The sequence below is a fragment of the Taurulus bubalis genome (assembly GCF_910589615.1).
Source record: "Taurulus bubalis genome assembly, chromosome: 10".
NCBI lineage: Eukaryota > Metazoa > Chordata > Actinopteri > Perciformes > Cottidae > Taurulus > Taurulus bubalis.
In genome coordinates, this window is record NC_136598.1 from 13,942,048 (window position 1) to 14,014,136 (window position 72,089).

General features: G+C 43.4%; 1 protein-coding gene across 1 annotated transcript; it reads left to right on the forward strand.

Moving 5' to 3' along the window:
- Nucleotides 1-19,444: 19,444 nt before the first annotated feature.
- Nucleotides 19,445-38,222, forward strand: arhgap35a (Rho GTPase activating protein 35a; the record flags this gene model as incomplete). Its single annotated transcript, XM_079225198.1, has 6 exons — nucleotides 19,445-23,158; nucleotides 27,945-28,086; nucleotides 33,529-33,606; nucleotides 34,943-35,074; nucleotides 36,545-36,650; nucleotides 37,143-38,222. 6 exons carry the CDS (start codon nucleotides 19,445-19,447, stop codon nucleotides 37,630-37,632), a joined length of 4,662 nt encoding a protein of 1,553 aa, XP_079081324.1. The 3' UTR covers nucleotides 37,633-38,222.
- Nucleotides 38,223-72,089: the final 33,867 nt, after the last annotated feature.

Here is a 72,089-nt window from a genome sequence, read left to right on the forward strand (position 1 = left end):
AGACGTGACAAATCCCTGCACTGCACCACCTTAATACATGCATGCATTAATAGCTTTTCTTGTAAAATATGGAAGAACCTTTATTTAGTAGTTTCTCTGTCTGCACATACATGCAGCATCAGAATTGCTCACTGGTTTCGGCCTTTCTGTAAATCTCTGGGACCAGGAGCACTGTTCTTTTAGAAGTCAAATTATATTCTCTGAAAGTCACAATGCACGTCCACTCGGGAGCGGGCGTGGTTGCGGAAGAAGCAGATTAACAAACAGTTGTGACTATGTTGCAGGCTTAAAATGTATTGCAATATTTCTTACCAATTCTTTATTGCGATTATTTCCTATGAATGAAATATTAGAACCATATTTGTGAACATCCTATTCGACTGCACAGTAGCTGCTTTAGCTCGCGTTAGCTTCATAGACAAGCGGCATCCTTTTTAAGGTGAATGGTTAAAAATCATTATAATTATCAATATCAGATGTGTGATGTTCCTAAAAGGTTAAATATGCAAATCTCGACCACTCACTTTACCAAGTTGTCTGTCAAATAACCTCTACCTACTGTATCTAAATTGACAGGACATTTTTACTCTTAATTTTTGTCAAGAAATACTTGCTACTCTGTTGGTCTTCTGTGTATAGCAAAATAAAGAGTGCCGGCCATTTAAAAAACAAAACAAAAAAAAGCTTCAACATTCACCTGCTTGTTATCAGACGTTGTTAATCAAGTAAGTGCTCATTAAAATGGTGACTGTTGCGACGTGAAACTCCTGCTTTTTCAGTTTGTGATTTCAAAATCAATGAATCATTTGGCCCGACCATATCGTCTCTCTAGGTCGCTGAAAGGTGACAGGCTTCAGTCCAGCTCATACAAATGTTTTATCCATGCACCCAGACTACTCTTCAGCACCCAGTCCTGCTTTAAAGACAAATCCTCACCTAGCTCATCCCATCCTCTGTCTGCTGCCCGTCTGATGACCAGACTCCATTTCTTTTGCCCGGGTGGAGGCAGATGGAGGATGATGAGAGCTTGGATATTTGGGTTCTTTTATAATTTTAGTTTACAAACAATACTCTATATTTTTTGTGCTGTTCAGGCCTTTCTTCCAGAGAGGTTTTCATGAGTGTGTAATTCTGTATGCCTGTGCCAGCATGCGTGTGTGTGTGTGTGTGTGTGTGCTATGTTTTCTGGAAGCAGACTGCATTGTAGATGGAATAAAGTGAAGCCCACTGAGTGTTGACAGCTTTGGCTTGTTGGCGCTGATGGGGTGGATGAATGCTGAGTACTGTGGGCTAGAATGGGAAGGCAAATTTGCGGGGTTTTCTTGTACCGGATGTGTCTGAATTCTGCAAATCTCTCTTGATAAATTCAAGGTTGTGCACTAAAATGAAAATATGACAATGATAAGCCCACTTGAGCTCCTTCTTTGCCATCTCCGAGCATCACTTCCTCCTTCATTGCCTTTCATTTTCTATTCCTGTTCCTATAAGTGATTCCTCATTGTCTGGCTCCTCTTATTTTTCCTTGTCCTTGAAACTCTCTTGCTTCCTCTATTGGTATCTCTCTATATGTTTCCACTCCTCCCTTTTAACAAATGGTCTGTTCTAAGAGACGTTTGGAAGAACAAACCCAAGCACACATTCATTCACATACAAGACTGAAATAAAGAAGCCCCTTATCTCTCCTACCAGTGACACTTGGTTCATGTGCTCCCATGCAGATGAATAATATATGTGGATACAAGCGCGTACACACTCGCACACAACACAAGTAATTGGTGGTGGTGGTGGTGGGGATGCTGAAATGGGCCGTTGTATGCTGTGCTTTTTGTAACACAACTTGTGTGTGCGTGCGTGCGAGCTAGCGCTCTGCTGACTGCTGTCACTGTGGAGGGATGTAGAGTCTCCAAGGGCATGGTGATGAATGGGAGTGTTGTCACCAGTCAGGTCCAGCTGCCTTTATGCTGCATGTTCTCCTATTATACCAAAAGCGGTGCGTGTGTGTGTGGCAAATCTGCACGCAGAGTGAGTCTGGGTGGGTTTTGTGTTAATGCAGCTTGAATTAAACAATTATTGTGTGTGAGACCGAGGTGTTAACGCGTAGGACCTTGAGTGATGTTTATAAGCCGCGTGTCCTCATCTTTGTATGCAACAAGACATGCACTTGTGTGGCCGTCACACCAGACACACATCTCCTGCATCCAATAAACTAGCTTAATTTGCAAGGATAAGTTAGTGCGCGTGTCTTTGGCTTGCCGTCGTTAAGAGAGGGAGAGTCCTGTGCCAGCGTGTAGATATGTCGCTGTGAGCAGTGGGCGCCGAGAAAATGCTGTCAAAGCAGAAGCTGAATAATTTGCCTCGAGACACTTTCATGATACAGTAATGTGCGCGCATACATTTGCCTTCCAGTAGACTTAGCTGTATGGTTTACAGATAGTGTGTAATATCAAAAAACCATACCTGAGTGTGGAGGTCTTTTTTCCTGCTGTTCTGTACATGAATATTTGGTCCCGCTGGGATCTCTTTTAGAAGTCAAGGAGAGTATGCGTACTACACACTGCATGACACACATTTGTATGTGGAGAGTTGTAGAGAATTTAAGCCTGCCTCTTTGCTTTATGAAGATGAATCGGGTTGTGATTTATGTTCAGTGGGTGTGAAAGCAGCGAGTTCTGGGATGCAAAAAAAAAATAATGTAGAGCCTGAGGAGTAATGTGGCCCTATTTTGGCCAAACTTGTATGGTGGCAGGTGTGACTGTTTGATAACTCTAAGCATATACAGTATTGTACCCAATTTTACACATTCACTCTAGCTGTCAAGTCACTTTGACTTATGGTATTGTCTCAAAGAAGCTAGGAATGCTCTGTACTCTAATGCAAATATGTCTAGGTTAGATTCGATGTATGAGCTTAAAATAAAATTGTCAAAATGTGTTTTATTGTGGAATAACTACCTGAATTGTTGGACGGACAAATAATTAATTGGTTGTTAAAGTTTGAATGATCAAGCAATCTTTGCACTATTGGCCACAGTTTGGCCAGCCAAATCCAGAATGGCACTATAGATACAGTTTTCTGGAAAACCACCGACATTTTATCGGGAAGCGTACCCATATGCGGACAACTCTAAAGGGAACTGTGTCCTGGCAATGTGCTCTGTTTCGAGCCAATGAGAGTATAGCATGACAGTGCATTAATGGTTGGGTTTATGGTCTGGGAAGCATTACTCTGGTGGTAATGCTGGCTATGTTTTAAATGATGCTGTTTAGAGTTTAAACTCTTTATGTATGTAGATTAATTTCCTATGAAGGTATTCTTCCAGAGTTTGCCAGCCATTTTCTGCATATCATTCACTTTGTCACTTTAGGGGGGGGGGTGTAGAGTTTGAAAATGTCGGAGTTCTTTAAAAACAACAATGCAGAGCCGCCTAACTGAGGCAGAGTTAACTTTTCTTTGAGGACTTTTCTGCTCTTCTCTGGCGCATGATGTATAAAAAAGCTGTGCCTCCGCCTCCAGTACAAACTGCCTCTGGAAATCAGGTGGGCCTTAATTGTGTGTCATATATATATACGTTTGTTGACGTTGCAGAGCAAAGATACTGAAGCGCAACTAAAGTAGCAACAGAGTGGACTTGCAGCCACTGCATACCTACAACACAAGCTTCCAAGAGTGTGTGTGTGTGCTGCTCACTGCTCCTGAATCTTCAGCCCGCTGTTAATGTCCTTGGATTTGAATATAGTGTCCTTGTAGCAGGCGGAGGAAAGCTCGAAACATAATTAGCATGTTTTACATGGTAGCCTGCATCAATGCCCCACACCGACCTAACAGATTACTTGTTAATTTCCAAGGATGATACTCTGGTGGGAGAAAGAAGTCACACTAAATTAACTAATTTGGCAACACAGGTGAAATAACGGCAAGGCTGTATGTTGTTGTTCCACACAGACAAACACACGCTCTCACCTTCCTGTGCTGCTTCACGGATCTAAATGGGAATCTGACTGGAGGTAAACATGTCATTGTGTTGAGCCGCCCAGCAAACCGACAGCCTGACAGGCCAGTTAATGGGGAGATGAAGGGATACAGTTTAATAGGCAGTGGAGAAGGAATCGTAGATTTATTTAAACAGGGCAATATTTACCAGTCTGGACCATGTCATATTGTGTTTAAATTGGCTTCCGAGTTCCTCGGTGTGTCATTTATCTTTAAATTGTTCTTATTTAATCCGGCTCACTCATTACCATACTCCTTGATTGTGCCAAGAGTTTGATTTAGCTTCTATCACAGGTTGTTTCTACTGAGGCAAGAGCCTCACTTGAAAACCTAAACATCAGAGTGGACTGTAGGATGGGAGCCAGGAGCAGTCTGTTGCTTCTGCCACTGAAGGATTTTAAAGATAATTGGATGCTGGGAGCTAATATGTAGGTACATTGTTTTTAAATCAATTATTAGTTTATAAATGGAAAGGTTTCTGGCTCAATAAAGTTGTGAATAGCCATAGTAGGTTTCAGTGTGTGACTCAACTCGACAATTTCTCTTTCTTTTTCTTCCAAGGGTTTTCTAAAGCTCTCTCTTCCACTTTTACCTTTTTACCGCCATGACAGCAAGTCTCCAGAGCGCAATAGGAACAAAGCTTTATTTGGCTTAATTCGTTTATTCCCCCCTCTCTCTCCCAGTAGATTTTATCCTGTTTGGTGGTGCCCCCCTGCTACGTAGGTTGGCTTTATGAATGAGCACACTCAAGGTCGTATGGTCAGTGTGCCTTTTTTAAGGCTTTACACAAGAAGCTCACACTTTCTCTTGATGATAATTTAAAAAAAAGACAAGCGAGAAAGGAAAGAGTGAGCTGGAGAGTTTATAAAAGGGAGGTAGACGGAAAAAAGAGAGAACCTTAAGTCCCCTGATGTGTTTTGAGTGGACGCTGGCAAAATAATCCCTCTTTACCTACACACGACAATCACAGTAATGCCCTTAGCCTGCGCTCAACAATAGACAGACTTGCATCTTCACGGGGACAGGTGAGAGCCCCCTCCTTTGTCTGAGATCAAGGATTAGAGCGGCTTAAAGATGGTACGCCTAGCTGGGTGTGTGCATTTTTGTGTCTTTGTGAGGTTGGCATTATCTGAGATGACGTCAGCACTTCAAGAGACTGGTGTTGCATTTGGAACATTCTCAAGTGCAGATGCTGCAGTAACATTGGCCCTGTGCTTTGAATGGGAATTTTCAGAGACGAAAACATAACATAATTTGGTTTCTGCAAGTCACAGTAGTCTCATGGGTTCATCATCAAAGCCCTTAAAACAGGCGTTTTGTCCATAAATAAGCAACACTTTACTTTAACAGCCCTATTTTGCATTTGTGAGCGATATATAATCACTTTATTATTAGTTCATAGCAAAATATAATGTGGTTCTTCAGCAGATATCAATTTTTTTCTGTCTTGCGAAGCACCTGTTATTGGTGTATCACCAATTAATGATTGACAGTCTAACATAACTGCCATAAGATTTTATTATTTATTATGCTCTTGAACCAATCCTTACACTGCATTAAGTCTTTTTTTATCGTTCACACACTTGTACACATCATTTACAGCTGTTTTAAAATGGTTTGCGTTCAAAAGTCATAAAGCCATGTTGATCTTGAAGATCGTCATTTGAAAAGGTTCAGTTGGCCTAGTTCATGGATTTCCTCCTGTGCTCTGTTACAATTCTGTGATATCATGTTGTCCTTAATTGTCTGTTTATAAGTTATATGTTGTCAAATCTGCTTTCAACTATATTGCAGTGTGTCACAAACCATGTAAAATAGCCAATAGACAAGTTTAGTTCCACACATGTATCTATGTATTTCAGAAAAGAAACTGGGTAGTAGAACAAAAAGCGGCATGAAGAGGTACACAACAGGATCCTTGTTTTGCCTTCTTCTGGCCAGTGAAGGAAGGGAATGTAGTAAATGAGATTCGGCATCCTGGCTAAGTAGAGGAATGAATATAATAGTATGCGTGTTCGAGGCATGCAGGGTTAACACATGGATCAGGGCCAGGAGAACTGCTTTAACATCCACCGTGGTTCCTTTCCTGTTTCTGCAGAGAGAATGGTGTAATTTTCACTCACTGCCTTCTCCTGACACATTTTCTTCCTCCAGGTCTTGAGAGAGAACATAGCCAGCACGGCATAGAAACTAGTTTTGTGAAGAATACATACTATATAGTACATGTGTAACTTTCAGAAAAGAGGAGGAGGAGGTCAACAGGTCGAGATTGATTTATTGTTTTCTCTGTGGCAGCATCTGTGTTCGTGGTTCTGCCATTATACTTTTCACATTGTAAGCTTCAGACTTCTGTTTTAGTCTGCAGCTTCTCTAACCACAGCCTCGTAACAGATCCACAGTTCGAGTCCAGACTGTTTGTGGCCGCTGCTGGCCTCCTGCTGCCACTATCAACACAGGCAAATGTTTCCGTGGGGTGACGGACCCCTCTCTAGCCCAGGAAGTAACTGACTGTTCATAAAGTATGTACATGTAACTGTCAGCTAGTTTGATCTCAGGCCTATGTAGAATTACTGTGGCACAAAAATATTCTTCAGAATCATAGTTATTCATTAATTATCTGTTGCAAGAATGTCAAATCCTTAAGTATTTTTTTGAGGCATGCCAACTCTGCTAGCTATGCTTCCAGTCTAATGTTAAAACGGTTATTTGGCTAACCATAACACAAAACTATGAAAAATGCTGAATAACCACATAATACTTTCAGAAAACATGTGCTTTATTAAAGTGGTGAAAGGACAAGTTTTATCTGATTCCTTCCTTTCCTCCATATTGCTATCTTCCACGCCGCGCTGCGAATGCAACCTCTCATTGCCATGTCACTACTTACTGCATTAAAACCCACTGCGATAACATAAATCCATTGACGGTGTGATAAGCAGCATGTTTTATTGAACATCAATTGTCTTACCCCCTTATTTTTTCCATAACACGAGTACAAACATAATTTTTTATAGTACATGTGTGTACACAGCAAGACGGAGATTAAAGAAGCAGTTGTGTGGTCGTACATGCACAAGGACACAGTTACAAAATATCCTGCACCCTGTAAAGTATTTATCTTGCTGTGGTAAAGGTTTGACTCTTACCCTGCAAGGCGACATTCCTCTCACTGTGATGGAGACGGGACCAACAGGGCAGTGGACACCACTATGTGAGCCTCGGCCTGCAGTGCTCGGCCTTGGGCCTGAACACTGCTGCAGCTGCAGGCAGAACTGTGCAGAGGAGCAAAGTTTTGAGCTGTAATGGTGCTCCAGTGTCTGTCTGGAGATTTAATTTAAAATGGATGACCAAGCACAAGCTCTGTAACCTCTGGACAAGCTTGCTCCGTTCAGTCTGCAGAAGGAGCTCAGGGGAGTGGACACTCCCACATGCGCGCACATACACACTGCTTTAAGAGGGTCAAAAGGTGATGTGTTTACATGTACAAACTCTGGAAGCGCTTACCAGCTACATTAGACTGTGGGAGATATACTGTATCTATGTCTACTTTGCCGTCTTATTCAATCCTCGGTCTTCCTGAATCTGGTCCCGGCTCTGCCTCAGATTGGCTACTTGCTGCTTAATGCTAAAGTTAGCCTAGCTATGATGCTAGCCTGTGCTTTGCGCTCACCTGGCCATGGAGGAGCTACTTGGCTGCAGCAGCTCACATTTTTGTTATTAAAAACAAGTCAGATGGGAAGTTAGTGAGTTTATTTTAGATTTGCCTACAAAACACTTTTTTTTAAATAATGAATATTCTTGTTTCATTACATCTTCACATATGCCTTACATACACATTTACTATTTCCACTAAACTGCCGCTACTCAGAACACAGTTGATATATCCTGCCTCAAAGATTATCTGAATTTAATGATGAAAAAGTATGCACAAATTGTAAATGAAAAAGTGTACTGTTGTTGGGACCGGGTAGCCTACCTTGGGACTCTAGGGGGAAAAAAAAAATGTGGGCTGATTTGCTCCTTCCAGGCCAGTCTAGCTTGAAGCACCGGTTAGCAGCATAGCTAACATTAGCGTGTAGCAGCCTATAGCCAATCGGAGGCAGATTAGGGGCAAGGCATTCTGGGTCGGTGGATCGGGCAGCTGGGACAAATCAAGTACTAACGGAGACAAAGCAACACATATTATAACACATTTAGTTGGGGTTTATTTCAGCATGGAAATGGCTTTTTTGTTTGCTTTCTGTATTCCCTGTATGACTTGCACTTTGGTGGAGCTCACAGTCTGACAGAGTGAAAAAAAAGTAAGCTTCATAGGAAGCAGGGGGAGGAGGAACGTTGGGGGAAAATCCTTTGCAGCCATCTGCCTTTGTGCCAACAGTTGGTTACTGTGGCAACCAGTAAAAAGTAATTATCTTTAATTTACACTGGCAGGTTCAGGTGTTTTCAATTGTCTCTCTGCAGTGACTCACCCATATTTGGCAGCGGTCCTCCACTTCATTCTGGGGCTCTTCATTCCTTTTTTCCTGTGTCATCCTTTCTCTTAGTGTGCGATGTACTTTTCTTCTCTGTCAGGTTAACCGGTTCCTCGGGCATGCGGCATGATGCAACGGGCCTCAAGATGGCGAGGAGTATTAATGGATGACACGGTGTTGGGGCAAAAAGTAATGAGAGAACAATTTAAAGAGAAGAATAACAGGGGCATAAAAATGTAATGGCAGCGCAGACAACTGTGGGAAAGGTGGAGGGCAAAGATGGAGAGAAAGTGGTTGTCTATCTTTCTTAACAGCAGTTTATCCTTTCATGTCGAGGCTTGTCAGGGCGGCAGCAGCGAGAAGTGCAGATGAGCGATCGTAAAGTAAGCCTGTCTGTGTGCCATTAGCCAACCGCAAGTGCTAAGCACTTACCAGAAGCTGCTTGTGTTAACCTCCTCCCCCAGATGCTAACTCTCTCTTTCTCCCCTTCTTACCTCAAAACTCTTCTCTCATAATACTTTTCAGGAGCTCATTTCAGACGCTCCCTCGCAATTCATCTGCATCCAACAAACTTTAGTTCTTTTCTTTGGGTTATTTATTTATCTCTTTCATAGGTTGAGGCTTTCCTTTGTGCCACTCGAAATGAAAAACCCAATTTGCTCCAGTGTCTACAAACAAATATAGGCCTTCAAAAAACATTTGTGGTTTTCAAATCCACTTTATTATAACGAGCCGTTTCTTGTCGACATCGCTAGATGGGTCGATCAGTTTGTGGGTGGAAAAATTGTCCAATTCAATGAAAGAATAATTACACAAACAACGACAGTGTCGGTGTGGCTTGTTTACCGCTTTTGTTTGAATTTAGGTTGTGGCTTTAACTGGGTGCCTGTCAAAAGCAGCTGGCAGTGCTGTGTCCAGGCATACCTTTTTATTACTGTTGAAATGCTTTATTAGCCTTCCATGGGGCAAGGAATGATTGAGGGGATTGACTGGAGATGCAAGTGGATGTGGCACCTATTGACTACTTTGTCTACTTGGTCAACTGGCATGGTGTGATGATGCTGCTGCTCAGACCAGCCCATTAGCTCCTCCTCCACACAGGAGAACAGGCTATGCACTGATGTACAGTATCTGCTAGAATACAGTGTTTTTACAGCCAATGCCATTTCTGAGCTTGCACTTCTTCAGCATTTGGTAGAAATTGGTTTATATACATTTTGTATTTCCCACTTGGGCCAATTTTGTCTTTAAAAAAAAAAAAAAAGAATTCTGTCACTTTCTGATTTTAATTGGTCTCAAGATTCCGCAGCGCCTGAACATCTCTCCCGGCATGGAAGAGCCCAAAACACAACTTTTGCTATTTAATCAGAGAGCAAGCGAGTTAGGAGTGTATGTGTGAGATGGGAATGTGCTGTTAGCGGTGTGTGTGTGTGTGTGTGTGTGTGTGTGTGTGTGTGTGATGACCATCTGTCACCTAGTAACAGTTTGTGTGATCTCTGGACTGGTATGTCTCCCTGTTGGGATCATAACGCCTGATTATATTCAAGGCCTTGGGGTTAAAAGCCCAGATGGAAAGACTTAAGCAACATTATCCTTCAGTGTTATAAATATTAAAATGTAGAAGTCTTTCTGAATCCTGTGTATTTTTTGTAATTCATCTTGGCTGATGAGTTTCAGCAGATGGTGCAGGTTATTAATGGCTCTCTATTTGATATATAACAATGTTAATGGGGCAAGATCCGAGATTGGGAGCATTTCGATTGCCTCTACAATGGTGATGTGGGGGCTGACGGAGCTAACGGTGTTTACCTGAGGGGGAAGCAGAAGGTGGGTGTTACGCTTCTGCGGCGGCGCTGTCATTCGGGACGGCGTGAACAGCTGCAACCGCCATATGAGAGCAGTGCGAAGCAGCAGCCGTACCATCTTGCCAACTTAATCGATTAGGTCATTCGACAGAAAGAATCGCACAAAAGCCATACTTTAAATCTTGTTTACCAGAGATGTTCTCACAAGTTTCTTGGAAATAAGTAATTCTGCATGAAATAGAGCAGAAAATATAACTAATCAATTAAAGAAGCCTCACTCGACGAAGACCAAAACAAACGATTAGTCGACTAATGGAGCAAGAGGGGGGCGAATGCAGCCCATAAGCTACACGATGGAAACTTCTGTCATAATAAGACAAAACAATGGAAGCTGCGCGGCTGCAATCAAGTAATTGTTGCAATCAAGACTGTGCCGTGGGTTTAGTCTGGCCGCCACGACCCTCGCTCGCAGCACAGATCACAGATCACACATCTATTAGATCCACTCAGGCAAATAATGAGCACTCTACTAACAACGGGTTGATAATGACAATTACATTGAAGGTAATGCCCGCAGTTGATCTGTCGCTCACTAATCTTAGTATTGTATGTGGTTTGTCTGCCTGAGAGTGGAATTGAGGTTTTGAGTATGCAAGTCACTTAGTGGAGTTATTGAAACCTATGGAATTATGTTTTATCAAGACACTCCCTGACTACATGAAGCCTTTCCACCCAGAGGTCAGAGTGCAGATTTATCTACAGTAGTTAAGTTTCTGTTCAGCAACTTTTCTGCTGTAATATCCCTTCAGCAGTATGACAACACAACTCCTTTTCTGGTTTATGGGCTCTTTTTTTATAGAGGAAATCTATTATGCACAGTCTAATTTTTTTATTTGTAAATGGAGAGGAATTTTTTTGAATTTACACTAATGCACCAAGACATGAGCACGTATATTAAAACAGACAAATGTAGTAGAAGATTTGTTTTGTTTGATGAATATTTTCAAATCTGTGCCGTTGTTTCAAACGATATCCAGTCCTTGGTATTAAAACAAAATAAAGGGAGTTCCCAATTCTGTAAAGACACAAACAAACAAACAAACAAACACACACACCATTGCTGGCAAACCAATTCCACTAGCATTTACAATTGGAGGCTCACTCAGGTGGAAAATGAGCGGCTGGGTTCGAAGACCCGCCGCCGAATCCCCCGTCCTCTAGGAAGAGAGCACAATGCTGTCATATTTAACCACACAACTGTTGAGCTTATTCGACATATCTGTGTACGGTCTATATCTGTCTGTGTTGTAGCTGTTTGTTTGTGCTGTTGCATCGAGTTTGGCTGGGAGGACAGGACAGGACAGCTGTATTGGATGTCTGAATGTGTGTACACAGTTGCGGTGATGCTGACAGGCATTCTAGCAGGGGAGCAGGGATCAGATGTATGCTAATATCTCCAGCAGCAGACAGTCTGCCAGGCCACGAGGTTGGGTACTACTGCTGAGAGACGGAGCACAGCAGAGACGTGGTGAGACGGAGGAAGACAGGAAATACAGGCAGAATTAGACAAGGGCCAGGGGGCATTGAAAGAAATGAGTAAGGCAGTTCATGCCTGGCAGAGGGAATTAAGTGGGAGGGAGAGCAGAGGCCCACAGATGAGCTTTTGTGCCGAAGGAAAACACAGGCTTGTCTCTCTTTCTGTCCATGCATATAAAGCAACACTTGTTGTTGTTTATGTTGTCTAGCCTGTTGAACAGGGAATTTCGGGAGCAAATGTTTCCATCTAGCAGTGTTTGGTCCCCAAAATCCCAGGCAGTTATGCTATCAAATGTTTAAAAAATAACTAAATCATCCAAGAGTTTCCCAAACCCAAGATACCCTCTTCAAATTGCTTGTTTTGTCAGACAAACCCAAAGTTATTAAATTTACAATTATATAAAGCCTCACATTTTAGAAGCAGAGATGTTCAGCTCATCTGTCTTATAAATTAATTAAACGACGAACCAGTTAATTTTCTATTTAGCAAAACAATTAATTGACCAATGAGTCGAGCTCTTTCGGCATCAAAGAGAAAACTGATTAAAGCGTAGTGACTGAAATCAAACAAAGCCGCATGTGAAGGTCGGAGAACTCGCGTTGCAATTAGCTAAAATAATGACCGTATCATTGAAGAAGTTATAATGCAGCGTGAGTACTTGTTCATGTGTGCGTTTGTAAAAACGGATATATTTGTGCTAGTACCACATTTGTAACTTGTCATTGTCTACGTTTCCAGCACATTATTTTTAGCGGCGCTATCAGTGAGGCCTTCTGGTACAGACGCGGTTTACCCACAGTGACTCTCTGCCCTCTCCTTCCACCCTCTGAATAGGCTGTCCATTCTTTCAAGATCCGTTCTTTATCCGACTTAAACCTTGCTCCTTGAACTCTTCAGGCTTGAATTTCATCTTCTCTGCCCTCTTCCTTTTGTCTTATTCCTGATATGCTGCATTCTCAGTTGTTGACTGAATGTTTGTTTACAGTCTTTGTCCCTCATCCTTTTTTTTCCTGCTCTTATCCTGCATCCTTCCTTCCTCCCTCTGTCTGTCTCCTCTGTAACTGGCCCTCTATCTCTGTGGTGCCAGGCGGACGTTGGAGGTGGAAGTCAACTGAACGCTTATAGTTTGGCTACATGGCGGCTTCACTTTAGGTTACTAAACACTATAATACACTGAAGACGCAGCAGGCAGGTGTGGAATTAATAACAAACTGAATGTAAAATGTATTTTATTAGATATGGATTAGCTATTGGTTCAACTCTTCACACGTGTTTCTGTGTCAGTGGGTCTGTGTGCACACTTTGTCAGGAGTGAGATGGGATCTCCATGCCATCGGATCATGCTAAAGCACAGACAGCGCCACTTGTGATCCTGCAAATGAAAGATGAAAATAGCTGCAGGTAATCCCTGGTCCCCGTAATCCCAGTCACAACTGACCAGCTCTCCTAGATCAGGACCTGAATATGTAATGGCTGTTTGGCTACTGCATTAATAGCTCTGTTTGTGGGCAGATGTGTATTTTGTATGACGCAATACACACTAAATGATTGGAAGGAAGATGCAGGCTGTGCTGAGCTTTCGTGGTACGTCCAAGTGTTTTCTTCTCTTTGGGATAATTTCCTCCTGTTGGATGTGCTCTTGTGGTTTGGTTGGTCGGTCATGGTAAATACTGCTCCTGCTCAAAGTTAGCAGGAGCGGACTGCAACGAGGGTTTGTTTTATGTCAATAAAAACATGGTGGAAGGTCAATGACGGCGCTCTGATGATTTTCAACCTTCGAAGAGGACTAAGTCTAAAGTGCGGTTGTGTCCATATGTTTACATAAGGCATTAGTTAGTCTGTAGTGCTGCTAATTTGATTGGTTTTCAATATAAAACTTGCTGAAATGATTTAAGTGTGTATATCAGTTATATTTGAACAATACGGCTAACTATTTTCTTTTGGTCATTATGGTGGTGATATGAAATGTCCATACCTATTCATCTCTAATAGAAACGGGGAGGCTATTTGTATTTCCTGTTTGGTGAGTGCTAGATTGATTTTGTGGAAGAGACAAATGGCTTCTGTTTTTAACAAAAACACGGAGTACGCTGCATCTCTTCACGTAAAGCGTGTTAAATGTGGTGTGGAGCCAGAACTTTATATATATATAAATATATATATATTTATTTTTTCTTTGATTAATTGTATGTGGATGTGTGTGCATCAGCGGTTATGTGCTCTATATCTGCATTAAGTTGTTTTGGACTTGCCTTTATCAGCATTCACATATTAATCGTCCACGTTTTTATTCTGTACATTAACTTGTGTGTTTGTACCCTTGTGAAGTGAAGAAGCAGTCTTACTCCCACACCCCAACCCAGCCACAGCCCAATCCCCTGCCCACGACCCTAGTTTGCTACTAATGGACAGCAAATCTCCAGAGGAGGAAAATAAATGGGGGAGGAAGAGTGGGATAGAGTGTTGGCGACAGAAGAGTTGGAATGAAAAAAATCTTGACAGATGGAGATGGGAAATCTATATGATGAGGATAATGTTTGGGTGAGCGCAGAAGAGACAGAAAAATAATAAGGCAGAGGGGAAGTACGACTGGTTGCAGACTTGCATCATGCAGAAGGAGGAAAAGGGGGTGCATGTTTTGGACTGCAGCAAAGGGACGGCTGTCCAGTCCAGAGTCTTGGAGAATAAGGGAGAGAGAGAGTTTTTCCTCGTTGCTACTCTGTCATCATCATCATCACCACCGTCACACTGCTTCATGACTATTTCATGACCTTTGTTTCCGTCAACTCCCAGCCTTCCTGAGTGTATAATACAGTACAACCAGAGGGCTTGCTGGGAAGCCATGCAAGCAATCTTCCGCGTTTAACCTTGTTTAGCAGTTTTCAGTATGAACTGTGTTGCATGGAGATAGAAATATCTAATAGTTTTTCCATTGTGTCCGAGATATCAAGTACTCAAGTTATTCCCGAAGCACCCGCACATATATCTGATTTGTATCAGCCCCTCATTAAGAATTAAACTAGGAAAGTTAATCCTTACAATGTTCCACTTCCACACAATATTTATAAGTTCCCTCACAATTACTTTTCTTGACTGGGATTTTCTTCTTACTCTGTGTGAGATCCAGTTTGCCCTCATGGTTATCGCCTTCAGTCCATGTGCACTCTACATGTAGGCTAATACGTCAAAGCGATAAGGATTTATTTTCGTATGTTCAAACAAGCCTGACTGACAAATACTCCCTGGCTGACTCTTCCTTCTTGCTCTGTTATGAAAGGAATGCAGCCACCCCGTGAAGGCTACATGGTCTCTCCTTATGGGCAGTGAGCACAGCCTCGTCCCTGTTGCCCTTTGTAGCACGTGTTATGATGAACTTCACGCCCTGCCGCCCTAGCATTAGCTTCAGGCTGCACTCCAATATCCTACAGATGCTACTATCTTCCTTGGCTTCTCTTGTCCATGAGACAGTGACCTAGAAATGGCTTGTTCAGTTAGGGCACGATTTGCTGTCTTAACTTTGTTTTGACTGAACCAATAGATTTGTAAATGCTTGTCAGAGAAAGGAAGGGGAACGTGGTATTTAGGTATGTCCTCCCTGTAGTTCTGTTTGTGAATAGGCAGGGAGAGCGAGAGATGTGAAGGGTCAGACCCTGACCCTTAACTCATGCAGGCCTCACTACGCCCTCCCCCCTCTTCCCTGAGGGGATTCCAATGTGCGGCTCACATGACCCAGGCCACTGACCCTTCTCCCCTTCCCCTCATACCATTCTTCTCTATACCCTCATCCTCTCAATGTGCACTAACGGCCCACCCTCAGTCTCCTTCCCCTAACTCCTTCCACTATTTCCACTCCTTCCTGCATCTCTTCTACCTCCTCAAACTCTCTCCTATTCTGCTTGTCCTAATGTTTCAGGGTCAGAGGCAGATGTATCGCAGGCTCTAACCTATCTGCCTAAGCCCTAAACCGCCCTGGGCCTCGAGACGGTGGTATGTTGCTGGACATGCGCACCAGACTCCAGGCCTCGGGGTGAACTGGGAGACTGGCTGCCTGAGTGCTCTACAACTGGACTGCTTCACTATGACTAGTTTAGCTCAGGCAGTGGTGTTTTTATAGGTCTGCGGAAAGAGGAAATGTATTCCCCAAATGACGAGATCTATTGTGTACGAAATGCTGCATTTCGACTGCCAGTAGACAGGCTTTTGAAACAAGCTGAGTTGTGCAGTTGTAATGTCACATATATTCTATGTTTCTGTCAGTTTTGGTTTGGGCACAGCAGTCAGTCTCATGAGACTTTTTATTTTCTTCCATTATTTGCTGCCGTTATGTTTTAAGCCACTGCATCCTCACAACACTTGAAACTGAATTCTGAGCTGTATGTTTGCTGCTCACACTGACATGTCCCTCGGACAGACCAGGGAAAAATCAGCACTGCATTATTTCTCTTTTGTTGGCAATTCCTTTTGTGGAAATTGCAAAAAAAACAGCTCTTTGTCTCTCTCTCTCTCTCTCTCTCTCTCTCTCTCTCTCTCTCTCTCTCTCTCTCTCTCTCACGTGCGCGCCTGCGCACATGCACATACGCCTAACCTGCACTCTACCGCAATGAGTATGTTCGTAAACTGTCACAAAATATGTATGAACATTCCTAGAAAATGATAGGTGGGGTCAGAGAAGCAGATGTTAGCAACGCATCTGTGAGAATGTTGAGCCTGGCTGGCCTCCAGGTCCATGGAGACTGTAGGAGTGCTTGACTTTATTTAATCCAGACACGCTCACAACTGGTCACAAACATGACCTATTTCACACACTCTGTGTGTGTGTGTGTGTGTGTGTGTGTGTGTGTGTGTGTGTGTGTGTGTGTGTGTGTGTGTGTGTGTGCACTTTTATATGTAAACTCATAGGCCGTTTGTGCTAATGTGGGTCTACACCAGAGCCCCCATACTACTCTGTATGTAACACCCTCTGTCAGCTGAGTGGGCAGCGACTTTGAGCATGTCACAACAGTTCAGTCTGTGTAGAGATTCAGATCACAGCAACCTTTGCAAAAAAGCAGAGCACTTTCGGTTGACTATATACAGTTTAGAACAAGGTTAATGATGACACAAGATTATAGAAATGAATGAGGAACTGTTAATAAATTCTTCTCTATGTCAGACGTATATTTTATGTATTTCCCATAACATTTCAATGCCTGTGAACTCGGTCAGTGTGTAGCACAGGTATGATGTAGATACAGTTCATCAAAATGATGGTTAACAAGCTGGGTACATGTTCTCTTTAGCTGTGGACCATATCAAAGGGCAACAGGTCATGTTTTTTTGTGGCTGTTTGTAGTTTAGGCTGTCTGCTCTGTAATGTAAACATGACGAGGTCAGGACACGGGTGTGCTTTTAACCTGCTAACTTCAACTCTATAGATACCACACCTGCAGTTCTTCTCGCCTAGTCAAGGCTGTATATTGCACTATTTTCCAACTAGATGTGTTTAGTGATCAGATGCTAGTGGGCGCACACAATATAAATCATAAGCTGGTGCACACATACAGACAAGGAAATACACACATGTGCAGTAAACCTATTTACAAGAGTCTGGAAAGAGACGATTCTGAACTGACCATAATTCCCTGGTCATATACCTATTTGAAAAATATAGTCTGGCTGAGCACAACACACAACGCCATGCCTTATTAATACAGAAACCGAATCCATCTATGGGGGCCTTGATCCATTTTTCATGCATTTTTCCCCTGCAAATATCAAAACAGACTTTCTTTTTGATATTGATTCCTTTTTTCTAATGGCACTTGGTTATAAACCTGGTGCAGCACTTGGGATGTCTTGCCTCTTCGATGTTAATTCAGAGTCTGATCGGCCATAACTGTCAGCTTTGAACTTCAATTAGTGGCTCAGCTTTCAAGTGAAACTCTGAAATGTACAGTATATGAAGTAGTTGGTACACCGCAGGTGTGAGGTTGCTTTTTATCTACAGTGTGTTCGTTCCACTGTAGTGAATTTCTTACTCCACCTACATTTCCTTTTCATTGTCTCGCCCTCTGGTGTAGCAGCGTTGGGCTTTGAAGTTCATCTTTGCGCATCCACAGTTCTCTGTTGTCTGACAAACTCGATTCAGCAGAAGCGAAGGCTTTGTCTGCTTTTGTGCTCTCTGTCAAAAGAGCTATTCATGATTAATAGTGGTTTTAATGTCTGTTTTACTATATTAACGCCTCAGTTATGACATGGAGGGTGGTCTTGTACTGCAAGTCTGTTTGCTGGCTGTCTTGAAAGAGTTTTATTCCTTTACAAATTGTGCTGTCAAAGAGGGCAATTCCATAAAGAGCATTCCCTATCCATCGTCCTCTCTCGTTATTTTTTAGACTAGATCTACTGAAGGAATAAATGATACTGAGATTAGCCAGTCTCTAAGCCACTATGTATGTTTCTATGTACTATTTTTCATTTAGTTTTTTTTTTTTTATCATATTTTTCTAACATTCTGTCAAAACATGAAGATTACAATACATTTTTAGGACATTTTCATATTCTTAACACTCCTCCAGCCACCCACCCCACCCTATGTCTCAATGACTAACTAATGATACAAACAATATTGATACTGAGCAGCAGTACATTACATGACTAAAGGGAAGATTCATCAACATACCTTTTGGAAAAACAACAATGGGCCTTATCAGTTGACAATGGCTGTGTGGGATGTAAGATCAGTTCTGGATATTGTCTGTTGTTGGTGCAGTAATTGGCTTCAAATGTTCTTTTGTCTACTGAAGGTAAATATGTTGAGACATTATTGATGGTGCATCAGCCAACTTTGATCGGTTTGTGGACTGCTGTATGGTGGGAAACGTAGGAAAACATGTTTTTGATGGAAACGAGTCAGGCAACAGGCCCTTTTAAAATGCAGATGGCTTTCCCTAGTTGGCCAATTAGTAACTTTAGCTCTGGAACACTTATCTGCTTTCATCTTCTTGTGTGTGTCTTTCATTTTGGGTGCAGTGAGCTTAGTGAGCCTGTTTTCGTGTGTGTGTGTTAGTGCGTGTGCATGTGTTTGTGCACAGTCTGTTTCCTGCGATACCAAAAACTCCACACAACTGTATTGTACTGCTGCTGGCAGTGAGACGACTAACCATAGTGTAAGATGTTGGGTAATACACCAAAACACATAGAATCTCAACGAACACAGGAATGAAATGTGGAAGGCACCACTATTAGCAGTGCAGTCCTGGCAGCATACAAATTAAATGGGGAAAAATTGCCTTTTACTGAGCTACAGCTGGGTTAAGTAATTCCAGCAGCTTTGCCACTGACCTCAATCTTTTCAGGAAACATTCAGTAGAGAAATAGGATCACAGATTAAACATTATTAACAGCACATAGTCGCACAGAAGGAATTTAGATGAGTGACACAATAGCTCTCTAATAATAAAGCCTGTCATTGGAATGTGTTTTTATTCTGTATTTCTGTGGATTAATTATATCTCTATTTTTCTCTCTCTCTTGCTCTATTATGCAGGGCCAGACTCCAGCCCAGTGAGACCCTCTTGCATGGAAACCCTCTTTCCCTGGCAGTCCTTTCCTCTCCCTAGAGCTACTGGCCAGAATGGCAGGATGAGCCTCTGCCAGCGATAATGATGGCCAAAAAGCAAGATGTGCGGGCACCCACCTACAACCTGGTCGTTATTGGGCTGTCCGGCACGGAGAAGGAGAAAGGCCAATGTGGTGTGGGCAAGTCTTGTCTGTGTAACCGCTTTGTCCGGCCAAGTGCAGATGACTTCCACCTAGACCACACCTCCGTTCTCAGCACCAGTGACTTTGGAGGCCGTGTGGTGAACAATGACCACTTCCTGTTTTGGGGAGAGGCTGGCCGGATGTTGGAGGAGGGGCCCGAATGCCGTATGAATGTGGTGGAGCAGACAGAGTTCATTGATGATCAGACGTTCCAGCCGCACCGAAGCACGGCGCTCCAGCCTTACATCAAGAGGGCAGCTTCCACCAAGCTGGCTTCGGCTGAGAAGCTGATGTACTTTTGCACAGATCAGCTGGGGCTGGAGCAGGACTTTGAGCAGAAACAGATGCCTGAAGGCAAGATTATGGTGGATGGCTTTTTACTCTGTGTGGATGTTAGCAGGGGTATGAACCGTAGCTTTGAGGACCAGATGAAGTTTGTTACCAACCTGTACAACCAGCTCGCAAAAACGAAGAAACCTGTGGTACTGGTTCTCACCAAATGTGATGAAGGAGTTGAGCGATACATTAAAGACTCGCACACCTTTGCTCTAGCCAAGAAGAACTTACAGGTGGTAGAAACATCAGCACGATCTAATGTCAATGTTGAACTTGCCTTTATTACACTGGTTCAGCTCATAGACAAGAGTAGGGGAAAACCCAAAATCATCCCTTACTTTGAGGCACTGAAACAGCAGAGTCAACAGATTGCCTCAGCTAAAGACCGCTATGAGTGGCTGGTCAACCGAATCGTGAAGAACCACAATGAGGCATGGCTCACAGTCAGTCGGCGCATGCAGTCTGCACCTGAGTACAAGGACTATGTTTTTCTTGAGGGGACAGCAAAAGCCAAGAAGCTCTTCCAGCAGCATGTGCATAGACTTAAACAAGACCATATAGAGAAACGTAGGAGGGCCTATCTTAGTACTCTACCACAGGCCCTGGCTGTACTGTTGCCAGAGTTGGATGAGATAGACCACCTGAGCTGGTCTGGAGTTCAGAAAGTCCTGGAGACAAAGAGAGATTTCACCCAATGGTTTATAGTGCTAGATGACACCCCTTGGGAGACCACAACACACATTGATAAGATGGAGGATGATCGAATCCCCCAGGACCTCCTGGAGACTCCCGCAGCTGAAGCTATCTATGAGACCCATCTGGAGCAGCTAAGGAATGAGCGCAAGCGGGCTGAGATGAGATGGGAGTTCAAAGAGAAGCTAAGCGTCTCTCCTTTCATCACACCAGGGAAACCCTGGGAGGAGGCACGAAGCTTCATCATGAATGAAGACTTCTACCTGTGGCTAGATGAGGCTCAATATCTGGATATCTACAACAAACACCAGAAGGAAATTATTGACCGAGCCAAAGAGGACTTTCAGGAACTGCTTCTTGAATACTCTGAGCTCTTTTATGAGCTGGAAGTGGATGCAAAGCCAAGTAAAGAGAAAATGGGAGCCATTCAGGAGGTGTTGGGCGAGGAGCAAAGGTTTAAAGCCCTACAGAAGCTGCAGGCAGAAAGGGATGCTCTGGTATTGAAACATATCCACTTTGTCTACCACCCTACAAAGGACACATGTCCCAACAATCCCCACTGTGTGGACAGTAAGATAGAGCAGATACTGGCCTACAGATTCCCTACTCGCTACCCATTAACAGATAGTTCAAGACTGGATTTGGGGAGGGCTGAACGGATAAATCTTGTCATCCTCGGTAAAGATGGGCTAGCCAGAGAGATGGCAAATGAGATAAGAGCCATGTGCACCAGTGACGACCGGTACGTGTTAGATGGCAAGATGTATGAGTTAGCCCTTCGTCCCATAGAGGGCAACGTACGTCTGCCAGTCAATTCATTCCACACACCAACCTTTACACCTCATGGTTGCCTGTGTTTGTACAACTCAAAGGAATCCCTCTCTTATGTTGTCGAGAGTTTAGAGAAGTCCAGGGAGTCAACCATAAGCAGAAGGGAAAGGGAAAACAGCTTAGCTCAACTCCCGCTGTCCCTACTTCTGGTTACCAAGCGGGGAGTGGGGTCCATCGGGGATATTGGGGGGGAGACAGCTCAGACTCTTATCCAACAAGGGCAGCAGGTGGCTGGAAAGTTGCAGTGTGCCTACCTAGACCCCGCCTCTCCAGGCATGAGCTATGGTCGCAATGTCAATGAGAGGCAGATCAACCAGATGCTGAAGGGCCTCTTAGAATTACGGAGAAGCAAAAGGAGCAGCTCCCCTCCCTTACCCCCTCCGTCCTCTGCCTTCAGAGACTCTCAGTCCCAGCCAGTGCTAGAGGCAGACCTGAGGATAGTCATGTGCCTGATGTGTGGAGACACGTATGACATAGATCAGCTACTTGCTCCTTTCCTGTTGCCCCAGCATTGTCGTCCTGCTGCTAACCTCAGCAGTGGCACCTCGGTTTTGCTGGAACTTAGTATAGGAGGTCAGAGGCAGAATATTGAGCTGTCGCTGCTCTCCTTTCATTCCTCATTCTCGCTCCGCAAGACCAAGCTGGTCCATGGCTACATTTTAGTTTACTCTGCTCGCCGCAAGGCTTCTATGGAGACATTATGTGCTTTCCTGTGTGAGGTCCAAGACATCATCCCAGTTCAGTTGCTAGCAGTTGGGGAGAGCCAGATGGAGCTGTCAGATTCAGAGTCAGCTAAGGAGCAGGTCAGTCAAGGAGAGGAACTGGCCCATGAACTAGAGGCCAGGTTCAACACAGTCATATGTGGACATGGTGGGGTAGTAGGGGGGCTTCATAAGATAGACCTCTTCCAACCCTTTCTCAAAGAGGCGGTAGAGAAGCGCACTATTGTTGAGGCCACGCACATGTATGATCACGTGGCTGAGGCATGTACCAATGAGAGCATCAGCCCTCGCTGTGGCTCTCCTAGTCCAGTTAGTATTCTTTTGGACTCAGAGGACGATATCGATCCATCACCACCTTACCCTACCTTGAGGGAGGATGGCAGCTTCAAGCTGCCAGATCTGGAATCAAGTGATACCTTCTCTGTCATTTCTGATCTTAGCACCTTTGAGAGCAAGCTGAACAACAAGGTTCCTCCACAAGTGAAGCCCAAGCCTGTTCGTAAGGTGAACCTCGGCCCCTACATGGACCAGCAGGGTGGCACTAACCGCCGCTCCTTGCCCCAAGCCGTCACTTGGGCTCCAGGTAGTGATGGTGGCTATGACCCCTCAGATTACGCAGAGCCTATGGATGCTGTGAGCAAACCTCGACCCACAGAAGAGGAGAATATTTACTCTGTCCCTCATGACAGCACACAGGGCAAGATTATCACTATCCGCAACGCCAACAAGGGTCACTCCAACGGGAGTGCTGGGGGGAATGGGTCAGACAGTGAGGCTGATAGCAGTTCGCTGGAGCGAAGGAGAAAGTTGTCTGCTATTGGGGTAAAACCCAAGCTTTACAGAGACAGATCCAAACGGCTTGGCAAGTTCAGCAGTTTTAGGACTAGCTTCTCCATAGGCAGTGATGATGAGATGGGAGGTCCACCCAAGGTTAACCAGGATGAGGTCGGAGCCCAAAAAGACAACTCCATCGAAGAGATTGAGGATCCCAAAAGAAGAAATATTCTTAAGAGCCTGCGCAGAAATACAAAGGTTAGTGTTTGTGCATCCATCTGTTTCTATGAGATATAAGTCTCAACTCTGTTACTAAAAAAAAAGTGTTAATTCTTATATTGAGAACATTTCATTTTAATTGGTTGATTTAACTATTCCCAAAGACAGCAGTTGACGAGTGTTATTTAAAAATATGATAATAATATAATGTTTTTGTGTGTGAACATTGTCCAAGTAAAGTGAAGAACCATCCTAACTATTTAGGCAGGAAAGGTTCACATGTATAAATAATAAATAGTGGAAATTACATGTTTAAGCTTACTGTGAATTTTAATTTATGATGTTGGATGGTGTACACCTATACACATTTGTCTGCTGTGTGTATGCAAGTGTATTGGTTTAAGGACGGAATGGATTAAATGTCCATAATCCTCAATACAATTAGTTAGATTCAACTCCTGTTTGCGTTGGTGGATAACTGTGTTAATTACTAATTACTAACTGACTGATGATTTCAGTCGTTTACCTCAGTGAAAACTGTAGGTGTTCCCCTAAAAGCAAATCTGCTATATTTGACCCTGACCGCTGTGTGAGAGCTCTCTAAACCAGCCAGATAATCAGAGGAAAAAGAGAAACTCCAGTCGCTAAACTTTTATACAAGAAGGCAGAAACTCTTAATGAATAGGGACTGAGCCACTGTGGAACACTGTTCTTTTATCTGTTTGTGCTGTGTGTATGTCTGCTTGTTTGCATCAGGTTTCCCATTATTGAGAGCCATCTTAATGATGTTGGATATTTATTTTTACGAGATTTTGAAAGCATCAACATCCATCTTACAATTCTTGCTATTGCAATACATGAAGAGAAATGTAAACTAATGTTCTACTCAGAAAATTGGCTAAAAACCCCTGCTGTTAAGCAAACAAAATTAGTAGCGTGCAAAATAAATAGAAGAGAATCGCAGCGATTGAGTCCTTCAATCCTTAATTAATATTTACAGTCCCTGATTGTGCAGTCACCTTGCTTTAAACCTTGCGAGTAGTACGATTACGCGTTGTTTACAGTTTAGCTGCCGAAGGTGCAGTGTGTTGGCTGTTGATGATCTTGTGATTGACATCAGTGTCACAGGTTACTGCAGGGAAATACAGTATGTGCCAAGGCTGGCCCGCTTGTTCTTAAGACGCCAATTTCTTTCCCCATCAGCTTGGCTTTCTTTTCCTTCCTTCCTTCCATTCTCTCATATTAACAGTGTTTTTCTTCTCTTCTTGCTGATTCATACTTTCTGCTCCTTGCATTCCTCTCACGCTCTCTCCCCCCATTATATGGTCCTCATATCTCTTTATCCTCAGTCTCTGTCTACCCCCCTCCTGTTTGTATCTATGCTTGTCTCTCACACGTGTGACGATAGTTCTGACCTTACTCTGTTAGGCTTATCAGCCTGGTATGCTGTTCGCTCACACACATGGCGTGGTACAGAAGTGTCAGCTGGATAGGAGTTACAGCTTTGTATGTTCTGCGTCTGTGATAATTACCATGGCTGTCAGTTGGGTGGAACAGGAGGGGGATGATTAATGTTATCACACACTCAGCTGTGATGTCCAAGTACCTGCACGAAGGCTGTCTTCTCCCATGGCTCCTAACTGCCTAAACCACGTTCTTTCCTTTATGCACTAACTGACTTGGCACTTAGTGTCCTTAGTGCCATTTGTCCTTCGGAAAAAGTGTGCAAGGACAGGCTACCAATGAGTTGGACAGCCCAGTTCAAGCCCCTGGTTAGCAAGTATACAAGCTCCTGTAGCTCTGACTTTTACCTGACCTTCTGCTGACCCCCTGGGAGCAAAGAGGATCAATAAAGTATCACATGACACATTAAGCGTGTTTCAAAACAAATCCACAAGAAAATTGAAGCCAGATAAATTTAGATCAGTTTCTTGACCATTGCTGTAATTAGTGCCTCTGATTTTGGCCCTACAGCAGGTCTGGAATCGCATATCCATGATAAAGGCCATTATGACTTAAATGTGATAGTAACAAGTTATGTTCCATCACCTGTTTTCTAAACAAAGATAAGAGTACATTTTCAATCTGTTTAGTCTAAAATCCCGAAGGATGGCGGACATGTTCTAGAGTTATTTAGTCATCTCAGGAAGACGTGTTGGAGCAGTGATTCTGGGTTGGTCGAAACAGCCATTCCTGTTTATAGTGGCTTGCAAGGGTTATCAAAGAGTCAGTTGCTTTTAGGGTGACTGTTTGGGTTTATGCACTGTAAACACTTTCCTGGTCAGAGCCTTCGGGTACCATCTACCACTCCCAAGTCATGACGGGCAGGAACAAATAATTGAAACTAGACTCTAGGTCTGTTTTAACACCCCCTTTACCTCGGGCAATGACTAACTGTGTCTCTGTCCCGCCTGCCCTCCCTCGGCGAGAGGCCGGAAACATTTCCTCTCTCTCGCGCTCTCTTGCAGCTTTTTTCAAACCTCCTCAGCCAGAGGAATGCATTAAATTCCTCAGTCACCTATTTCCAGTCTAGTGTCCTCAGACAAAAAATAACAGGGAGGGAGACAATCAAAAGAAAAATAGAAAACACAATGACGGAAAGGAAATGAAATGGAGCCAGAGAGAAATAAGAGTTATGAAAGAACAGGTATTTATTTTGTATTGCGGCTTTGTGTTTCAACAGCCATACAGTATACATAAACGCTCACCATGGTGTCTGTATGTTGTTATTATTAAGGATGTGTTTTGTTTGTCTTTTGTGGTCAAGGTCTGTTTTGTCTTCTCAGTGCTGGCGACATATCCTGTCTCAGTCAGCAACTAAAAGGAGTGTCCAGAAGGCAAAACTGCAGGGGGATAAGACAGTGAGAGAGAGAGGAGATGGTGGGGGGGTATAGAGACAGTCTGCTAAACTGAGATAGGCCACATATATACAACACAGTCAGTGTGATAGGACACAAATAAATTATGAGCTGCTACTTGGAGCTAAAAACCAAAGCTGGCAGTGAGTTATGACATCACAGCTCTCTACCACCAAAGAGGCTGTTGTCTTGTCGTGTCACATCTATTATTTCTACCCTTGTAATCCAATTAAAGCCTCATGTGAGTGTTTTGTGCACTGCACAGATGTTCAGCTAGTAGCCACAAGTACAAGGATGTCTGTACGTTGAGAACGCTCGGGTCAACGAGGGATTTGGCAGAGGAGTTAGCTGGGAGTGATAAGTGAAGGAATTCCAGTTAGAAATCTGCTCTTGTGGGGCCTCCATAGAAAGATAACTAGACAACATTGGTTGATTTGCTGGGAAAGTCAGCCGCTATTTACCACAGAGCCTTCATCAGCCGATCAGGGGCCTTGCTGAATGAAGTGCAGACTCTTAAGCCAGTCACTGTTATCGAGTTATCTTTGACATTTAGTTTTTCCTGACACCCAGTTGACGGGTGAAGTAGCGACTCTGCCCTTTTCTCTCCAGTTTATCATTAAACGCTAGATAGAAAATCATGAATGATCTGAATCTTTGAGGCCAATACTGATATCAATACAATGGAAGAATATAATGACATATTGACCAATATTTATGCTTGTTCAAGCTGTTGGACAAGAGCATAAATGATGACAGTTGACGGTAAATATGACAGTACATGTTAAACATTCAAATATACGTTATTTAGAATTTTAACTTTGAAGAAAAAAACACCATAATAGATATAATAAAAATATATTGCATTTCAAGTTAGGAAAATGTATACGTTGGAATGCCACCAATAAAACATGCGTTGCTTTAATTTACTCTTCGATCTCTGTTCGGTATCTCCTAACATATTAAGTTGTATCTGTATTGACCACGTATCGGTAAATACTATTGGCGGCAGGCTCCTTTTTTAGGCAGAAGCCTTGAAAGCCAGCTGAAAGATAACGGACGCTAACCACAGAATAAATTCGCAAAAGGTCCAAACAAAAAAAATTCAAAACCGTGTAGAAAAGGTCCAGGTGAGTCTGTGTTGATCTGCTCAGTATTAATTAGCGTGTTCCAGCTTGTTTCCTTGAATACCGCTGTGAGTGTGTACGTGTGTGCTAACTAAAAATGTTTGCTGGAGTCCAGTGAGGCCAGTATCTGGAGCAGAGGGCGCGCCGGGCTCCTTCTCTCTAATGAGCACTCCTCTGCTCCTGTCCTGTGTCGGTGTCTGTCAGGCCTGCACTGCTCCCACTCTGCGTGTGTCCAGCCAACCATGCATCCCTGCCTCGCCACCCTGCCTGCCAGAGCAGAGCCTCAGGGGGCTGACAGACTTACTAGAGATCCAGGCCTCGGGGGCCTTCAAAACATTCCCGCTGAACACCATTAAAGTGCAGTACAATTATTGCTGATGCCTCTGCCTTACAGAGGCAGGCAGAGAATGTTGCAGGAGTGCATTAGAGGTCTCTTAACGGGAGAATAACAGGAGTTAGGAAGTAATTAAACAATGAATACGAGAGTTTGATTATTGAGAGCTGCAATGCAGTAGAGAGAAAGAGAAACGCAGAATTCTGAAGGAAGGAGGACGACAATGAAGTGTGATTGAGGAACTGATGTATATCTCATTGATGCACAGAACCGGGTTCAAGTCGGGAATGTTTCATTACTATTCAGTTTAGGATTTGAAGGAATGTGTGAGATACGCGCCTGTGTCTTCGTCTTTTTGCTCAAGCAGATACTAACATAAATACAGTCGGGTCATTTCGGAAATGTGTACCTATGTCAGCACTGTCGGTGTTATTTAGGCTAAAATAATGTTACATTTAGTCTGAGTGCTCCTACCAATCTTCTCTTTCGTCTCGATTTTATCTTTCCAGAAACCGCGACCCAAACCCAGGCATTCCATCTCGAAGCCCATCGAGAGCAACTACTTCGGTCTGCAACTGGCCACCGTGGTCACTCCTGAGAGGCCAATCCCAGTCTTCATTGAGAAGTGCATCCGCTTCATTGAAACAACAGGTAAGAATCAGTTTTACGTTATGGAACAAGAAATACAGGTGCTTCATGGAATCCAATCTGGCACAGAACAGGCTGCTGTTTTCATTGAAGTGTTTTTAAATTATTTAAAAGAATCCATTCTGCCTCTCTGTATGCTATAGCTGTCTCATTTGAGCTCTTTTTTTTCTCTTCTATTTTTCCATATTGCCTTATCTTAATCCTCCTTCCTCCCTGGTGGGTTGTTATGTACTGTGGTCTTTGTCGCTATGATGCTTCTCCGGTCCTCCTTAAATCACGGCCTTTGTGTCTACATGCTTCTGTGCTTTCTTTTGTATCTCCGTTGCTCTTTGTTCAGGTTTGACGAATGGTAGTACTTTGCTGGGCTGTAGACTTTATAGGTGGGCACCTCTAGGGACATGCACCAGGTTGGGGTCTTATCTTGCTTTTTTTGATAACCTAAAAAATAGTTGTCTCATAAAAGTAAAGCAAAACGAGGTGTGATAAGATCCACGGGTGAAGCCGGTTCTTTATTTGCAGGTGCATATTACTTAAATATTGTTTGTGTGGCAACTCCCAAACTGGTTCAAGTAAAAACATCAAGCAGATCATGCAGGCTTCTGTTGGTTACAGTGAGTGTTTTGTGCTAACTTTAAAATGAGTCATCAGTGCCTCATTCTGATCCACACGATGATGAGAAAGGGGGAATTTAAGCAACAAATATATTTGTCATGGAGTGTGATATTAGAATGACTCTGTATTTGAACTAAAGTACTCTCCTGCTTGTATTTAGCTAGAACTTTGTGTGGATTAGTGTCTGTGCTCAGTTGTGTTGAACAGGTTTTCAGGCTGTTGCACATACCCTCGTACATCCTCTCCCATCTTCTCCTCCCTGGGAGTACTGGGAGTACTGGGAGTACGGATGTGATTGGATAGCTTCTCCTAGCCTTGCTACCCTGTCCCAGATGCCAAACCCCCTGCCAGGCTGTTCTGGTGTCCCACTGCCCCAGGACTGCCAGCTTGCCTCTCAGTCTGCCACCAGCTGTTCCACTAAACCAGAGGCGACTTAGTTCAGGGTCCATTAGTGGAGATATTTCTACACGTCTTACTTTATTCTTGGCTGGTCTAGGCTTTAGATACTGAAGTCATGAGTCAGTTTCTCACCCCTCTACCGCCAAACATCTTTTTATTGATTAGTTAGCTGTTTTAGTGTGTTTTCTACAAGTTGTCTGAGCATTTGTACATGTTCTAAAAATCAACAACGGCTCATAAACACAACACAACTCAAATCTAGCTTGAGGAACCGTCTCTGAATCCATCTACTTTACCTTAAATTAGTGGGTTTAAAACTACTGGGATCCACCAAACAAAAGTTTGGAATGGTTCACATTTGCTTAAGTTGTCTTTTCCTAACCTTCCATGAAGTGAGTTGCATGCGAGTTTGCCAAAACATTGCTGTCGCTTACTGACGTGCCGCTGCATTCCACTGTGATCTGTGTCCTGATTAGAGACTCTGTATTTGTGGATTACTGTGGCGGCCTTACAAAGCACCCATCGCTTTCCTCTGTGTAGGAGAATCGGGGCAAAGCGCTAGATAACAAGGCATCACGTTAGATTTCACCTCCCCCTGTTCAGGTGTTAACTGGAGCAGACTCGGCGTCACTTACTTCTGGATGAAGGAGAAAAAACTGGTTGAATATGCGTCAATATCCATACACACTGGTGTGTGCATACACCTCTTACCCTCACTCACTTCTTTAGTATTTCAGCTGATCCCCTTGTTTCCTCCCGTGCCCTTGTTTCTCTCTTGCTTTCTCCCGATCCAGTCATCCTGCTCCTTCTGTCTCCACGAGTACCTTCACTTGTCAGACTTGATTTCTTTCATCTTCTTCCTAACCCATATTTCTATTTCTCCCCGTCTTATCGTCGCCTCTCTCAATTCACTGCAGTTTTTTTCTCCTGCTATCCCCCCTCCGCTCTTTCATATCTGCCTCTCTTTCCTCTTGTCAGCATGCTGTGTGTGTGTGTGTGTTTGTGTGTGTCAGGGTGTGTTTTCGCCAGGAGGTAGCAAGGTAATGTTCTGCCCCATAGCTCCCTCTGTCCGATCAATATCACAAGGTAGGAAATTGGAAGAATGTTTGGGCTCAGCTCTTTTCTCTGTGTTTAGCTTGCTCCGGAGTTATTTATGTGTGTATGCATGTGTGAGAAGTGTAGCATCACACAGTCAGAACTGAGAAGAGTCTGTGAACAGCAATGCTTAGTTTACATGCTAACACATGCAGTGCAGAATGGCACACTTACAGACTATTGCTGCGACTGCTAGGGGAAATGAGTTACAATGTGCTATTTAGTTTCGATTGTAGTCACTGTAAGTCAGAGTTTACTTATACAATATCTGTGTCTACAATCTGTGGGTATAATGACACTCACGGGAAATTGCCATACAGTGCTGACACTATGTTTGCTATAGTGAGCTCATAACGAGTGACCTCGAGAGGCTGACCCTGGACCTGCAGCTTTGACATACATCCTTCCTCTTCCCTCTTAATCAAACAAGTCACGTTCCTGTCTTTATTCTTAACTTGCTAATTGTCGTCATCATCTTACAGTCTTGTGTTCATATACCGATGAAGATGTGATGAAAACAAAGCCAAATTGTATTTTTTCCGAGTCAGAAAACTTTGAATTTATGGAAACACATTGTTCTTATTTTGTATATGTTTTTGGAGGCACGTCTAGGCAGCACACCAGGGGCACTGAAGTAAAACCTGTTTTCTTTTTTTAATATTTCTATTCAAAAGTCTTGTTTCTTTGTTGGATCTCTTAATTGTGCTTCCCAGCTCACTCTCTTTGTCCCTGAGAATAATAGGAGTCGATGTGGTATTTTTGTGTTATTTTCATGCATTCTGAGCTTGTGGAGAAGCAGCTATATAAAATCAATCCATTGTGACTGCCCTTATCGCTCCGCTCTGGCTTTGTCTCGGCGTGGTAGCTGCAGTGTTCTGCTCACGGATGCCGGGGTGATGAATGTGTGTTAGCATGTGCAGGCATATCTGCTGGCGGTAGGCGCCTCCATAGCGACGTAAAGGGCAGCACCCAGCCACCGCCGCGCTTTCATGGTGAACTATGAAATCAGTCTGGGCTGATTTTGGGATCAGCTGAATCGGTAATGCGCTGAAGGAGCACAGCCGTTAACGGCGGGGGCATTTATCGCCCGCTCAGGGTTTTGTGTGATTGCAGGTTCACAGGTGGGTTTTGGCCCACTTGAGTGCTGCTGGAGGCTGTGAAGGCACCATCGATGGTTTTAAGTTGAGGCTTCTGCTGGCATGTGCTTGAAGAGCAGATGAAAGTAAATATGTATATGTCCTGATATGCACTGTAGTATATATTGGTAGCAGATCAAAAGAATAGAAAGGTATTCGTTGATGTGACATTTTCTAACGGGGCTAAATAAGAAATTCTTAGATGAAAACGTTAGTTCGCCACGGGAAGAGTTCATATTTACGTTGACCCCAAGAAGCACTGCCACTTTGTTTGACCCCAGAGGAAAAGGATGCTGTTTGTTTGTGGAGAGCTCACCTTTCATCACTTCTATCGTTGTAAAACCTTTCTATTCGTTATCCATTCACTCCCCCCACCCTCTTCCACTCTTTTCATTCTCTTGCAACCTTCATTTCTGATGTGCTGCGTTCTTTCAAACACATTTCCTTTTCCTCCATATATCCCTCCTTATCTTAATCCCTTTATTATTTCTCATTCTCTCTTTCATCAGTCCTGACCCTCACTCCTATGCGTCCTCACACTTCCCCCACTATCTTTCTCATACTTGGGTGCTTGTCCTGTTTTGCCCCTATCTCCCACTCTCTCCCCACCACTGCTACACTACTCCCCTCTCCCTATCTCTCCTCCCATCTCTGTTTTCCTAGTGTCTGGCTAGAAAAGCTTTTGTGGATAATTGATTGGTAGAAGGAGGAGATCGATGCTGTATGCCTTGACTGAGAGCTCTCTCATTTCCTCCCTGCCTCTCTATCTCGCCCTCTTTTTCTGCCACTCCTTATCTCCTTCACTCCCTCTGGATTGCTCTTTGTCTCCCTGAATCTCCACTAAAGTGTGAACGAAGAGAGCATTTCAAGGGCGGGAGTTGGAACTTTATCTTTATATAAACTGGGGTGGAAATTAATTAAGTAAAATGAAGTGAGCTTTCATTCACACCAGCTATCCATGTGCCTTTCACTGTTGTACTTTGACGTGCTTGTGTTTTCCATTTCTGAGAACATGGATGTATTGCGAACATCCTAAAGGGGTTAAGCCTTCTGCAAACCACCACAGCTACTCAATCCTTGGAGTATTTGGTAGGTCTGATATGTGTGAAATGATATGCAAAATAAAAACTGACACTGGGCAGTAGTAGTGTTTTCTGCTGCTGAACTTAAAAATATTTTGAAGGGTCGACAGTTTTGAAACTGCTATTAAGCTTTTTTTTCTTCCCTTAAAATAAAAATTATACAGCATGAGTACATATTAGCTTAGTCAGTGGTTGTCAGCGCAACAAAAAGATCTCGGAATGAATAAAAAAAAGCCCTCCAGAGTTAAGAAAAATCCATGTGGGAGATTTTAGTTTGCTTATAAAACGTGTTGACTATACTAGATTATTAGAGAATAATGGCATGTATTATTGCTGTAAACACTAATAATAATAATAATAAAATCCAACAGGCCTCAAGTATTTAACAACCCTTGCCCCTGGTCTGAGCCAATAAAAGTATGGAAAATACATATTCAATCAAATTACCTTTTTATAAGCATTTTTTAATTTGCTACAGTAATATTATTAATTTAGTGTTTTTGTTGTCTTAACTATTAGATGGTGTGTGTGTGTGTGTGTGTGTGTGTGTGTGTGTGTGTGAGAGAGAGTGTGAGATAAAACAGTGCTACATATTTTACACCAGATTTTTTTCCCAGACATTAACTATTTGACACGTCTCTTCTGTTCACACCTCTAAACAGAAATGTTGGTGTTACTTTTTTTCCCCTACATTTTTTTTCCACATAACCTCAGTGCAGCCCTTAAGTATGTTTATTGTCTATAGAAAGGCGGCACATCCTGAGTAATTATCCTCCTAAGGATGGAGCTGGCACTTGGCATCTGCAGTTCCAAGTCATGTTAAAGTATGTGTGGCTCCAAAGGTAGCCTCCGCTTGTCACAGTGGGCTCTTAGAAGGCCTGCAAGAATGCTTTATGGGTTTAATAAAAAGTGCTAATAGTGTGTCTAAATGGAAGGGGACATAGTAAGAGGCCATTAGAGCAGTTTTTAGGCCTTCAGAGTGCATCTATAAGCAGCATAGTGAATCAAATAATAGTTCTTGATGGTGATTGACCAGTTAATATAAATATTTGACTTTTGCAAATTAAACGCGTGAAAAGAACACTGTGATAATGACTTTCCTGTTTCTCCCTCTCCACTAGGGTTGAGCACAGAGGGTCTCTACAGGGTCAGCGGGAACAAGGCAGAGATGGAGAGCATGCAGCGGCAATTTGACCAAGGTACGTTACTTTCAACCTCCAGTACAAGTGTACACATGCTCATACTTGTTCAGCGGTACATTTACAAGCTGGGCGAAAAGGCCGCAAAGACGTGTGTGTGTGTGTGTGTGTGTACGTTCGTACGTCGGCTTCTATCTATAACAAACCTCGGCCCCCTTAATTAACCGGGGGAGCATTAATTCTACTCAGGGAATTGTCCTTTACTTCCTTTTAGACTGCAGAGCTGCCTCCTATCTTGTACCTGCTCCTGCGTGCGTGCACATTTTCACGCGTGTGCATGTGCATGCGCTCTCCGTGTGTGTCCCCATGCCTGTGTATCTGCTGTGGGCAGTTAATTACCTCCAGATTGGTTTGGTTAATGAAGCGTGTCGCTGCCGAGATAGATAGCAGAGCAAGATATTGTGTGTGTGTGCATGCGCACGCCCACGCCTGGTTGAGCCTAAAATCCAACTCGGGTAATCAGAGTTGAAGCTCTGCGTTGAATCATTCTGAGCCTCCGGCCAATGGGACAAGACATTACAGGTGAAACTACAGTGAAGGTGTCTTATAGCCATACTGAAGATGGCACTTCATCATCCCCCTGCAGATTCAGATATCTCATTACCGGAGAAAGCAGCATCAGAAGCCGCGTACTTTTGGAAACTCTCAAAATGGGAGCTTTCCCCGGACTGTTCTCTCACCGTTTCTGTGTTGCCTTTTACTAGCCCCTCATCTTTCTACACATACTAAATTTTGTAAAGGAAAAAGTTATCAGAAAAGGACTTTTTTTGTATTAAGTCTCTTGCATACATGCATGCATACATACACACATATAGACACACACTTCAGTGCTTCTTTAGTGGTGTTGCAGCCTGACCTGTCTCTCTCAGTTTAAATCTACTTCAAAAGTGTCTGCGCTTCTTTCTCTTTACCTCTGTTAAACTGAAGGATCCTGTCATATCACCAAAGATGCCATTTGCTTTCTGTTCATATTGATTTAATTATATATTGAACAAACCTGTTCGTGCATGCTTGTCTACACGTAGTGTGCAAAAACAACCACAAGCAGCAGAGAATAATTCCGAAAGTAGGCATTATGTTTAAAACGACCGAAATGTCAATCCAGAACATTTTATATCTGACTTTAATAACAGACTTAATTACCTTCATGCAAAACTCGTATGTCTATTATTTCCATAAAACAATGAATTTGTCAAGCACTATGCTGTCTTTTATTATTATTATTATTGAAGCCAACTTAATTTACTGTATGCATGTAAAATTGTGACGTGTGTGTGTGTGTGTGTGTGTATTTTGTACTTTAAATGTCTTCTCTCCATGTCAATCCATTTTCCAGACCACAACCTGGACCTGGTGGAGAAAGACTTCACCATGAACACAGTAGCCGGAGCCATGAAGGCCTTCTTCTCTGAGCTACCTGAGCCTCTGGTGCCCTACAACATGCAGGGAGAGCTGGTGGAGGCCTTCAGTAAGTCATTTCCTCTGGTTCGAGGGGACATGGGGCTCAGGGATGAGGTGTATTGGATTTGACCTTTAAATCATTTCCCCTTCTTTGTAACTTTGCTTTAACCTAACAAGCAAAACTCTTGCAATCCAAAACCATCCATGAGGATTAGATTTGCCACTGTGAGGAAATGGGGAACGAATGAAAAAAGGGATGGAGGGGAGAATATTTAATGCTTGAGGAAGGAGGATTTGTGGATGATTGCACATGTTGAAGGGATGCAGCAGCACTATGGATAGCGGGGTCTGGATGAAGTCATGAGAAAACAGTCATATGTTAGATAAACAAGGGTGCTCCAGAGCTCTCCACGGCCTCTCTTTTTCTCTTTGTGTCCTGTAATCTTTTGGAATGAAGATTTTAAGGCGTAGCTTAGTCTTGCATCACGCCAGAGAGATTTGCCCCTGGGACGCAAGGCTGCTGTCACTCACTGAGCTCTGTGTTTGTGTGTCTTTGTGTGTGAGTGTTTTAACGGCCCTGTCGAGCCTCTTCAGCCGTGACAGAGACCTGATAACGCTTCTGCAGTCTGTGCCACAGTAAGGAGGAAAAGAAGAGATTGAAAACAAGTTTAGAGACAAGAAAGTCTTCATTTGGTTGAAAATGGCAAATTGTGCTGGGCATTTTCTTTCTGTTAGGCGTGAGCGGTGGAGAAGAACAGGGACACAAAAAAAGCTGGGCGGGTGGATTTTAGTGCACATCATCATGGTGATGTTACTTTAAATAAGCTGGAGGAAGTTATGTTTTGATTAGCAGTGATGGACGTACAGCGGGATGAACTGGGGCTGTGTTAAGTCATTATGCATGAAATCTGTTTTTGATCCACACTGACCTCATTGTGGGAATACAAACTCAAATGCTCTGATTGTAAATCATGTGTGTGATGTGGACGAGAACATCTGCTGTTCCCACTGCTGCTCTCTGCCTCGCTCGCACACACACAGGATGGACTGTGTTAGCTGGTGACGTCAGCTTTTCTGACTCACTCCTCGCTGCCATCAGGCTTAACACACCCAGAGTGTGTTTGTGTGTGTGTGAGTCGCTGTAATCTGTGGGACATTGTGATGGGTGTACTTTTCTCCTTTTGGATTGTGCACGGTCTTTGTCTGGGGATTTTTTTTTTTGTGTGTATGTGTTTTGTACTGTAACTGAAGTCTGGAGTCATTTTGAATGTGTGTGTTTTCATGACTGAAATGTGTGAAACGTGTACTGTTGTAGGATGAAATCACTGTGTCCTGCACATATTTTTTGAGAGCTGAATCCAATTGCTTTCCATATGCTCTTCAAGCTCTCCTCTTCTCCATTGTACTGCCCCCACCCAGCCCTTCTCCTCTTAACTCTCACTCCCCTGACATATTTTCCATAGATTCCCTTAATCTTTTCTTTCAGCCACCTTCCTCCCTCCTCTAACCTCCATCGTCTCCCTCTGCCACCTTTCAGAGATCAATGATAGGGAGCAGCGCTTCCAGACGATGAAGGACATTCTGCGCCGCTTCCCCAAAGAGAATTACGAGGTCTTCAAATATGTCAACAGCCACTTGAACAAGTGAGTGAGTGACGGGGTCAGAGTCCGCCTCTGACAGCCGTGCTGACTAACCCCGCCAGTCATCCAGTCAAGTGACCTCGCAGTGACATCACCGAGTAGCACACTGACAGAATAGATGTTGCTTTATTGCAGTGTTTTTTTCTGTTTTTTTAATCTCTATATGTATGCTGATGACTACTCTGCTCCAATAATGCGAGGAAAACGTTTAAATTCAAATTATTGTATCAATCAGTGGTTCCCAACCAGTGGGTCGGGACCTACAAGAGGTCCCAAGAAAAATCTGAGTGGTCACAAGTTGATTTAAAGGAATAAGAGAAAAAAAATGCATCTGTCACACAACAATATGCTTCTTTTTCTGTAGATTTTATTTTATGGTCAATTATAAGATACTTTTACTTCCTTCAAATCAAGCTATTTAAGAAGAAGGCTATTTGATTGAACTGTTGTGATTTGTGGCCAATTAATTTAATTTGTCTTTTTTGTTTTGCGCAGGGTGAACCAGAACAACAAGTTGAACCTAATGACCAGTGAGAACCTGTCCATCTGTTTCTGGCCCACACTGATGAGACCAGACTTTACCACTATGGACGCCCTGACCGCCACCCGCACCTACCAGACAATCATCGAGAGCTTCATCCACCAGTGCGCGTACTTCTTCTACAATCAGCCGCTGTCCGAAGGCCTCCCCGGCTCCCCCACCTCTACGCTCTCCTCCGGTGGAGGAACTTCTGCCTACTCCTGCATGGCTGGAGGCTACTTATCCTCGCCGGCTCCGTCCCCGACTCCCTATGTCCTCCCAGCCACCCCTCCAGTAATTCCCCACTACGGCCCTCCTATCCACCACCACCACCACCTCCATCACCTCCACCAACACCAGTCCCCACCCCACTCCCCACCTGCTACTCCCCAGTCCCCCATCCCCGGCCTGCTGCCGCCTTCCCTACACCCCCATCACCCCCCTACGGAACAACACACGCTGTGAACCAGGGATCAAGGGAAAGAGGAAAAAAAAAAAAAAAAAAACGAAGAAGACGGATAAACGAAATTCAGAGAGATTTAAAGGGTTTAGAATACGCGATTTTGAAGTTTGGGAAGGAATTGAAGAAGCAAAATTGAAACGAGAACCGGAGGTAGGAAGACAAGTTGGGAGAGATTGAGTGAGATGCAGTATGTACAGGGAGATACCATGTGTTTGGGAGAAGAAGAGGGCCTTTGAGCCTCTGCTAATTTTAGAAAAATGGACACACACACAATGCGGAGAAGGGGAACACTGAAGAGCCTCTGAACTGGCAGTATGATCTTTCTACCCCCTCAACACTTCATCCCTTTGTCTCTCAGTGTCACTTCACCTAGACCTGCCCTCCTTGCCTTATAGAGACGTTACACACAAACACACTAATGAGTGCGATGTTGCCAGTAACTGTTAAAGGGACTCAGGGGAGGGGACTCGGAAGTAAAGTGGAAAGGGGAATGTGAACTCTGCAATGTTTGGATTGCTTCACCACACACACACACACACACACACACACACACACACACACACCCAGTGGCCAGTGTGCCTCCGACAACCATTCTCCTCGATCCCTAAGCCTCCAGCTGTAATGGGAATTTTTGTGGCCAGCGCACGTTTTTTTTTTGCAATCCGCCCACATACTGTACCTACATGGGAGGCTGTGGCTGTGACGAGGTGTAGCAGAGAGCAAGTCCTTAACACATGTTTGTTTATTTCGCCACTACAGAGGACTGAGGCAAGAAACACGTGTTACTACGCACCCGGCAGGATGTTCTGTCCTCTGCGACACACACATTCCTGTCCATCAACCCCTCACACAGATACACACACGCACACGGACAAAATCTGTTTCAGTTGAGGCAGTGTGCCAAGCACAGAAAACAAATCTCAACAGACCGGATCTACTAGACAGCAAATTGGAGCAGAGGATGATGGGAACTCTCACACCTGTTGCATTCTGGGAAGGCTCCTCCCAGTCTCCTGTTTTGGTTTCTCTCTTGGTTTGAACTTCAACCTCATGCACTGTCTTTGTAAACACATGAAGAAAACAGTTTAAAAAGTAGATGTATTGATTGGTCTAAATCTTGCTTCTACATTCCCACTGTCCCAACGTCGGTTTTATTTTGTTCTTCATTTGACAAAATCGTGGGCCTGGGGCCTGTCACTCAATGGTTGACCTTGTGGGTAAGTGTGTGTGTGTGAGAGTCTACCAGTCTGTGTGCGCATGTATCCATGCCTTTTTTGTTTTACCTGAATTTCCCTGTATTAGGCAGATAGTGGGAATAATTCCAGTGTCGGACCTTCACCTGTCATGTTGCTTCTTTCACGCTGTGGTGGTTTTACGAACGAGTCGGTTCTGCAGTTTCCACAGTTAGGACCTTGTTCAAAAAGCACTTTTCTGAGCACTTTGAAGGCACATTTTAAATTGGAGCTGCCATGACATGACAGCCACCGTTCACTTTATTGTCAGTCCACCCTACTCTCACTCTCTGGGAGCACACCACTGACATCTATAGGAAGAAATGGGTATTGCAGCCATAACCTGACTTCCACTACTGCATGGGCGTAGCACCATTTTCCTTCTGTGGTTTGTGTCGTGTCAGATTCTCTTATAGGTGCAATTGTTAAGATTTTTCATCACTGTATGTCAGGTCAAATTAACTTTAGAGCTCATAATGTGTAAGAGTATAAATAAAATAAAAAACGGCAGTTTTAAATCCGATTCAAATAATTTGAGATTATATAGATTCAGACTGTACTCGTGCAGTTGATGAGACGTGCAGTGAATAACATTTCTTCTGTTGTTAGTTTACACTTCACCAAAGCACTCAGACCTTTGTGAAGGAGTGCAGGACACTTTCCAGACGCCAGGTTTGAGTGGTAGGATATAAAGACTGAGGCAAATTGTAGCAGTACAACCCAGAAAGTAAGCGCTGGAAGTGAGGCTCAAGCTTTGACAGGTGGTAGGGGTAGCTTTTTATTGTTGGAAATAATTGGTAACCACTGTTCCATGCCTCAGCATGCTGTCCTCTTAGGAAACAGCATCACACCTCTGAAAGGGAGACTCAAACTTGCTCTCTGCGCACTCAAAATATAATTTGCAAGAGTTTCACCACTACACCAGCATCCACCCCGCTGTCACTGTCATACCACCACAATCCCAGAGTCATTCCTAGTCCAAGAGAGACACTCGGGTCTGGGAGAGACAGCGGACCGAACAGACAGTCCATTCATCCGTCTGCATGACTGGATCAGAGCATCGCAGAATTCCTCGGCCCAGCTTGCTGTTACCATAGAAACCAGTGAGATGGGGCTCGAGGATAATTGCTGAGTCCTGATCGAAGTAGCGCGTGCGTGTGTGTGTGTGTGTGTGTGTGTGTGTGTGCGTGTGCGTGTGTGTGCACACACGCATGTGAACTTATGTGTATTAATGTTAAGCAGATGCTCACCAAGGTCACTTATTCAGTTTGACACTGAGTTGCATCTCTGCACGTCTCCCAGACTGTCCTAAAGTTTAACCAATCACTGAACTCTTAAAGGAGCTTTTATAAGTCAACACTACCTATTTACCGTGTGTGTATGTGTGCGATTAGGGGATAGAGGAATTAAGGATGTGTGTTTGGTCAGGTGGGTTTAAGTGAACATGCGAGCACGCTGTGCCTGGCAGGCGGCCAGACACCCGTGTGATCCAAATGAACGTGAAGGAGAGGAATGCAGTTCTCCTTGCGGTCATTACCCCGCTGTGTAACCCTGTTAGCTCGTCCAGATTACGCACACTGATCCTCAGAAAGTGTGAGAGAGACGGAGGAGAGATTGGGGCGAGTTCGGGAAGGGAAGACGGGCAGCAAATGGGTGAATGGGATCATTATTTGGGAGACGGAGGGAGGGAGGAGGGGTGACCACTGGTACGTGTGTGTGTGTGTGTGTGTGTGTGAGTGTGAGTGAACGCCGGCCAGTGGCGTTCCCTGTGTATATCAATGTGTTAATACTGAACTGACTGTGAGGCAGCCAAAGACTGTGGAAAAAAGGGTTGAGGGAGAGATAGGAAGCAAAGTGACAGTTTAGAAGAACAATTTAATTAAAAATGTGACTTTGGTTCAGCGGTATGTGGCTGCATTGCTTTTTCTTTTCTTTTTTTGCAACAATGGTGACAGATGTCTGTTAAGTTAAAATGAGAAACAAGCAAAACTATATTCAAATGGTTGTTTATTGGTATGTTAGGGGGTCTAACACATTGCCCTTTAGTCAGTGGTGATAGAAAAAAACTTTCTTTTTGTTTTTTTTAATTTTAATAATTAAAAAATACAAAGCATTTTTTAACAATTTCTTTGAACGATTGAGAGAGCAGCCCAGTATAGTGCATGATTTCTTCCCAACCAAGGAAGAGGGCTCTACCACTCTCACTATTTAAGAGATGATAAAAAAAATATAAAGAAATAATGGGGGGGGGAGAAAATAATAAAAAATAAATGAAGTACTGTAAAGTGAAAAGATAACATCAAACAAAAAACTGTCATTATTTGCTGAGTATGGTAATTTGTCTCAATGGGAATGGTGTATACAGCAAGGCCTTATGTGATCTGTATCATAGTTAATAAATCAAATCTTGTAAAACTTCTGCTTCTTGTCTCTTTTTTTGTTTTACTCTGAAGTGATTTGTGAAACATTGTACAGATGAGGACATCCTGAGCAGTTAATGAAATGAATTCTTAATCAACTTTTAAATTTCATAAGCTCTGGAAAAGCTGGAAAGTTGAACTTGAGTTCAGATTTCTTTTCTTGTCGAACTACTGAAGAAAGAACGTGTACATTGCTATTCATCAGCATCATATGATAGTTCTGATAATTGTTTCTGCAACATATTTCACAAAAATGATATGAATCGGTATACATGTGTAGAACTGAGACATATCATAGATATTATACAGTGGATTGTGATTTAGTGAACTAATTGCCTTGATAAATTAGAAATCAGTCCGTGCACACAGGAATATGTGTCATTCTATAGTCACTTACTAAGTCACTTATCAAGATACATGACTTATTTTGCAGGTGTTTTGTCTAAAGTGAGAGCAGTCTGGGCCTCTGTATCTTGACTCTTCATGTGGACGGGAGGAATCTGGGCTCATTACAAACCTTACGATAAATGGACACTCACAATGGCTGCTGAGGAGGAACAGAACATACAATTATTACAGAGACGGGCCTTCTCAAACACTTACTAAATCACTACAAGAACAGCAGATAGGAAGACGTGTGTACAATACTGTTGGGTGACCTGCAAGTTATGTGAATCTCTCAACGCAGGAGCCTGGATGGTCACTGAAGGCCTCGAAGAGAGAAAGTACCGTTATTGGGCGTAGGAAAAGGAAGCATATCTTACAGTCAAGTCAGCAAAAGAGCTTTACATAGAAAAGGCGAAGTACGGACGTCTGCAGAGAGGCACACCTAGGAAAGCGGAACCACCTTAGGGGGAAGAGGGGCAGACGACAGCCAGATAGATCCTGCGATATATTCAGTATAGGAGCTGACAGGAAGTTAAATATGTGACAGGAGATGCAGAGGATCCAGACAGTTGAGATGACGAAATCAAAATCAGCAGGTGGGTTTGGGTAGTGATGGCGAGATGAAGCTTCCTGAAGCATTGAAGCTTTCCATCCAATTGGTTCGCTCATGTACCGGAGCTTCATGGAGCTTCATTTGCTCTACTGCGCCACCAAGTGGACAATAGATGTAAAACAGGCAGAGTGATCATAACGACACCATGGCTTTGGTGTGTGAAGCTTTAAATGGAATAAATTATGTTTGTGACGCCAATACATCAATTATTAACTTATTAATATTGTGTCTATCTTTATGATATATTGGCGGGGTCAAAATCAAAACTCGAAACAAATTGGGAGAGGGTTGTGATGTGACTGTGGGTCAGTGGTTAGAATATCTGACTTTCAGTCAGAGGATCGGTGTTTCAAGCCTCAGCTCCGCTTGTTGATGTGTCCAATTTTTTTAAATTAAAAATAAGAACTTTTCCACTGTGCTGGGCTTTTTGAGACTATTTCGCCTGCTTTATAAAATACCCTTTCACAGGCACACATGAAGCTGGGTACAGAGAGGAAGGGGGGAAATCCATTGAGTTTCTCTGCCTCTTATATTTCAAATCGCACGGCAAACCCACAAACTATTTTCTGAATCAGTCACGTGGTACGGCCGGCCTGCGAGGCTTCGAACGTCACCGCATACGTCATCGACACAAGCCTCGATACGCGCTTCACCAAAATCTATCTGGATTACTCGACACGCGCATCGAAGCCTCGACACGAAAGGACACATCACTAGGTTTGGGAGATGCTGCTATACCAACTGTCAAATTTGTACATATGAGGTTATTTCAATATGCTCAGGTTTTGGGATAAAAGTGTTAAAGATCTTTGATCCACCTTGCATGAGAGTATAACATGTTTAATTAATGCTCGTATCATATAATCATTGCTTGGCAAAATGTATTATGACTCAGGAGGAATTGTGAATGTCATGTTTGTATTAAGTTCAGCTAGACGATCAGGAAGTCTGGGGTTAATAAATAATATGTGGAATTAAGTGGTTTTGAAAAAATGTATTAAAACTGAGAACTATGGCGAAACAAGAGGTTTGTAAAGAGCCTGGAGTGTCGGGGGGGGGGGGAAGGTCGTAGCAATACTTAGGTGTAGTTGAGTTAATTATTATTTCCGCACTTTCAGTAAAGCCTCCATTCTCCCAAGTTCTCAGTTTTCGTTCGAAGTCCTTTTAAGTTGGCTTTTTTGTAACTGTTACATCATTTTCTATCTTTTATTAAAATAAAAATCGATTAAAATCAAAGTTTAAACCAAGCAAGCGCGTCCGTAGACCTTTTCTTCCGTCTTCTTCAATTCTCGCTGCTCCATCCACCTGAGCGCCAGAGGCAGAGCTTCAGACGACCCGCCCCGATAGCCCTCGAGGTGAGTTGAGGTGCACATACAGGACACATATTTGGTGTAACTATTATAGAGAGAGATCATTGGACCTGGAAGACCTCTGGCTCCCACGCCAGGCACCGCTGTGTGCTTCCAGGCTGGGAAAGGGATCTATAGGTATTAGATCTCCTTGCAAGAGGTTGTCATACATTTTTTTGTTTGTAATTTTGATAAAAGCTGATAGCATAAGATAAGTAAGGTATTCCCTCTCTCGAGAACGGAGCCGGGTGTGACGGTCTGTTCTCGTGTGTTCGGTGACTTATTTTCCTCTTCCGTTGTGAGGCTTATCTCCATAATTAAAACCAGGTTGTAATATCTCTGCGGAGATTTCTCTGTTCAAGGCCAGAGGTGGGTGATACGTGCGTCGAGCCCAAGGCGATTGGCTGGTGTCCTGAGACACGGACTGACCCTTGTATGAGGTCCCGTGTCCCGCGGGGCTTTTCGGCGCATCTGTCACCTCCCGAGCCGTTTAGAGCATCTCTCTCTCCCCCTTCCTTTAAAAACATAAACAGTTTACCTTGCAAGACTAACACTTACACTGCATATTTAACGCGCACCAGCAGACTGTTTAACAACACATTCATTTATAAATAGTCTACAAAGTTCCACACAGAATGCTGTAATCTTTCTCCCACAGTTTTTGTCTCTGTTTTGTCTGAACACTGTTGAAGGGCCACTCCAGCCTCTCAGGGGACCAGATGAGATCACAGCGGCCCACAGGACCCTCCTGTTTTCCGTGAGAAGGGCCTGTGCCATTTTCAGGGCGATGTAGCCTAAGGACTCGGGTCCCTGTGAGAGCGCTGTGAAGGCCTCGCTGCCATTTCACGGTGCCCTCATCTGACCTTTTCATTGAGTCAAACCAAAGGAAATCCATGTCCATGACCTTTGTGGTGCATCTTTCCATTCTGGCTCCGGAAGAAAGAAAAAACGTCGAGAAGGACGGCTGATTGGGAATGAAAAGGGCAGGCCTGTGTGCACACGGGACACACAACCCTTGAACTCTAACCTTTAACAAGTGTCATGAGGGGTGTGGGATTCGATTGGAAGTCAAATATGAGGATCGTCAACATTTGCTTTTACTGGCCGTGTGTCGGGATGAAGCCACTCAGGGTTGTCGGGATTGGGAACTAATTGGAAGGGGAAATAACAAAGTGAATAAAGCTGTTAGAGCTCCAGCTTTGTTCCCATTTCAGCCACTTGACTAAATCACAATGATCTCATATTCACTTTTTTTCTTAAATAAAACGTCTTCACGGCCTTTTCGCTGCTTTTCCTTGTGCGTACACAAAGCCGCCACTAGGAGGCTGACTTGTCCCACACTACCCGTCCACCATCGCGCCGCTGTATCCGGGTAAAGGAGGCAAACGCAGCGGCGCATGGACCTAATTGCTCGGATTTAAGGTCTGGATGTCAACAGTGGGACAGCAGCTCTAATCCCGCGCTCACAGTGAGATGAATGCGTGAGACGAGCATCTGAAGACGCTTCTCATTGAAGTCGAGCTCCACTTCTCCTCTCACAGTTTGAAGTCGGAGGAGGAAATGGGTTTGACTAAACTCCAGAGATTGTGTGGGGAGGAAGAGGAAGGGGAGGGAGGGGGTGCTCGGCAAAGTAAGCCTCGGAATAAAGACAAAGAACTTAATTTGAAGCTATTGTTGCTCCTATTAGAGGCGTGATGTGGTTCTTTAGTGCGAGGCACGACCGAAAAAGAAAAAAAGTTCTGAGGTAGACAGAGAGGAGGAGGAGGAAGGGGACATATATGGAGAAAAAGCAACGGGTCTTATGATGAGTCGAGGCACGTATCTCCGCTCGACCGTGTCTTTCTGGGCTTCGAGCTCGCAGCTGCGGCGGCGGGTATTGAATTCAGATGCGGCCTGCCTCCGGCTCCGGGCCGCTACAGGTGGAAATGCTCTTATCAATACGGACTGTCCGAGCCTGACTGCGGGCCGATCCGTCTCATTGATGATTTTAGGGGCCCCTGCCCTCCCTCGTGTCCCCGAGGAGCCCATTGATTAATGTCTGGGTCACACTGGTATTTCCATATTGATGGCTCGATTGATGACGGCGCTCCAGGAACAAGCCGTATTGACCAGCTGGGAAGTGATACGTTTCAAACTATTTGGCGGATGTATTTATGCGTAATGGGCATAACGCGGGTGAGATGCACGTGTGGCGGAGGCCCTGATCCTTAGGTGAAAGATGAAGTGCATGTCGGGATGCAGGATACGACATATTATTCTACGTGCAAATTCAGCAATGCTTTGTACTGCGATCAATATCCCTACAATAACAACAAGCGGTTATACTCTCCCATCAATACTTATGTAGATATTAGGTGTACAGTTTATAACTGGGTAACATATGACACATGACAGTTTAGTGCTTTATAGCTTATTTTTTATTTTTTACAATTCTTTATTTGTATAAGATGATTAAATACGATCAAACTGTATTGATCCCCAGGAGGAAAATGAAGTATTACAGATAACGACCAAGCCAGTGAGTAAGCTTAAATAATAGATCAAAGTTAGAAAGTTATAGCCTAGGTATATAGTGCACATGCATGTAATATACTCCATGTGCAATGCTTTTACCTCATGTAAATGTACATCTATGTAAGTAAGTAAAGTTTATTTATGTTGCACTTATCACAGACAAAGGTCACAAAGTGCTGTACAGGAGTCGAGAAAACAAAAAACAAAACATAAATTAAACCAAATTGACCATAACAGGGACCAAAGCATTACAACAGTTAAAAAAGCATAATAAAATACACATTAAAAGACGGTGCAGTAAGATACACAATAAAACCAATAAATAAATAAAAACAGATAAAAAAACAGCCTATAGAGCATGTATTTAACCAAACCACTGAAGCCAGTGTAAACAGGTATGTCTAGTTGGTAAATGACATCACCGAATCAGCAAACCGTAGGGGTGCAGGCAGAGCGTTCCATAGCTTTGGTGCTACTGCCTCAAAAGCTTGGTCACCACGTATCTTAAGGCGAGGGTGTGGCACGGACAGAATATTTAACTGGTTGGACCTGAGATTGCGGGCTGGTATAAGGGCGCAGTAGTTAATTTCTCTTTTTCACAAATCTTTGCTTATTTATTTTACCATCTCCAGGAGTCGAAATACCATTAAAATGTGGAGAATAACGCAATCTGCTCATATTGTAGCTCATAGACACCTGCATCATGTGACGAGGGATGCTGGATACTAAATAGTGCATTCAGAACTTTTTGTAACTGAATCATTATTAAATCATTATTAAAACACAGCAGCGTTTGTCAGCTTTCAAAACAAGACAGTACAAACAGACCTGGTATTCACTACTTTGGTGAAGGAGTTTTCAAAGCAACATGACACATCTAACAAAGTTTGAAATAAGTCAAATGATCTGCGCACGACTTGCAGGTGCATCGTGACCAGTGTTGAAAGTCATTAAAACTATATACCAAAGTCAGAAAAAAACAAACTCATAAGGATCCAGTATGATGAACCTGCAGTAGTGTACAGGGGTTTAGCGAGGGCTGCTAATTGGCGTGCAACCTAATGTGGTCTCTGTGGCCGTGTTTACAATGGTAATTTACTTGTTTTAAAGTTGTTTTGTGAGGCGTTTACATAGTTTTGTCGGCCCCTTACTGCTATGTGATCATATTGCTGTAATATTTCCACGCTAACTCTCTGAAAGTGGCTAGTTTTGCTTCATCGGGCCAAGTGCACACACTGCATAATGCAGAACAACTCCACAGAGAGCCCGGAGTTGTGAACCCAATTTTGCAGACACCCTAATTTAAAGGACAGGGAGACAGCAACATGATTCTGTGGGACTTGTTCTGCTTGTTGTGGAGATTACTTCGGAGGCAGAGGGCATTGTGTGGAGATGATAGTCAGTGAGAAAAAAATGAAGCGTTGAACAGAACTGATCCCACTTTACGCTTTTAGGGTCAGTGGTCTAAATGGGCGCTCGGCCTCCAGCTCCCCGTGACATGGATCAGGGGCCCGAACGTATATCTGCTGATTACATCTCCTGGAGTGGAAAAAATGCAAATAATAAATGTATGAGCAACGTGCTTGTTTTTTTGCTTGATTAATTATGCCGTTTAATTCCAGATCCACCACGCCGCTCCACCGTATAATTTCCCAGTGGTCTTGGCTGTTTCTTCTCTCACATGCGCTCTCTTCTTTCTTTTTTTTCTTCCTCATTGCAAAATGAATCATGGATCCAACCGTCTGTACCCGGGGGAGAGCGGCGAGCTGGCGAACGGGCTGACCAATCATGAGCATTAGAGGCAGACTCACAGACAGAGGGAGCCTTTTGTTGTGTGCTGCACTCATCAAGTTAGAAGACAACTTCCGATTTGGCCTGAAGAAAATTAAAAGAATGGAGAGCAAAAATAACCAACTTCATCTGTGTTTATCAGTCTGTTTTCTCTCTCGTATTTTCTCTTTGCTCAGCAGTTCATCCAATCAAACTGGCCAGTGTTTGTCCAAGTGGGTGGTGGAGTCTCAGCGTCATTCATAACGTCAACTGGGACCATGACAGTTCTTCTATTCCCAGCCAGACCAACCCTCGCTCAGCCTCTTGACAGTTCCAGGTTAGCCTCTCTCTCCTCCCTCCCCTGGTCCTCCTCTTTTCTCCTCTCCTCCAGCTTTCCTCTTCAGCTCACTCAGGGGCCCCACTGAGAATACTGCTCAGATCCAGGCCTCTGAGCCCCAAAGCCGGCCCTAATCCTCTGCATCGATCGTCCTGAGAATTTCCTCCCCAGCACAGCAGGCCCCGCTCCCCGGCGCTCACACTTCGCGACCCTGAACAGCCAGCACTTCTGTCAGAGCCAGAGAAAATAGGGTCAGGCGCATTACCTGCGTCTTTTCAACAGATGGTGATTTTTGATGTGATATTATTATGTGTTTTGTTGGGTTCTTATAGCAGGCTGCACTAAGGCTGATGTTTTTGCCTCTCTAAATTCAGTTTGACTTAGCAGTGATCGGCTTGATGAACATCTCTCAGTATTTCAAAGTGATCTATTTATACAGTCTTTTTCTAACAGTGAGAACACTACTTTGCTATTGTATTCCTCTACTTTTTGTAAAACACTAGATGAGTTTGATACATACAGTTCATTGTTAAAACTAAAACATAGATATCCTGGCATAAGGATTGGCCGCATTTTTCCTCCATCATGCAGATAAAGATGGAGTAATGGAAGTTGCTGTATGGTACAAAATCTGCTGGAAGATGAGAAAACATCATTGCTAGAGTCGTCCTGGGAAAGCTCCTAACCAAGTCCATGCCGTGTAACATAGCTATTCATAATTTATTTGCGTGGCAAGCGTCCTCTGGACTCTGCTGTGTGTGTTTTACTGCACGTGTCGAGGTCTGCGAGAGGCATTTCTTTCTTTACCTCTGTCTGCTCGTGAACAAGACCAGCAAGGCGATGTACCCATTGCAATAGTGGATGATTAAACCTCACACTTTATCAACACATTTGCTGTGTGGTCAACCCAATCCTGAACCAGAGGGAAGGGTGAAATCTGGAACATTTGGCCCCGTCAAAATGCTACTCTGTGGACCAGTTAGAGCATCTCTGTCAATACTGGCATTTAAGAGCCAGTACAGATGGTAATGTATCAATACTCTGTTTAAACAGGGCTCCGAGCCACATTTCTTAATTAGCCCCAGAGATATGTTTGGCAAAATCTGTTTCCAGCCCTTCTTGGGTAAATTTACCAACTTGGTTGACTTGTGGTACAGTGCGTTGTCACAATATCCTGCGGATGCATCTTTTATCTGCACTTGGAATTTATGACTAAGGATGAATTTAATACTTATGTACCTTTTACTCTCCTCTGCCCATCTTCCTTGGCCTCTCTGTACTTTTCATTCATTAGCTTTTTTTTCTAGCGTAGCTGACCGCACACCCTTAGCTTACTCTTTTCTCTCACCGCGTTCCTTCCCTGCCCTTTCCTCATGCCTGCTTCCTTCCTTCCTCCCTCTCCTCATTCTCTCTTCCTGTTTTACCCTTGCTCTGCCTGCTCTCCTCTTGTCCGCTCCCTTCCTCCCTCTCTCCTCTCTCCCCTCTCCCCTCTTTCTCTTTATTAATTTATTGGGTTGTTATTCTCCTTGCCTGGCTCTGCTAATGAAGGCAGGATGCAGATGAGGGCGAAGGTCGTCTCCGTAGCGATCGACCCCACCGCCCCGCAGTATGGCACTCTGACTGGCACAGGTCAGTGGCAGCTGTCAATCAAAACACACACACACACACACACACACACACACACACACACACACACACACACACACACACACACACACACACACACACACAGACACATTCACATGCACATAAACGCATGCACCCACACACTATTACTAGAATATATTCATACGCAAAGATATAAGCTATTACAATTATTAATGTTTAATTAGCCATACAATTTCAGATGCTTTGGAGCACAAACTTTGACAGTTTCTTGTAGCGGTTTTGGTTTATAACCCCTGATAATGAAGCAGGCAGTAACATGCGACCCTTCATCATAGTTTGTGCATGTCTGCGAGATTGTGAGCAGCTTAGCAGTCATTTTTACCTCTCATATTTTTGCATAAGAAAAAAGATTAAGAAGTAGAGGTCTAAAAAATTAATTGAATTTTGTTTGAATTTAGTTTATTAGGTAAACCGAGTCAGGGGGACAGTTTGTTATAAAACACATGTAGGATGAACCATATATAACTTTTACAATTAAAAAAACAACACCACAAACTAAAGCCTCCAAAATTATCATAAAGTTGACACGATCAACAACAACAAACAACAACAACATTCATGAAAGTGGTATTTATTAGAGGGTTTTTGGACTGCATATTGTTATAAAATAGTCACTGAAAGTATGAATGTTCTGTCAGTTGGTCGGTTGGTCGGTCCACATCTTAGACATCTACGACTTTGGTCAACGTTTATGGTTTTGAGGGAAATACACATTATCTTCACTGCAGTTTTATTTGGTTCAGACATTCATTATTGATTACCGCCAAAGTGATTATCTGTTATCACTTTGGTGGTTAGCTGACTTTTATCGAGCGCTATCATCAGGTAGACATTGTCCAAAAAATTGTTTATGACTAGCATGTTTACACACTAATGTAAGCGGAGGAACCTGGTAAACATTCTACCTTCTTAAATTGTTATTGTGAGCATGCTGACGTTAGCGTTTAGCTCAAAGCCTCGTTGTACCTAAGCACCTCCTCACTGAGCCACTAGGCATGGCTTGTTTGTTCCCTTCTATTGTTAATCATATTGTGACCCTTTTGGGGGTCCTGACCCCCAAGATGGGAACCACTGCCAAATACAACATCAAATGTGCCCAACACACATCACCCCAACACATAGACTCGCAAATGCCCTGTTTCGTTTCACACAAATTACACATTTGCGTGTCCACAGGTTGAAGTGTTAGCAAAGTGACCCCTGCCCTGTCTCTCATTGGCCTCGACATGGGGAAGACCTCTGAATTGCTTCTCCCTGCGTCCTCTATCCCACTTCTTGTAGCATTCACAACCTCTGCTCTTCATCACAGCATGTCAAGAGATTACGTGTGTGTGTGTGTGTGTGTGTGAGTGTGTGTGTGTGTGTGTGTGTGTGCACGTGTGCGTGCGTGTGTGTGTGTGTGTGTGTGTGTGTGTGTGTGTGTTTGTGTGTGTGTGTGTGTGTGCATGTGTGCAACTGTCGAATTTCTTCATGGTTATTGTTGTTGGTTTATTTGTAGGCTCAGCCATGTTCTTGAGTGAGTTCACCTGCATCTCGGCATCTGTGAACACACACACACAGACACACACACACACACACCTACACACGCATATCTCTATTAGCGGTATAGTAGTGTTAACAGTGTTATGCCATGCGTGAACCTCCCCACCTTTCCCTCATATCTATGCAAAGCTGGGGTCCTGTCAATCAGTCACCTTGGTGACATAGAGCCCCACCTCCCCAATTAGAGCTGACAGGGCAGGATTAGGAGGGGGGCGGGCCCCCGCCGACCTGCCTACGTGTCAATCACGCGCCGGGCATCCACACGCCTGTTTACTGTCAGATCCCATCTCCGTCTGTCAGACTGCACGGCAACCGTCGCCCAGGGAGGAGAAGGGGAGGGCGTGGGGAGGCGGGGAGAGGGGAGGAGGAGATCTGATCAGAATTAACTATGCTTCTCCCCACAGACCGGCCGTGCTTTTAATTCATGAAAGGGATGAGAGGAAAGTGGGAAGAGAGAGTGATAGAGGGAGGAGAGCATTTAAAACCCAGAGCAGGGCCTTCTTTAGAAGTTTTCAGAGTGATGTTTCTTCTCTCCCTGACAATCACTTTTCTTCTCTCACTGACTCTCCCTCCTGTCTCTCGCTCTCTCTCTCTCTCTCTCTCTCTTTCTCTCTCTCTCTCTCCCTCCTGTCTCTCGCTCTCTCTCTCTCTCTCTCTCTCTCTTTTCTCTCACTTCTTTCGAAGGTGTGATTCATGCCACCTTAAATCTGCTACAATTCATCAACAGCCTTCTTCTTTCTCTCTGAAGTTGTTATTTGACCCTGGTTTTCTAAAGTCGCACAAATGTGTATTTGTGTTTTTTTGAGTTTGAGAGTTAAAGGTCAATTTATTTAGTTCTGCACATGGTCATGCAAATTTATGTCTCTGTTGCGGTACGTGTCTGGGGATGAGGGTCCTGCCTCACATACAGTATGTGAATACATAATGCTGTTACGCTCCTCAGACTGTGCGCTGTAAAACACTGTTGTGTGTGCAGTGTACGCAATGCTAGTGTGTGAGTGTGAGTGTGCATGCGTGTGTAATTGTGGCTCTGTAGTGCCTGGTGTGTGTGTGTGTGTGTGTGTGTGTGTGTGTGTGTGTGTGTGTTTCTTCTTTCTTAGGGTCTCTGGTGGTGGTCTCACTTTGACCCCCGTGCCCTGACTCTAATCCTTTAGCAAATTAGGGCTGTGTGGGTCTGAAGGGAGTGTTAGGGGGTCTGTGCCAAGCCACAGTTATAGTATTAGAGGACCATGGGGTTATGAGGGATGAAGAAGATGGAAACAATAGATTGTACTGGAACAAAAGAAAAGGATATTGTCTGCATTGTGTTGGTCACCAGCGATCATGCACCAAGGAGCTCATGTTTTCTGTCTCATCATGTTTGTTGGGTTTTTAGTTGCAGGATCAAAACTTAACCAATATAATGACATGGGTAGTTTTTTTGGGGGTGTAGATAGCTGTGAATGTTGCCATTTATGAACCACATTACCTGTTTTTTTAATTACGTGATTGGCCAAAACACTTTCATCCAATCTTCAATCCATAATACAAAATCCATAATGTATTTTGATGATGCTAAAAACATTGTAGTGTGTAGTGCCAAATTAGTCGTGCTATTCACTCTCATTTAGCTGCATGAGTTCTATCAACTCCTGAAGAAAGTATGTAGCTTCTCATCGCGTCATCTGGGTTACTAACCCACATGACGCGATGAGAGCAGTGACGGTGAACCAAAAGAGTAAAGTTGCGGACGAGACACTTAACCAAAGAGCTCAAACTTAGAGCTGATACATTGTCATAAATTAGTAATAACCGCTTTAAAGGAAGCCGTTCATCAGAATGTCTTATTTAGTTCAGATCCAGATGCCCATTAAAAAATTTTCTGTATTTTAGGATTAAATATTTGGGGCATTTTGTGAAGCCTTAGCCAAGGTATGAGCTCCCTGAGTTTCTTGTTATCTTTTTTTTGCTTCCACATCCTCTCTTGAATAAATCTTTGATTTGAATTGATTAATGTCAGTAAATAGTTTATCAGCCTTCATGCAACATGCTGCTGACAGGTTGACATGTACCACAGCATTTCTGTTGATGGCTGTATGTTCCCAGTATTTGTTGGTACCAGGCACACGTGGGTTGAACATGTTATTGCACGTGTATGTGTGTGTGTGTGTGTGTGTGTGTGTGTTTGCATTAGAGATGCGTTGCAGGGTTGTGTCTGAGACGCAGCTCAGGTGTCTGTTGAACGACCTCGCTGCAGGGAACAGGCTATCAGACTTAGAGGGAGGCTATCATGTTAATTACTTTACACACACCCCGCCAGCCAAGCGTGCAACACAACTGCTGAGCACACACACACACACACACACACACACACATACACACACACACACACACACACACACACAAATACACTCATGCATGCACCTCGGCACAAACGCGGTTCAGCGCATGCACATACACACAAGATCAGCCGTCTTTCATTTTGTCGTTTTTCTGTCTCTCCACTCTCTCTGTTTGAAGGCCTTGGACATCAATTCCCTTTTGCTTTCAAGAAAGATTGTTTTATATTCTAATCAATTCAAGTTCGTCCTGTGAAATTAATTGACATTCATTCAATGATTTAAAATTCCTTCGAGGCCGTTCTTTTGTTTCAGTCTGTCAGCGAGCTGCAAGTGAGATCGGGCTAAATGTTTTGTCATCTCACACTCCAGGGTAAGCCTGCTCCAAAGCGTGAGCCTGAGGTCAGCTTAACCTCCTCACAATCTCGTCTCTCGTCGTCTTTACTGCTCGTGAAAGGGGGGGAGGGGAGGGGGGTACAGATTCATGATCAGAAACTTGGGTGAAGCTCATTCTTCTGTGGCAGACCTCATATGTCTCCTCAGGAGGATTTTTTTTTCAGAATCATGTCAGTGGTTTTGAACGGCGGGTCCGGCGCTCTCAGGCCGGGCAGACGGAGGAGTGGTATTGGCTGGGGCAGGTTGATGCCTTTAGTTAAATGATGCTGGCACGCAGAGGGATTGCTTTGGGAAGTTGTCATCCATCATGATTTTAGAATGACTCAAAGCAGCGCTCTGCTTTTGGGGTTATGGTCTGGGATCCAAGATTGATGTGAAGTGGATGTGTGTGTATGTTGGAGGGAGTATAGTGAAAAAAGACACTGTGTGTATTTGTGTGCTAAAAATAAGTAAAGGCAGACTGCGAGTTAAACCGTTCCTTTGGAGAAGTATTTTGTTAGGGAAGCTAATGGAAACTCCACTGATTAAAGTTCCCCTAAGTCAGATAATAATGATCAATGTAACATTTTGTGAATCCTACCATGTAGCAAAAAAAGGCATTTATCTTCGCATGTCTTTTTCCCGTTTTGTACGTGAGCACCCGTGCATGTGCCTGAATGCACCCCTGTGTGTGCGTTATTGTATTTCTTTAAGCTGAAGCATTTTGTCTGTCTTTGCCTTTCTCCCCCATCCTTTTTTTCCCCAGGTTCAAGCCTCACCTAAGTTAATTCTTCAATTAGTGTGATCCCGATGTTCAGGAGAGATCATGGAGGGAGCTCTGCAAATCGATGTCCAATTAGCAAAGGCTCCCTTGCCCAGAGAAGAGGGGGACGTCCGCTGTGGTCATCTTCTGAGAACAGGAGGTCGGGGTGGGTTCTGGAGTTAAAGGCAGAGGTTTAGAGGAGAATTTTTTTTTTAAAGGAAGGAAAGGAGGCAAGGAGGCAAGGAGAGAAAGCATGAGAGATGAAAAGTGGGCGAGAAGAAAGCCTTCGAGGTCTGTAAGTGGGTGGAGGTGAGGACGGAGCACCGGGGTCTGAGGAGGTGGGGTGTAGATGTTAGATCCTCAATCAAGCTGTGTGAGGACAGTGTAATTAATCCATTGAAGATGTCTGATTGCAGATGACTTTGGGAATACCAGAGTGGTGGCCGGGCCTGGGGGAAAGGGGGAGGGCAGGAACAAGATGGATGCAGGGATGCGGGGAGTGGAAATGCGGAAGGGCAAACAGAGGGAGAGAGTGAGATTAATTGAGACAAGGGAGATACAGTACCTTTTAAATGAGAAGGATGAGTTTCAGTGACAATGTAAGAAAAGAAGCAAAAAAAAAAAGAATTGATCATGTCAGGGTTAGGTCGAACCATCACTCACAGCACTGTAGGGATAAAGACCTCCACCAGATGTCACATGTATGTAAAGAAAGAATCACGAGGCTTGCTAACTCATCCCTCAGATTCTCACTGCTAAAACAGTCTCTCACGAGACAAATGAGCGTCTATGCTGCTCTAATGCTAAAATGCTTTTAAGGCACTATTGGCCGGCAGAGTTTTGCTTTTATTTAATGGACTATTAATTTGTTTAAATGCATTTTGTCTCTGGCTACACTATAGAGTTTGCTTGGCTAAAGCTCAGCTCCTGAACGGCACATGATTTACTTACCCACAGCTATTTGAAGACTAAGCCTTTATAATCTAATTAAATTTGATAAAGTAAAGAATAATCATAAGAGTATAATGGTGAGTACTTGTCATACTGATATGGTAATTTTGTTCTTTCGTGATTGAATGTTTTCATTAAGGGTATTTTTTTGCATTCATGTCTGAATGTGTTTTAAGCCGCGTTCACTTTGTTACGCGGTTGATAACAGAGCAAATGTGCATTGTATTCAGGGGGAGAATGACAGTAAACTATGCTGGATATTCACAAGGCGCCGCCTTTCACGCATGTAGGTAGAAAATGCTGACAAAAGTTGAATTCTCTTAAGAGTTTGACTTCTTTCATGGAACGAGAACACAGGCTGTATCTTGACAAGTCGAAAATCACTTGACAATTCAAGTCAAATGGGTGCAAACACCTGTACAAACAGAGCAGTCTGGCTCTGTACTGGATTTATTTTCCATTTGTTTCTATTTTCATTATTATGTTGTGTCTACGTCTGTTGCTTAGTTTAACTATTGTTGTTAAGCACCTTGTGACATCTGCTCAGGAAGGTGCAGTTTTGAACTTACATTATTACATTTTGTATTTAATCAGGCTGTCTCATTGAGACTAAGATCTTGTTTACAAGAGAGACTTGAAAACCTTGAGAATCAATTTTGAAACAATTAGTCTGATTGAAGATGCCTTCAACTTTAATCTGAGTGTTTAGATTCATATCAGATGAATACTGTAGCACCTGAAGCCCTGTATACTTGCAGTGACTGAAGTGATTGTACATGTAAAAATACAGTACATATAATACAGATAAAATCCTCTTATTGACATCTGGTGTCCAAGCCTTTCTAGTCAATAACCCATAGACCTCAGCAGATACTTGGCATCCTCCTTGGTGCCACACTAGATCTGAACTGTAACCGGCTTCACTCTGTGTTTGTCTTCCTGCAGGTGACTGACTGGGCCAGTCAATAATTTGCTTCTCAAACTCCTTGCTTGACTTGTCTGTATATTCATATTCTTTGTACCGCTGTATTGTGGTTCCTAGACTGTTCATGTGGATGTAAACACCATTGAAAACTAATATATATATATGTTTTCTTCGGATCGTTGCACAGCCTGAGAGAAGGAATTGAAATCTCATGTTTCGGGTTGGCTCCATTTTCCTTCTAATATTCATTTACAGAAGGATTTATATTTAATAATTAATGCAAAAATGCAACCTTTAATACATTCAATGAATAATTGAAAAAAAAAGAACATGATACTTTTTAATGGTTTGCTTTTTATGTATCTGCATGCATGGAATGGTCAAGGCTTGTGTTTATTAAAATCACCATGGCAACAAAGACGGAGGTTTGCGCCATATCTTACATCCTAAAACAAAAGCTGCTTATGTATTTACTTTAGCTCCACCATAATAGATTGATACATCTATTATGTTGCTGAAGAAAAAGTGCAAACTCATGCGTGCCAACATCATGATAGACTGTGTAGCCCCATGACTCTTCTGGCAGTTATGTCTCCAGCCCGTTTTCTCAATCGTGACCGGTGTAATTTCTGGGCGAGACTGTGAGGGGAGCGTGAGGTCCTGAAAGAAAGTAATGTGAAGAGAAAGAGGGCAAAAATATAAATTAGTGGAAAGAAAGATAAACACGAAGATGACAGTGTGAGATAAAGTGATGGGGAGATACAGCAAGACTGCAGAGAAAATTGTCCATAGTGTAGAAAAACAGTGACAGGCAGTGGCAGAGTGGAGGGAGAAATGTAACAGACAGACTCAGGGAGAGCGAGGGAGAGAGAGACAGGCAGAGACAGACAGAGCGAGAGATAGACAGTGACAGAGGGAGAGATAGACGAGCTGTGTGAGGATGCAGAGAGTGTCCCCCTCTCTCGGCTGCTGCCAGAGGCAAACAGACAGCCTCTCTGCTGGTGGAATGCTAATGCAACAAGCTGCTCCTCTCTTGTCTTCCCTCCCTACCTTTCTTCTTCTTTAACTATCCTCTGTGCAGAAAGTTTAGACACTATAGACACAAGCATGGACTTTGATAATGGAGACCCCGGCACTTTTATATTCTTTGATCCGTCTCTGAGCGTCTTCTCCTCGGGAAAACTGATTTTAATGGGAGATTAGTTGTGTGTGAATGTGTATATGTTGAAGGGAATCTTAGATGACTTATTATTTGACCTCTCTCCTGCAACTCCCCCCATCCCCCAACCAACAACCTTATACTGACAACATGTTTGTCTGCAGCTCAGTAGCCATGGCTACCGCGGTGTCAGTGGGGGGCCATGTCAGGGGCCAATAGCAGGTCAGTAAGTCGGCCTCTCTGTCTGTGTCACAGTCAGCTGACCTCTGACCCCCGGCCCAGCAGAGAGACACAAAGCAGTTGTTCCGGGACGATAAATGTCTCCTGGCTTTATCGTCCGGGCAGGTTGTTAACTTCCATCATTTAAGACACTCGCATCACATCACATAGAGAAATGTCCGCGAGTAAAGACAACGGTTATTTTTCCTCTGGAGCGCCGTCACATTTTCCTGCTGTGGCGACAGTCATCCGTTCTCAACTTCAGGCAGGACATAACCTTGAGTGGAGTGAGCCGGCTGAGCCTGTCTACCCACCCCCACCCAGTGTCTGTCTGTGTCTGTCCGTCTGTCTGTCTGCACAGAGATGGCAGCTTCTGAGAAATGGCGGCACACTCTGAAGTGTGATCCATTTAGATAGTGGTGAGGGGTTCTCTCCCTGCACACACGCACACACATACACACTTAGGCTAAACACACACCACGCAACAAACAAACACGGGTGTGCTCGCGAGTATGCACAAACCTGTGTGCACGCAGACACAAAGACACAGATCTTTACACACACACACACACACACACACACACACACACACACACACACACACACACACACACACACACACACACACACACACACACACACACACACACACACACACAGAAGGTAGTCTCTTGACATACACTTGCTTGGTTGACAAGTCATCTCAGATAAGCTTGAGTGGCAGGTAGGGAGTGTTGACTGCTAGTGTGTGTAGAACACTCTTGTAGATATCGCCCCACCTTATGATTATTGTATTATACAGTATTTACTTAATCAGATTTGTACTATTTACCTCTAAAATAACGGGAATCCATTTATAACAGATGCAGGCCAGATTACTTTTTTCAATTTTGCTCCCTCAGTAGAGTTCATCTTGTATCTATCGTGTATTTTTATATATTTTTAAGACACTGCCTCCATCTCTTTCATTTTGGTTGTTAATTTTCCTGCCACCTTTTTCTATCTCTGTTCAAACATATTGCACTGCCTCCGTCATCGAGAGAGAATCTTGTCACTTTTTTGGCAGCGGATGTATGTTCAAGCTATATTTTGAGGATTCAGGCCTTGTATACCCGCTCGCTTACACTCCCTCCCTCTTCTCCCTCTATATCCCCAGGCCTCCCCGCGCTCCATTCCTCTATTTTCTTATCTACTTTCTTCTCCTACTTGCTCCTCTATGTCATTGCCAAATCTCTCCTGTCTGCTCTTCTCTGTCTTCTCCTCTCCCTCCCTCCTACCTCTCTCTATTTCTTTTACACACCCTCTTCTCTCTCTATCAGGTTCTCTATTCTGTGACTGCTCTGGCTGGTCCCCCTGTGGCACACCGTGTCGTGTCCCTAATTTATTTATAATTAGTGCTCTTTGTCGGGATGCGCGGGGAATGTTAAAGTACAAGCCACCTCGCTCTGGGTACAAATGGGCTGGTGTTGCCACCATCCTCCCCGCCCGACCCGCTGCCCAACCGACACGGCCACTGGGATGAACGGGCCTTACATCCCAAACCCAGTCTCTTAAAATTATAACGACTCCACAGAGAAGAATGATGTGCACTGCAAGAAATCTCCATCTCATCAAGTCTATAACTGAGTCCTAAAACACTTATTTTGTTAGTGCACATCATTCTGTAATTGTAATAATGTGTGCCTGTGAGTGTGTGTCAGGGAAGAGGAAGGTAGTTTCCTGCACTAGAATCAAGAAAAATGAAACTTGATTATGGAAAATAGTTGAAAAGAAATCTTCCTCCCCTTGCACTCCGCAAATATTTTTCACCTGCTTAAAAAAAAATAGGGCTTTAAGACAAACATGACTTCGTAATAAGGAGAGTTTACACCCTGACTGACACCTGCTGAGATACAGATACACATTGTCAGTGCGCTCACCTGTGCCATGCCAGAATGCAAAACAGAATAACAAGATGGGACAACATGTAATCTGAAAGTGTAATTTATTAAACATCCTGTTGAATTTTAATAGCCATCACTCGTGAAGTTGAGTTGTTTTGGGGGTTTGAGCTGCAGAGAAATGCTTTTTTTTTTTTTTATCACACCACATTAATGTCAATGCTGTCTTTACACATAACGGACATGACCAGGAATGACGGCGCTGACAGGACTCGCTGAGTGTGTGTGTGATCAGCCAGGAAGAGCTTTTGTCCTTGGGCTGAGAGGGCACCTGGCTCCTCTTCCCTTACTTGTGATCTCTCTGTTCCCTCTCTCGTGCCGCTCTATCCCTACTCTATCTGTCTCTTCCTCTCTTCTCTCAGCTCCGATCCCTTCATCCCCCCATCTCGCGCTCTCCCTCTCCTCTGCCCAAGGCGATGCCGTCCTGCAGGCTTTGATCAGGGGGCCAGGGAGGAGAGAGGAAGTGGGTCAGAAAGTTGTGCTGGAGACTGCAGGAGAACAAGGCTGGAATATCGAGTAGGTGAGGCTGGGAGAGGGAGAGAGAGGGAGAGATGGGGTAATCTAGTGAGAAAGTGATAGAGAAAGGGTGAGATAGTGGGGAAAAGGGAAGGAGTAGGTAAAGAGGAAGAGAGGTGGGGGTGAAATGGGGCTACCGTGAGAGGTAGAGGGAGGGAAGGGGAGGGGAGGGGGGGGGGCTGAACTAAAAGAGCAGAAGGAGATAAAAAGAAAATGAAGAGAGCAACAGGAGGAGATAGAGGAGAAGGACGTGGGAAAGGAGAGGTGTCTTCATTTACTGAGAGGGAAAAAAAGACAACACATTTGTCTTGAACGTGATGCTCAGCATTTAAACAGCAGGTTGCAGGATAAGGCCCTGTTTTAACTAATCTACACAGTGCAGATAGTTCAGCTCAGTGTGTGTGTGTACGTGTGTGCGTGTGTGTGTGTGTGTGTGTGTGTCTGTGTGTGTGTGTGTGTGTGTGTGTGTGTGTTTGTGTGTGTGTCCTGGCAGTATAGCGCTTGACTGTGGCTCTTCTTTTTTTTTTAAAGATCATTAAGATGCATGGTTTATTAATATTCAGATCAAACCATTAATATTCGCAGAGTGTTTCAGCTCTCCTTGTGTCGTCAGCTCACCTGGGACTGGGGAGGGCAGAGGGGGGAAGAATAGAGAAGTGAGGTGGGGGGAGAAAAAGGGGGAGATGGAGTGATTTGGTGGGACGACTGGAGACAAGGGGAGCAGAAGGTACAGTAGAGGTGGTGAAGGTCCTGTGAGGGGTCGGCTGTATTGTGATGGACAATCTGGCCGCATGGGGCTGCAGGGCGGGGGTTGCAAGGTTGGGGGTGTTTGGGGGGTCCACCGCAGGGACTGGGAGGTGAGAGGGGTGAGGGATTTTAGGGGAAAGCAGGGCAGCAGAGGGGGTTTGGTTCTGGAGTAATTGGGCCAATGGGAGGCTAACTATAAACACACACATATTAAACAATACAAACCACACATGTTCATATGCACTTGTAAGTACACATGTGTAGAGATTTATATGCACACAGTCACACAATATATATATATATATATATATATATATATATATTTATTATGTATATAAATGATAGCAAACTTGCACAGACATCTTCCTTGTGATTATACCCATGCAAATGGTAATGAACAAACACTAATTGCACACACATAAAACCTTCATATATTACATTTTTTTTATTTTTGCTTAATCTGTCAATTACTTTCTCAATTCATTGATCTCTTTGTTCTGATAAATTATAAGAAAATGTTTTGTCTGACCAAGAGTCCAAAACCTAAAAATACATTTAATTGATATATGTTTGAGTGAGAGAAATCTTCACATTTGAGATTTGACATTTTTTACTTTTGATGACTTTTAAAACAATTCATTGTTTTTATAATTTTGTCTGTCTAGCTAATAAATAATCAACTCAATGTTTCAGTCATTGATTCATTGTTGAATTGTACGTACACTTCATTGCTTCTCGTATGCATACACACGCCCCCCAACACACAAACACACACACACCACACGCACACACACACACACACACACACACACACACACACACACACACACACACACACACACACACACACACACACACACACACACACACACTCAGAGCAAGCTCTCCAGTCAGCTACAGATACACTCAGGCATGCACAAAAGCGGACAGCAAATTAAAGTGGTAATTACTTTTAAGCCCAGAAAGGTGAAGGATTGTATGGCAGGGAGCAATGGGTCACTGTTGAATAGAGAATAGCGGAGCAGGCAGACAGTGTGAAAGGCAGATATGCATCTCAATGAAATATGGAGGAGCATACTCAACAAAAGGCGAAATAGCTTCTTAATGGCCACATGCCCTCAAAGAATTATTGTCTGAAAGATTTGGAATATTATCTACTTTATGGCAGTTATCTTTAAACACCCTTTTATACTTATCATTCATGTGAGCTGCTGAGGGGAAGGTGAAGAAAATGTTGTGAACTGCTATGCAACATTTTCATAGTCTTAAATAGGACACTGACAGCAAGTATTTCATTTGTCGACAGAAACGGATAACAGATGAAAACAAATTATTTTCAATGTTGCAGAGATGACTGCATCACATCACTGCCATCAATAGTCTATTAAGACAAACATTATTTTAGACAGATTTGTATCAAGGTCACATGTCCCTCTGATTTAAGCATATTTCAGCACTTGGTCCTAGCTTTTACTTCCTGTGACAAGTCAAGTTAAACTATACTAGATCCTGCTGTTTACATATTGCGACCCGATGGTGTCTTTTTAGTGTAACAAGTACCTCCCAAAACTAATAAAACGGACCTCTCCTTGAAGTTGCCTGTGTGAAAATACACCAATTACTAGTTGAATATCAGGAACAAACCATCTCTTAATTATTCAAGAGTTAGAATAATATTGGGGGAAAATGGCCAACTTGATGATAGGAAAAGATGTGATGAGAACATAGTTGCATTCTGTAGATTTCTTTTTTTTTTCAGCATCAACTTCTGAATACAGTCCAAAGAAACATTATGATAAACAAGATGATTACTATCTATCTATTTGATCGATGTTGATAATGATAAAAACTGTGCTTTTTCTTTCTGTGGTGTGTACAGTTTGCAGTATGTGGACATCTATATGTAACGGTCTACTCTGGTCTATTTTGGAAAATATTTCAACAGAGCAACTTCACTGCAGAACCACAGTGTGCTTTAGCCGTAACAAATGTGCCAGGTTTCACCGTGTTTACTTCCTGCAGAAACAGAAAGCAGCCTGTGGTCGTTCAGAAGATACAAAGTAAACCTGATACATTTAACTTAAAACATTCCAACACAACAAAATATTTACATTTATTTGAAAGCTCTGGCTGAATCTTTGTATAAGTTCCGATTTGTGTGTGTGTTCATTTTACTTAGTTTACCTTTATTTTACCAGATAAAATACATTTAGAAAAAAATGTCTTTTGCAACGGGCCAGGAGGGCAGAGTTAAACGTCAACTGCATGTTGATTTTATACATGAGAAACAAAGCAACACATCACACATAAAACAAAACTGCACACATTAACAGAAAAGGTTAAATAGACAAAGAGAGTGCGTGATTCATAAAGGCAAAAAAGCAACAATACATGGCAAAGTTATTATTCACTGTAATTAAAACTTCAAACCACTGTTTCCAACATTAACAATGAACATTTACGCTCAATAGCATTCTTTGCTTACTTTCAGAGGTGGAGTTAGTACATTATCTGTTTATGTACCACTTAGAAGTACTTGTACTTAACTTCTGTATATCCATTTTATGCTACTTCATACTTCTTTTCCACAACATTTCCGATTGTAAAATTGTAGTTTGTATTCTACTACACTTAATTGACCATGATAATTACTTTGCAGATTAAAATGTTACATAGAAAACGTAATAATTTTCTAAGATATAATGCTTAAACTACAACGATTTAATACGCAATAGTATATATAGTTGAAATTAGCATAACCTCGTTCAGCTTCAATTCATTAATAATAATTTAAAGGATGAGTACTTTTAGCTGGTAGCCATGGCTACTGGGCTTATCTAGGTAAAAATGTTTACCTAGATAAGATTTCAAATGATCGACTTTGTTTTTGATTATTTTCCATATGGTATTACTTGATTGAGGTAAATTATCTGAGTATTTATTTCATCACTGGCCTCTTTGAACAGTGCTTCTGAAAAAGGCAGTTTTCTGTCACGACATCGAACTGACCACAGCCGATAGGATGTGTAGACAGGCGGAGAAACAAGGCCAGACGTGGGTGTGACTGTCTCGCTGACTGCAACAGTCGTCACACGCTATTCCACATGCGTGCACACACACACGCACACATGAAGGATTTTTACTCTTATCAACACTCATTTCAATTACATTTCTCAATACATCAGGCCCGGTTAATTCTCCAGCCTAAGGTTGTTGTTTTTGTTACTTAGGAGCACCCTGATTTATGAAGGGAACACCTGTAATACTGCTCCTCGAGCCAAGCCTCCGGTACTAAACTAAGCCTGTGAGGACTCAAACACACTGAAACACACACACACACACACACACACACACACACACACACACACACACACACACACACACACACACTGACACACACACATAGAGTCAGATATTCCCTGCAAGTCTCCTTCAAGGACGCCTGGGGAAGACTTGGAGGACAAAATCACACATTCCCTCTCCCAGTGTCTCAGACGCGCTGCACTTCTAATGCAGACAGAAAGCCTCCTCCAAAGAGACTATAGGCACACACAAACTCTCCCGTGCAGATACACACTTACACAGACTTAAACACACAAATACCCCGAAAGGCCCTTCCACCTTCCCATCCATATGAGACTAGTAGGACAATTTCTGTCTATGTTGTTTCTCTCATTGCTGTTGTCTCCTGCTCTCAGCTGTTTCAGGCTGTTGAGTGTGTGTGTGTGTGTGTGTGTGTGTGTGTGTGTGTGTGTGTGTGTGTGTGTGTGTGTGTGTGTGTGTGAGAGAGTGTGAGTGTGTGTGAGAAGTGGAGGGGGCTCTCTGGGACTCTTTGACGACCTCATTCACTCCCTTCTTCTCCCCCTCGGCCACAGCACAGCCGACATGCCCAACAATGAGACGGGAGGGTGGGAGTTGGACAAAAAAAACACTGAATGCGTCTTCATTTGCCTGAACTTTTCACACGTCTTCTTCCCTTTTGTTGCCGGCCGCCCGTTCACTACCGTGCAGCGAGCCGCTCGGCCAGTTTCCGCTAGCAAGACAGCCAACCAAAGCAGCACATTTCCTCCCCCCTCCTCTGTCACCCCTCTCCCCTCCTTTCCACAATGTTAAGCCCATTTTTAGCTTGACATAATCTGAAATGGTACTTAAGTGAATTTATGTCTACCTCAGTGCATTAACTTCTGCTATTTCCTCCTTTATGTTGCTGTTTTTTTGTAGTCGGTGCAGCGACTGAAGGGAGCAAGAGGGAGGGAGAGATTTGAAACTCAGACCACGGAGTAGACAGCCTATCAGTATTCAGTAGAGAAAGTGAGTGATGGAGGGAGAGAGAGAGACGGAGAGAGAGAGAAAGGAGGAGGGGGTGATGTATCAATATTCTGAGTAGTGTTTGAGGGCAAGGGGAACGAACAGAGGAGAGGGGGAAGGGGGAGGGAGGGAAGGAGGGAGGTAGATTGGTGGGAGAGAGAGTACTTGAGTGAGTCTCTGAGTGTGATTATTTGTTCACGTATACGCTGTGTGTGTGCATGCATCTGTGATCGTAAGTGTGTGTGGTTGTGGGTCTGAGCACATGTTGACTATAGGTTGTACATACAGTCAGTGGTGGTGATGTAACTAAATACATTTACTCGCTGTACAATAGTACAATTTTGAGGTACTTGAGTATTTCCATTCTATGTCACAGTGTGGTGGCAGAATAATTCACACATGTATTAGCAGAACCCATGTTAAATCGGTGAGACCATTTATGTGATAGAGGTTAACATGGAAGTAAGGGCAAGTAAGGGCAGCACCCTGAAGATTTGCCTTCGACAGACTGATCTCATTATCAAATGTTTTCCCCAAAATGATCCAAAGAATCCACATGTTTGCCTCGTATGATTAAAGAGGACCAATCAAGCTTCATTAAAAGCTTAAATGAATGGATTAGGATTACTAGATGTTTCAGGTACCTATGCAACAAGCAGTGGGACATTGTGTAATATTTAGATGGGGAGAAAGCCTTCTATCACATTTAATGACTGCTTGTGGCCAAACACATATAGGATCTAACCTATAGACATACAACAGGACTAACATCGTCTTAAAAGTGCACTGTGGAGTTTTCTTGTGGACAAACAAAAGTTATGTCTTCGTTTAGTGTCATTCAACAAAATGCATTGTGTTTATCTTGGAGCTCAGACAAAAGTGTTGAAAGCATTTACTCCCTTATAAAAGACAAAGTGGATTGAAAAAAAAGAAAGTTATTTAAATTCTCCATTGTTTACTTCCATGTTTCCTAGCTTGCAGCCTTCCTGCAGTCTTCTTCTTTTCTGCCTTTGTTGCCGTATTGATGCATATCTTGACATGTTGCATACACCTGTAGATTAGTGGACTAGTGTGAAACCGTTGGCAGGACCGTGTCCTCCCTGTGTGCGTGCATGGACGAAACAAACAAAATGATTCTCTCATAGAAAAAAGCTCCGTAGCGCTATAGAGGTCAACAACTCCACAGGTGACCTTAAAGGTGCTTTTGAGAAAAAGGAGCAGTGTTTTCACTTGTGAGCAATTTGGTTGGAACGGTAAATTTATGAAGTGATTAAAGGCCAACCATTGTGTTGATAATGGATCCTGTCGGTCCAGAAACGTTGAAGTTCTGAGTGGCAGCTGACAAAGATGTTCACTGTCTCTGGTTTCACCGGCAATCAAGCCGATAAATCCATAATAGATTATGGATGGATGGGTCAATGAATTGTATGACGATGACACAAAAAGCCCGACAGTCACATCCTGTCCCCTGCTGGTAGCCAACATTGTTTTTTTTCCTTCAATCTTTCTATAAATTATTTTTTAACCAAATAGCTGTTGTAGCTAAATCTAACCAATCCTTAACAATAGTTGTGGCAGCATTAGTTAATCTAGATGGGAGAACTGTAATTTCCATCTTTTATGGATGAATTAATTTAACCTTGAACAGATCTGAACAGTTTTGACTGACAATATCAGACTTTTATAAGGGCATCATATATATATATATATATATATATATATATATATATATATATATATATATATATGTGAGTTATTTTGGAGGACAAAGACAAATGTTGGGTTTTTCTATTTTATTTGCAGGACTTGTTGGAGAAAAATTTAGTCCAAAAATGTGAAACTTCTATGATTAAAACTTGTTTTTGGTTAGCGTAAATCTCAAGGAATTAATGTAAGTCAATGTGATTCCGTCCATTGTGACAAAAAACAAGTTTCTGTGTGTGTGTGCGGGACAGGAGTCACAGTTTACAATACGTGTGGATGTGATGGAATCTCCCACTTGTTCCAGTCATCCCTTCTCTCCCTGTCTCTCTCTCTCTCTTACTCTGACTGCTAATCAGCATTTGAAAGGCAGCTTTGACAGTGAGAAAGAAAGTGAGGGGGGCACAGGGAGGTGGGGGTAAACGAAAGCATGAGACACAGCGAGTTAGGGAGCGAGAGCCAGAGAGAGACTTAGGAGAGGGGCTGTACAAGCATGCCTTTTATATTTACTAGTGACTGAGAGCAAGGGAGAGAGGGAGCAGCTGAAGGCAGAGACAACTGGTGTGCACGGCTTTCCCAAGAGGAAATGAAAAGAAAGAAGCTCAGCGAGGAGAGTGAATGAGTGAGCGGGAGAGAGGAAGGGTGGGAGGGAGGGAGCATGCCGGCTGGAGAGAGGGAGAGAGAGAGAGACGTAGTGAGGGAGAGAGAGCGAAAAAGAGATTCTCACACTGGCTGTGTCCTAATCCGAGTCCATCTCCAAGAAGCAGCGGAGCAGAGTGTTGGTGAAGTGAGTCTGAGAGCCAAGGAGAGCTGCATCAGCTAGCTCCATCCACACACACACACACACACACACACACACACACACACATACACACACACACACACACACACACACACACACACACACACACTCACACACTCACACACACACACACACCTGCTCTCTCTCTCTCACACACACACTTTTGCATCGGGAGTCCACGCTGTGTCCGGCTGCACGGCCACAGCTTTTGTGAAAGTGAGGGGATTGCCGCTGCCCCCATCCCAGCCCCTCTGGCTCACACACACAGTGTTTGTTTGCTGTGTTTAAGCTCGAGCTGCCGGTGGAGGTGGTGTGGTGGGGGGCCACCGCCAGGGCAGGGCAGGGGCTCCGGAGAGGAGAAGAAGAAGAAGGAGAAGAAGAAGAAGAGGAGGAAGAGGAGGAGGGAGACAAAGTGGATCAGATCAACAGCAGGAGACTGAACACAGGAAATGCCCGTCAGGTGAGTAGATAATGGATCTAACAACTTACGGTCAACACGCACACACATGCATGAGTGTGCACACACTTTCTCGCTCTCTCGCTCGATTCTTCTCACACACACTCTGGACACTCGCGTACGCACAGTTACAAAGTTGTTACCTTTTATCACATTTTTGCTGTTCGTTTAAAATGATGTGTCAATCTGTTGTTTTAGCCTTTCAAAAATCTTGATGAAGATGAAATCTGGTGTTTTTCCTCTTTATCTGAGATAAAGAATATCCACATGTAAGGAGCTGTGATAACTTTTTGCTGAGTTTAATTTAGGACAGAACAGAAATAATACGCTTTCATCCCATATTTTTGTAAATAGAAATAAGAAAGTTTAATTTTTTTTTTCTTCAATACATTGTTAAATGGGATTAAAAGAAAAAGGAGTTTTGTTTTGAAATAGACCTTTCCTTTACTTACTGGGGTCTCTTTTATCACTTTGTGACAGCATGCTTGAATATACATTTGATTATAACATATCTATAAACATATGTATTTATAATATATTATAAATAATTATTGATGTCTCATTTGATTGGATAATTAAACTAAACATTTGCTCTTCCTTGATAGCACCATTATTGCTTTCACACGAAGTTCTTAACAAAATCATTTTTAAAATGTCCAATGTTTGCTTTGCAGATAAGCCAAATAATTATGTATGTTTATTTTCTGTGCCTTACCGCAATAATAACGGCTCCACACCTTCTGATACATTGTGTGTGCATGTGTGGTGGAGTTTGAGATACAGAGGCAGGGAGGGAGCGTTTGCGTGTCCGTCTCCACCTGCAGAGGCAGAATCGGTCACAGTTTCCTGGCTTAGTAGCATTCGGTGCCTTCAGGGTGTTTGCAGCAGGTGGTCCAAATTGGCAGAGTGACTGTGACAAACGCACAGTGTTCACTGCTGCTGTGAAGTAAATAACAACATCAAACCATCACATTTCAGGTGTCAGGCTTTTGTATTTCTTCTTTCAGAATTTGTAGTGATTGTGGTCGTAAAAGTCAGAATAGTTATTTTAGAAGGAAAAATGTGTGTGATGTGCATGAGTGCGTGCGGGTGTGAAGGTATTTTTATGATTTCCTTTCACGTTCCCTATTTGCCTGTGTGATTCTGTGGCTGTCCATATGTAGATATTTGTGTTTCACACCACCTGAATCTTGCTCTAAAATCTGCGCTTTAAATTCTGCTGTGTTTCGTACTCCGTCGGCAGCACCACGTACACACACACACCTGCTTCAGATAAATTCAAACCAAATAACTACCTGTGGTACAGTCGCTCTTTCGGGTGGCAAAGTGTATCTATTGGTGAAAAAAGGTTACTGTCCATACTTTTTTGTAATCCAGCAGTTTTCAGTAACTTAAAAAAAAAAAATTGAAACCCTTTTTGCAGCTTTTTTGAATTTCTCCATGACTGCTTTACTGAATAAAGATCAAATACAGCTGGACCGTACTTATGTAGCAACACTGACATGAAAACGGGGTCCGACCACGTCATCACATGTCCGTGGTACACTTTATACCCGGCCCACTGAGCCACTGAGCCACTAAGCCTCTCTATCCGTTTCAGTTCTCGCATGTGCAGGGCGCTTTGGTCGTGACCCGCGTTTAAGGCCTTTTTATTAGACCCAGACGTTTCTTCTTCGGCTTTTGGGTTTAAGGAGCTGCGGTTCATGCCAGCGTGCGACTGTGTAACAGACTTGGATTGCTTTGTGAAAGTAAGAATGTCGGAGACAAAGTGTCCCGTTTGAAGACCGCAGATGAAACGAAGTTGAAATGAACTTACAGTAATAAAACGTAGTCTGAGCTGTTGTTCTGCGAGCAGGCAGACACTTTAATTCTGCTGATCATCAAAGATGAGTTTGTGATCGTGCCGTGAGCTCAACATCTGGTTTTCAGTTAGTTTTATTCTCTGAATTCATTTCGTATGAATAGTGATCACATGAGGGGATACATTCATATCAGTAATATATAAATGCATCGTGGTTGGCAGACAAAAGCAGTCAGTCACTTTCCGTGACTCATTGACAAGTTCTCAGGTAGACAGAAACCTTACCTCTCCCTCCCTTCCTCTCACTTTTCCTCTCTTGATATTTTTGTCTCTCTCTGTTGCTCTCTTACACACACACTAAGGTGGTCAGTGTCTGGTGTGTTGACAGACAGCCGCTCACACACGTCTTGCTCTCGCCGTGTGTGTGTGTGTGTGTTAGGAGCGTTGACAGACAGTGTGTGGGTCTGTGACAGAGGGTGTCAGCGCGGTGTCAGGGAGATGTGTTTAGTGTCACACTCTGCTGACCTGATCTCCGGTTGGACTGTCCACTCCGGCCCCGCTGTGGCTCCTTACATAACCCCCGCTGTCATTCACACGTCGGCCTGAAGGGATCCACCAGGCTGCGCGCACACACACACACACACACACACACACACACACGCACGCTCACGCACACGTGCAGTTACGTGCACACGATGTATAGTCGTCCACACTAAAAGTCACATTCCCTCTAAAATCGAACGTCAGACCAGGTGCAAAACTCTATGAAGAAATATTTCTTCTTCATCGTTCTCTAATTTAAGCCATGACATGAAGAAGTTTTATGAATTAACAATACATCGGGAATAATTCAAGCAAAGTGTCAAGCTCTGAGCAGTGTGTGGGAATATCGTATGAGACCAGCGAGCCTCCCGGTTTTCCCAGTGTGTTGCAAGACACCTACACAACTTGTGCAACTCTTATCAACAGTTGGACTCCGCTCTGAACTCTGACATTTGCACCATGCTAATTGATGTGTCTGCATTAGCATGTGAACATCTCTGTGCTGGTGTGCAGAATGAGAGTGTGCTTTCAAGTCCTGCTATTCAGCACGCACACTGGTGTGTGTGTGTGTGTGTGTGTGTGTGTGTGTGTGTGTGTGTGTGTGTGTGTGAGAATGTGTTGGAGAAAGTGAGTGACCCTGTGTGCTGTTCTTTGCCCTGTGGAGGTCAGTGCTGATGTGGTCTCTGCCTGCGGGAGTGGATTTACCATCCTCTGCCTTATAGAACCTGCATCCACTTAGCTGACTCTTCCAGAGTCAGAGAGATAAGTTTCTTTCTACCTTTTTACCTTCTTTGTTCATCAATAATTTAAAATGTTGGGAACACTGTCTATTAATTTGATCAGTATTCTCCTTACTGTACATGTAACAACATCAGCATTCAATTCGTGGAAGTGCTCAAAATAAGAAGCTTTTGTCTTTGACTTTCCTGTAAGTCCCGCTTTAGTCACTTTAGCCCAGCCTTACGCGGAGGTCGGGATATTTAACCCCAGAATAGATTCCAGCTTTTATTTTGACCCAGGAATGCTTCTTTCAAGCATATATCATAAGGGTCATGGATGGTTAAGTTCATGATGGACTGAACAGTTTTACTTTATGCATTTC